Source organism: Eurytemora carolleeae, unplaced genomic scaffold, assembly GCF_000591075.1.
Source record: "Eurytemora carolleeae unplaced genomic scaffold, Eaff_2.0 scaffold660, whole genome shotgun sequence".
NCBI classification, from domain to species: Eukaryota; Metazoa; Arthropoda; class Copepoda; order Calanoida; family Temoridae; genus Eurytemora; species Eurytemora carolleeae.
The window spans coordinates 121,669-190,559 of NW_019396563.1; the positions used below are offsets into that span (position 1 = coordinate 121,669).

The window sequence follows — 68,891 nt, forward strand, 5'->3', positions numbered from 1 at the left end:
ATCCGACCTGGTCTGCATCCAATCTACAGTTATAAAGTGTGCAACCGACCTACAGTAGGGTGGATATACACTAAATTTTGTTCAATTGAGTGTGTATCCGACATACTGTTCATCGGACCAACAGCAGCTAGAAGCTTCTAAAAAACCACGTGCGGATAGGTCCGAAATATCGTAGGACGGATGCAACGTTGGACGGATGTAAGGACCCCTCAAATTGAATGTTTCCAAATTACCAAAATTTCGGAAAAGGGTCTAAATAAAACATAAGAGACAATCAAAAATATTTTATAGATAATAAACTCAAGCTTATTTTTAAGATAATGACAAAATAGCGGACAATTATGAATTCAGCTGCCTTGTGTATGTAAAATTTACCAATGCATACTGATACTCTTAAGTTTTCACTAATATTTGTATCCCTACATCTCTGTATACTACATGCAAACATGTATTCCTAGTTCCATGTATTATACTTGAATTTCTCAGTATATCCCTGCATCCTTGAATTTCTCAGTATCCCCCTGTATCCTTGAATTCTCAGTATCCCTGAATCCTTAAATTCCTCAGTATCCCCCCGTATCCCTGAATCCTTGAATTTCTCAGTATCCCCCTGTATTCCTGAATCCTTGAATTTCTCATTATCCCACTGTATCCCTGAATCCTTGAATTTATCAGTATCCCACTGTATCCCTGAATATCTTAAATTCCTCAGTATCCACCTGTATCCCTGAATCCTTGAATTCCTCAGTATACCATTGTATCCTTGAATTTCTCAGTATCCCCCTGTATCCTTGAATTTCTCAGTATCCTCCTGTATCCCTGAATCCTTGAATTTCACAGTATCCCCCTGTATCCTTGAATCCTTGAATTTCTCAGTATCCTCCTGTATCCCTGAATCCTTGAATTTCTCAGTAACCTCCTGTTTCCCTGAATATCTTGTATTCCTCTGTATCCCCGAATATTTGCATTCCTCAGTATCCCTTAAGTCTTAAATTCCTCAGTATCCCCCTGAATCCCTGATTAATGTCTTGAATTCCTCAGTATCCCCCTGTATCCCTAAATCTTTGTATTCCTCAGTATCCCCTTGTATCCCCCTGTATCCCTGAGTATATTATATTCCTCAGTATCCCCCTGTATCCCTAAATATCTTGTATTCCTCAGTCTTCTCGTGTATCCCCCTGTATACCCCTGTATCCACCTGTAACCCTGAATATCTTGTATTCCTCAGTCTCTTCGTGTATCCCCCTGTATCCCCTGTATCCACCTGTAACCCTGAATATCTTGTATTCTTCAGTATCTCCCTGTGTATCTCCCTGTATCCCCTGTATCCACCTGGATCCCTGAATATCTAGTATTCCTCAGTCTCCCCCTGTGTATCTCCTGTATCTCCTGTATCCCCCTGTATCCCCTGTATCCACCTGTAACCCTGAATATCTTGTATTCCTCAGTCTCCCCCTGTGTATCTCCCTGTATCTCCTGTATCCCCCTGTGTATCTCCCTGTATCTCCCTGTATCCACCTGAAACCCTGAATATCTTGTATTCCTCAGTCTCCCCCTGTGTATCTCCCCGTATCTCCTGTATCCCCCTGTGTATCTCCCTGTATCTCCTGTATCCCCTTGTATCTCCTGTATCCCCCTGTTTATCTCCCTGTATCTCCTCGTGTATCCCGCTGTATCCCCCTGTATCTCATGTATCCCCCTGTGTATCCCCCTGTATCTCCTGTATCCCCCTGTGTATCTCCCTGTATCTCCTGTATCCCCCTGTGTATCTCCTGTATCCCCCTGTGTATCTCCCTGTATCCCCCTGTATATCTCCTGTATCTCCCTGTATATCTCCTGTATCCCCCTGTATCCCTGAACATCTTGTGTTTATTAGAACTAAAACTAGGATGAGAAAAGACGGAGATGAAATATTCATGATCAAGGATTCATCTCTTTGTCAACTCTTTATCTCCAAAGTACACCGGACCATTTTATTGGTTTAATCTTATTTAACTCTAGTCTCTAATAATATTTTAACATTTGTGTAATCTATTTATGCAATCAAAATGGTCTTTACGGTATTTATCAGCTTTTACACCCGCTTCGGTATCCCTGTAAGGATGTTGTGAACTATATTTACCCCTTTAACGTTGTTATGAACTATATTTACTCATGTAAGGTTGTCATGAACTACAGGGTGTTCCACGAAACATGACAGTTGATAAATAGTTTTGAATGTCGTTTTCCATACACTGTATTAGATATTAAAGGATGTTTGCAGTTTATTTCGTTTAAAAAATCTTTTGCTCTAGTATATTTTACTTTGAAATTAATGTTTCTATAATATGACTCCTAAATAATATTTTTATTATTGTCTAAGGTTGGTTCAAAAGTTTTTTCATCAAAGTATAAATTAATATTTAGGCAACATCTAGTTATACAGTTTTATTTTCTCATGCTTAATTTGGTATTGAGTATTCAGTTATAGTGAATACAGGTCCAAGTCAAATGAAGATGTACATATATATTACTTTACACTGGTTCCAAATAATGATAAGCCAAAAAAAAATTTCAAGTCAGATTTTGATAAAAATCTCAATCCTATCATTATCATATCTTATCGTTATCATATCCTATCGTTATCATATCCTATCATTATCATATCCTATCAGATCATAAAGTGATATAATAGTAAACGCGCGTATCCCGTACTCCCGGAAGGGAGACTCAATCCACCGGCATTTAATTGATACTAGAAATAGTTTGTTTGGTAATTCGCCGGTGGAAGGAGTTAATCCGGACTCATGGCTCAAATTTGGTCGTGATACCCGACGTTAGGCTTAAACTATGTCAGGCTGAAAAGCCTTGATCTAGATGGGATCGTGATGGCGTACCCCAGCTAGATCAGGGAGCCCACGGGACTTCCCTAGCTTCTTGAATTGAATTGAATTGAATTCGTATTAAAAAACTTATCAAATTATGGAAGAAGACATTCTAAACTATTTATACCAACTGTCATGTTTCGTGGGACACCCTGTATATTTACCCATGTAGGGTTGTTTTCTAACTATTTTTACTCCTGTAGGTTTGTTATGAACATATATAAACCCCTGTAGGGTTGTTATGAACTATATTTACCCATGTAGGGTTGTTATATAACTATATTTACTCCTGAAGGGTTGTTATGAACATATATAAACCCCTGTTGGGTTGTTATAGAAGTATTTACTCCTGTAGAGTTGTTATGAACTATATTAACCCCTGTAGGGTTGTTATGAACATATATAAAGCCCTGTAGGGTTGTTATGAACTATATACACCCATGTAGGGTTGTTATATAACTATGTTTACCCTGTAGGGTTGTTATGAACTATATTTACCCCTTTAGAGATGTTATAAACTATATTTACCCTTGTAGGGTTGTTATAAACTATATTTACCCCTGTAGGGATGTTATGAACTATATTTACCCCTGTAGGGTTGTTTGGTTTAACTAAGGGAGGGAAAAGTAGAATTTATGTTGAACAGTTTCTATAATCCCGGACAATTTCAGGGAGTTCTTCTCAGGGAACAATAATAAAGGGAAGGGAAATGACGCTGGTCTGGCATGAGAAAGCCAGTCACACTGCTTTGCAGACAAGTTCGTTACACACGCACACTCTTTTGGCACAGACACTCAACATGACCACAGTCAAGGAAATTGCAGAAAAATGTTGTCAACTATAATTAAGCTTGAATTACGAGTAATTTATTGTAAACTTTAATCAAGTTATATTCTTTGCATTAATATTTGGCTTATATAGTGTTGACTTAAATATATAAATAATATATTACATGTATATTAAACTTATTTTTAAGTAAACAATTAACAATATACAAATGTACTCTCCTAAACTGTACATTAATACCGAGATTCTTATGTTCTGTATATACCTACAGTCCACGCCGTCGATTCGTTATTACCTACTCTCTACGTGGAACAGAGAGGGGGGAAAGTTTCTTGAATTAAAACACTAACAGTTCACACCACAGACTACACAGACTGCTCAGACACTCTACCTGGATAGGCTGAGCAGGCCTATAGTGTCCCGGCACGCCATGCCAGGGTTCCACGAAATGTTTTTTGACTGACATCTCACGGCCATTTGTTGCATTCATGGGTTAAGTTTTTCAACTTTCAAAGAAATACTCCAATTTTAAGCATAGAACATAACGTTTATGAATATTGTCTATTTTTAAAGATTTTTCATTTCCTATTCCAAGGATCCTTAAATATCCCTGAATACAGATGTCTCCTGATTGGTCGTGTACAGTACTTGTACACAATAGAACATGCTGTGGAAAATATCGCATATTATAGGTGTTAATCGATCTTATCTCTGGTTCACACCTTAATAAATTACAAGCAGGAAGCGTGCTATGAATCAAGATAGAAAATAACAAGGATAAGTGCTGTTTTATGGAGTTCGATTTTTATGTTTCGCAAAACGAATAATATTAAATAGCCATTTAAAAGCTTGAAACCCCTGCTTTTTTGTGGGTTTTTGGTTGAACATTTCATAAAAACTTAAAAACACTGAATGCAGATCATTTTTCTAATAAAGGCACACTCCGATATTATTAAAATTTATTGGAACCTTAAAAACTTTTTTTATTGAAGACACGCAATAAAAAACTGATAACTTTTTCCATCAAAGAACCACTCCTACATTAAAACACCTGAAATATCCTGGGAATTCATAGAATTTTTGGTTCGAAATTTAAGTATTTACTTTTAATGTTGAAGACAAACTTTAATATTAGAAAATCTGAAAAAATACGGTCCTTCCAAATAGAGATCGTTGAAAAATATAGTTTTTACTGATCATGGGGGGGGGGTGTGCATGAGCCCCCCCCCTTCTTACCCCTCTAGCTGTATGTGTTATATGGTGGGGAGTAAATCCTTCCTAAATAGCTGGGGTTATAAAAATATACAAAAGAAAGGATAATTTATATTTACACGAAAATATTCTTGGTTAAAAGTATAACTATTTGTACGCTAGGCATGTACAATCTATTATGTACATGCACAACTATCAGTATCACTAGGGATGGGCATTGTGAGCAAAATTTTTATTTGAGAATAAAGGTAATGTACACTTATTAACACATGTAAGGCTACTATATCTGGTTGCAAAGATATAAAGATTAGAAAATTAAAATTTAAGGTTGAGTATTTAGTGGCTCATTGTTAAACTTATTTTTCCAGTGAAGGAGGCAGAAATTCCCAAAGAGAACCAAATACGTCTTTTTTAGGAACAGGGAAAGCAAAATACGGTATTAAAATTGTTTTTATAAATACAGTGATAACCAGAAAACTCTGGAATAGAAAGACAACTATTAGACTCAAGGTATGACTTTAAACATGACATGAGAAAAAGCACATGTACAGTGTAATTACACTCGTGTATGCCGAGTCCATTAGTGCCTTAATCCAATCAGGGTTCAGTCATGTGTTTGTTGTTTATTCTGAACCAATAGAAATAGTATCTATCTTTTTATCTACCTCATTATCCAATCAGAGTTACGAATCATTCAATCGGCGCGATCAGTAAATGGAAATATTTACTTTAACTGAAACTATAGTGATTAGAACCATTTCAGTGATTTAATAAGATAAATGTAAAACTATTTGCTTTGAAACAACATCAAATTCATTTAAGTACTGCTATAATGTCGGGTTTCTATTCCACAGTTTTCTGGTTCTCACTGTATCTTATTGCAGCATGTCTGATAAGTATTCCCCATCCCTAGGATCCTACCTCATACATATTTAAACCTTAACAGTCCGGTATCATAACTGGAAATGAGAAAATTTTCCTTAATCCTTCCTGAAATATTATAAACAAGAACAAGAGCAAGAAATAAGAACAGGAACAAGAAAAATAACAAGAGCAGGAACAGGAACAAGAACAGGAACAAGAACAGGAACAAGAACAAGAACAATAGCAGGAACAGGAACAAGAACAAGAACAAGAACATGAACAAGAACAAGGACAAGAACAAGAACAATAACAAGAACAGGAACAAGAACAGGAACAAGAACAGGAACAAGAACAGGAACAATAACAAGAACAATAGCAGGAACAGGAACAAGAACAAGAACAAGAACATGAACAAGAACAAGGACAAGAACAAGAACAATAACAAGAGCAGGAACAGGCCGGAACAAGAACAAGAACAAGAACATGAACAAAAACAAGGTAAGAAAAGAGGTCAACATTATTTTGCTACGTTATCCGTATCATGTGAGTGTGATTTTCAAAGTTCTTCAATTTGATTTGACAAAGAAAGAAATTAGTGCTTAGGAAAAAGTCTTCAGTCGTTTGTAAAGGAGAGGGGCAGCTAAAATGGGGGGGGGGGCACTAGAGATTGTGAAAACAGATATTTACGGGGTAAACCTCAGGCCCGTAGCCATGCTCAAGGGGTCAGGTGCACCACCTTTCTACTAAAATGGGGGGTGCAACGGCGAATTTAAATATGTTGCTTGGTATAATCTTCACTTGAAATTTTTTTCATTCTGATATTGTATATAGGGTCCGAAACAATTGTATAGTAAAACTGTTTCCTCAGACCAACCAAATTAAAGTTTTCTTTGTTAAATATTTGTCCTGATTTCCTGGTAGAACTGGTTTGTTGTACTTTCGCATATATTGACAATATGTAACAATATTTAACAAATAGATAAATAAGATGTTCCAGTATTTATCAAAAATTCAATTTCTTAAAATTTTGCAGAAACTATGAACATTTTGTCCAGATAATTCAAAATTTATAAACGTGAATAGTAATATCAAAATTATCAGTATTTTCTGTCATAAAATATTATAAATAAGATAAAAACTAAAATATGAAAATTTTCTTTGTACCATACAATGATACAAAATATTAGAAAATATTCTACATAACAAAATATTTAAGCTAAAATTACTACAAAACTGCAAAAATTTTCTACACATTTTTTGCAAACCCCGGCTCCTTCACTACGTTTCACTCGTTGATTCTGGGCCCATACTTAACCACCCCTATTTGTAAAGCACCAGTTGCAAGAACAAGTTTTAAACTTAATATTAGTTTTAAAACAGCTCTAAAAATAATATTAAGAAATATCAAATACACACAAATACATCCACCCCCAACACATACACACACACACAAACAGCCAAGTTGCGCTTCAGCTCTCGTCCTTTGTGGGTTACCCTGTATACATGGTCGTCGTATATATCAATACAATAATAACTACTTTCCATTTTAATTTTTGATTTCTACCAAGCTTGCCAACAGTATTGAATAACCATGGAAACAAAGATAAGTTGTCCATTAAAAGTTTACTTGTAAACTTGTAATTTGAAGAAAGCTAGTTTGAAATTAAAACCTAATTAGAAAACTCGTCTTTATTGTATTGATATAAACGCCTGCCACTTAACATAAATGATGTTCTCGTCTAACCAAGGAAATCCCAGTTTCCCATACTGTCTAGATAGTTTGACCCTGTTTTAAAGATGATATGATGGTGGGTTGCGGAGCTGAATACAGTTCATGGATTATCCTAGAGCAGAGAGAACTCAGCAGAGCAAACCAGAGTAAACTCGACACTTGAACCAGGATTATTCCATCAACAACTCACATCTAGAACATCTTTTATTTACAGATTAACCCAGCCAACACTAGATAACACGGACCTCAAATGACGCAGTTTTATAATTTCCGGCTTTCATCTGTATCTTCTTGATACTTTATCTCGTTCATGTGTTCGGGTTCTGTTTCTTGTCTAAACCTTGAAACATCTAAAAAATCTTTAAATCCCGTAAAGTTCTTTGTATCAAGTACCTAATCACCCTCTGAGCTTACAAATAATTTTGGGCCAACAAATCTTAATAACCTACTCTGGTTAACCGGGCTCTATTTAAATTTGAAATGGGATTCGAAGCTTGGATTTATCCTAACCCTGATTTCATCCCTGCCCAGGATTCATCCAAATCCTGGATTTATCCTAACCCTGGATTCATCCCAACCCTGGATTCATCCCTACCCAGGAATCATCCTAACCCTGGATTCATCCCTACCCAGGATTCATCCAAATCGTGGATTTATCCTAACCCTGGATTCATCCTAACCTTGGATTCATCCCAACCCTGGATTTATCCTATCCCTGGATTCATCCTAAGCCAGGATTCATCCTAACCCTGGATTCATCCCTACCCAGGATTCATCCAAATCCTGGATTCATCCCAACCCTGGATTTATCCCAACCCTGTATTCATCCCCACCCTGGATTCATTCTAACCCCGAATTCATCCCATCCCTAGATTCATCCAATCCATTGATTCATCCCAACCCTGGACTCATCCTAACCCTGGATTCATCCAATCCCTGAATTCATCCCAACCCTGGATTCATCCCAACCCTGGATTCATCCCAACCCTGGATTCATCCCAACCCCCAATTCATCCCAACCCTGAATTCATCCCAACCTGTGTTCTCGGCATAGGTTTCCTAATAAAGGAGTCATTTATATTATAGTCTGTGTGTCTGCAATATGTTTTATGGTTGAAGTGGGATTATGTTTCTCCGTGTTCCCTGTATTCCCCGGCACCCTGGAGAGGGTCTTGAATCCTTTAATACCAATACATTATATATACATGATACAACCCCTTAATAGTACAGACCCGGAGTAGAGACCGTTATAACTTCTTTTTGAATTTGTTTAATATGAACTTAAAACCATTTATTTATTGGTTGGTAAATATTTTGGCGTTTCATGAATTTCAATTTTGGTCAATCTCCCAGTATTTACGATAGAAAAACTGTCTCCCTTATTGTTCGATATTTGAAATAATTCCAACACTAATGTTCCACGTTCCACGTTCCAAGTTCCTATTTATGACAGAAAGGAATTGTGTAAAAGTGACGAAATATCCTGGTATATAATTCCGAGTCCGGAGCTAAAGTCTAACCAAACCTACTCAGGCCTCATATAAGCTACACATACAGCTGAGAAAGGTAAATTAACATTTCTTAAAACTTTCACTTTTTATTTTTTCATTCATCTCATTTTTCATTCAATATTGCTTTAAAATATTATATTTTTTTCTATGTTTAAAATTTGATGTTCTACATGTAATCTTTTTAAAATATAAATGTAAATTATTGTAGAAAGCCAGTATAACTATGGGTATCCTTATCTCTACCCTAATGGACCGGTTCTTTGGTCCAATGCCTGCACGGATCTGTATGCTGGGCCTGGATGGAGCAGGGAAGACGACAATCCTGTATAAACTCAAACTAGGAGAGGTCGTCAGTACAATCCCAACTATTGGGTTTAACGTTGAGGTAAATGTTTTAACATTTTTACAGTTATGCAAGCTAAACCAAAGGTATAAGATTTTGATGGACGACGTTTGCAGAAATTGGACCTAAATTGGCATTCAGAGGGGTTCCGAATCCCAAGGAAATCATAAGTTAAAATTTATCCACCCGCGGGAGGAGGCTCACCCACTATAGCCCTCTTCCCACTATATATATATATATATATATGCACTTGGAGGCTTTAATGACCTTAAACTCTTCATATAAAAAGATTTAATGGTTTAATTGGGCCGGTTATTATTAATTATTTAGCAAATAAATAATGAAACATAAACCTGGGGAAATCACGGAAACTAAACTAAATCTGTACAGTCGTCTCTAAACTCTCATCCTTTGTGTTTAACACAGTATCAAGTATCAAATTTTGAAATGAACTCATGCCATTATTATAAATAATATATATTAATTCTTTTTTTTAACTTTTAATTGTTTAGACAGTTGTTTACAAGAATATAAGCTTCACAGTTTGGGATGTAGGCGGCCAAACTAAAATTAGGTAAAATTATTTGAGGATTTTTGTGAAAATAAGACAAAATTAATATATTTTCAAAAAACCTAAATATTATTTCTGTAAATGTTTAAAAGGTTTCAAAGCTGTAAATTTTTAAATCGTAAAAAAACAGAATCATGTTTTTTGACCAGACATGGACAAAAAAATTTCGTTTATGAAAAAAATCACATAGATTTTTCTTTAGACCTTTGTGGCAGCATTACTTTGAGAACAGTGATGCGGTGATCTACGTGGTGGACAGCTCAGATAGGCAAAGGCTGGAGGAGAGCAGAGAGGAGTTGGAGTACGTTATGAGGTAATTTTTTATCCAGTCAAAAATGTATATATATATATATATTTTTTAAATCATCACGAAAACAACTTTAATACATTTCTTGAAACTATTTCCCGACAAAAATACCATTTTTTTCTAAAAAGTTCAAATGTTTTTTCCCCACAATAAAAGGAAAGGATAGGATGAATTTTCATGAAAAAAAAGAATTTTTAATGTTTTGACTTTTTCTTAAACAACATAAACTCGAATCATATACATGGACAAGTTTAATGGAATTGAATCATATACATGGACAAGTTTAATGGAATTGAAACATATACATGGACAAGTTTAATGGAATTGAATCTTTTTTGGCACAAAGGAGTTAATTCTTCGGCATAGACTCTATTTTTCTAATCCCCAAATCTTTGAACCTGTTTGTGTAAACCTTTGTTATTTAAAATTATTTGACCAAACATAATTCTACGACATTGTGTTGCAAAGATAAAGGGAGTAGAAATTAGAGATTGTGGCAAAGTCTAAATTTCTTTCTGCAAAAGTACTGGAGCAACATTGTGGCTTTCTTCAAAATACTTGCTTAAAAAGAGAAGTCATAAAAATTTTTTTTGATTTGACGTGAGGTTGTGGATGGAGCTAAAAATAAAATTTCGGTTTGTTGAGGGATGATCGTGTTCGTGGGGCCAGCCTGCTTGTGTTCAGCAACAAGATGGATATGCCGAACAGCTGTTCAACAGCTGAGATCACAGATAAACTTGGCTTACATGCTTTCAAGGACAGAGATTGGTATATCCAGGTAAACCAGACGAAAAGGTCGATATCAATCGTAAAAAAACCTAAAGATTTTTTTATCCTTACTTTTGTAACTTTGTAGAAAAAAAGGATTGTCGTATTAAATTAATAAGACGGTTATTTTTCAAAAAAATACATTTAATTTGTTTCTTATATTGACTAGGGTGATTTTCAATAAACATTGCCTTCGTCCATGATGGGTTAATTTTTGCAGAAAAAAACTTCATTTATTTTTAATCAAAGATTCTACATATAAGATATATAAAATATGATTTTTTTTCTGGGAAATGGGTTCATGAGAACATTTCTCTGCAGAAACATCGGGTCCAATTAATAATGTTTCTTATTTGACTTCACCTAATATTTAGTGAACACTCCCTTTAATGTTTTATATTTAATATTTAGAGAACACTCCCTTTAATATTTAATATTTAGTGAACACTCCCTTTAATATTTAATATTTAGTGAACCTTCCTTTAATATTTAATATTTATTGAACACTCCTTTTAATACAAATATTTAGTGAACACTCCCTTTAATATTTGATATTTAGTGAACACTCCCTTTAATATTTAATATTTAGTGAACACTCCCTTTAATATTTAATATTTAGAGAACACTCCCTTTAATATTTAATATTTAGTGAACCTTCCGTTAATATTCAATATTTAGTGAACACTCCCTTTAATATTTAATATTTAGTGAACACTTCCTTTAATATTTAACATTTAGCCAACACTCCCTTTAATATTCAATATTTAGTGAACACTCCCTTTAATATATAATATTTAGAGAACACTCCCTTTAATATTTAATATTTAGCTAACACTCCCTTTAATATTTAACATTTAGCCAACACTCCCTTTAATATTTAATATTTAGCGAATACTCCCTTTAATATTTAATATTGAGATAACACTCCTTTTAATATTTAATATTTAGTGAACACTCCCTTTAATATTTAATATTTAGCCAAAACTCCCTTTATTATTTAATATTTAGAGAACACTCCCTTTAATATTTAATATTTAGTCTACCTGTGGTGTGAGTGGGGAGGGTATAGTGGATGGACTGGAATGGTTAGCTAACAATCTTAAGAAGAAAAACAAAATCTACAATTAACAAGATTCTTGCTCTCTTTTCCTTTACAGTTTGGACTGATCAAGATATCCATTATTTTCTCTTAGAAAATTGATTATTTTCTAATTTGAATTCCACGGTTCCATGAAATTACAATTATCATTTCTTTCCAGACAATCAAACTCTTATTTACTCAAACTTTAAAATACTCATATATATATCAAATAAATGTTAAAGAAAAATTTTTTCAGATTTTTAAAAAAATAAACTTTCATATGATAGTTAAAAACTAGAGGACAAACTATGCAAAAAATCTTGAAAATTTAATTTTAATTGTGATTTATTTTTAGCTTTTTGTGAAGCATCATTAGTCTGTGATATATGTATATATATATTTATATTTATATTATAAGATATTAACCAAGAATTCCATATTTGTTATAATGAAATAGATTAGCAATTGATAAACAAACGAAATATTTTGATGTCCCATTGGACCATTGCATGGAAAGTTCCTATTTTACAAGAACTATTAAACACAAGAATGAATAATTTACATGTTGAAGGATTCGATGATTACGTAATAACTGAAATGATAAATATGTTATGCAATGAGCAATGTCGCCTATTGTAAATAATTTTCTTTTGTAAAACTATATATTCAAAATATTTAAACAAATTTATACTACGCCATTTATATATGTATGTTTAACTTTGTGTGTGAATAAATCTTATAAAAATAATATTACGTTGAAGACGGAATCCATGGTACAACTTTCCGACCTACTCCTCGAGTTTTTAATTGTAAACCAATGATTTAGAAAAGGTTCTACTATAGAGGACGTGAGTCAGACTCTAATAAAACGCATAGATAACTTCCAGTATATATATTTCTTATAACTTATTACTAGAGGGTTCAGAACTAGAGTCAATATCGATATCGCACGTGTAGACTGTAGAGATCATATCAGTGCTAATGCCCCGTATCCGTTCTATCTCATTCTGTTGAATCTTGTGGAACTAGTTTAACGCGGCCAGGCATCGTCTTCCACACTACAATAATTTATTAATAGTTTTTCCGAAAATGGAGTTGCTAAACATTCAATGACGTATATTAAACTAGAACTTATGTTAATGTACTTTTCAGATTTTTAACTTTTATTATCAAAAATTAGGTTTAAGGTTAAGAAATAGATTTAAGGTTCAGGATAATAGATTTAGATTTGTTGAAAATGTAAATATGTTAAACCTCGAGAAGAGCAGATGTTGCATGTTGCTCAGTAATCAGAACCCTCACATCTGGTACCCCCTCCCCTCATCCTCCCTCACTATCTTTCCTTTTCTTCTCTCCTCATGCTCCCTCACTATCTTTCCTTTTCTTCTCTTCACATCCTCCCTCACTATCTTTCCTTTTCTTCTCTTCTCATCCTCCCTCACTATCTTTCCTTTTCTTCTCTTCTCATCCTCCCTCACTATCTTTCCTTTTCTTCTCTTCTCATCCTCCCTCACTATCTTTCCGTTTCTTCTCTTCTCATCCTCCCTCACTATCTTTCGTTTTCTTCTCTTCTCATCCTCCCTCTAAGGTTCGCACTTACGCACACTATCCCAATATGCCGAATTTTGAGACAGAGTCCGTGAGGATTTCTCCAGGAGTTATTAGGCGTAAGGAAGGGTGGTGTTCTTTCGGTAACATCGTCTTTGAATCTCACTTTCCTTTTCTTCTCTGCTCATCCTCCCTCACTATCTTTCCTTTTCTTCTCTGCTCATCCTCCTTCCATTTATCTTTTTCTTCTCCCCTCATTCTTCCTAACTATTTTTTCTTTCATCATCCTTCCTTCTTCCTTCCTCATTTTTATCATCTTCTTCTCACCTTCGATTTTATCATCTTTTTCTTCTAATCACCCTCTCCCGTCATCTTCGAAACCATTATATTTTTCTTCTCCATCTACTATTCTTCCTCTTTCTGAATATCCTTTTCCTTCCTCGTAATTTTCAACATTCATTTATAATCCATTTTATTACTGTTCAGCATTTCTTCTCTTTTCTTGAAAAAAGTCATTCTGTACTCTGTAAGCACCAAATATTAGATGACTTAATTTCGATCAAAGCCAGAAAATACGAGGCTGGTATGCAATCATAAATACGAATTAAATAAGACTGAGGGGATGCAAGCTGGATCTCCAAGCATGAATTGAATAAAGTTGATTGGTTGGGTTGAATATCCAAGGTATGAATTGAATAAGGTTGAGGGGTTGGGTTGGATCTCCAAGTATGAATTGAATTAGGTTGATTGGTTGGGTTGGATCTCCAAGGTATGAATTGAATAAGGTTGAATGGTTGGGTTGGATCTCCAAGTATGAATTGAATAAGGTTGAATGGTTGGGTTGGATCTCCAAGTATGAATTAAATAAGGTTAAATGGTTGGGATGGATCTCCAAGTATGAATTGAATAAGGTTGAGAGGTTGGGTTGGATCTCCAAGGTATGAATTAACTAAAGTTGAGTGGTTGGGTTGGATCTGAAGGTCTGCAGAGTATCTCCAGGTCCTGTCATGAGTAATGAAAACAAGTTGAACTTGGTAGTTACACAAACATCACTTTCTTCTATTATTCATGAAAAGTTTATAAATTAAGAGAATACAGTTGTCCTCAACTCCACTTTAAACAATGTTTATATTCAACAAGAATAAGTCATATTCACTGGTAAAGGAAGAGATCTTGAAAGGAATTGAGGCTTTGCCACAAACTCTGATTTTCTAATCTCCATATCTTTTCAACCCAACTATTCAAGTTTGATATATCAAAGGGTTTCATCATCAGATTTAAAAGATAAGGCGATTAGAAAATTAGAGTTTGTGACAAGAACTCAGTTCCTTTGAATAAGAAACTAGACCACAGCATTCAATTTTCAAATTTTTTATTTTCAATTATATATTATTCTAATTATCTAATCTACATGTCTAATATTGTAATCCCTATATCTTTGCAACCTGTGGTCGGAACTTTTGTATCAAAGACAAAGACAAAGAAAATAGAAAATTAGAGTTTGAGGCAAGCTTTGTTTTGAAAATAAAAGTTTTCAAAATTCGAGAACTCTTTCTTTTGAATCTATGTAAGAAAGAAAGGAAAAAAAGTTTCTGCAAAAAAACCGGGAAATAAAACTTTGGTAAAAAAGTCCCATTTTTATGGCACTAGAAATAAAGTTCTGCGTTTTTTATTCCTGGGATTTTTTTATCCTAAAATAATATGGGGGCTGCCGGCCAATAAAGTCTCAGGAAATAAGATTACAGGAAATAAAGTCCTGAAGAAAATATATCCGATGAAAAAAAACAAGAAAAATGAGTCTAAAACTTTTCAAAAATTTTTTTTCCATGGTTGTAATAGGACTTTTTTCCTGGGACGTTTTTGTATAAAATCATACTGGAACCAGAAAAAAGTCCTAGGAAATAAAGTCTCAAAATGGTAGGAATTTATTTTCAAAGACTTTCTATTTCAAGGACTTTTTTCCACAGGACCTTTTTAGTGCCAAAATTTAGGACTTTATTTCCGAGAAATTTTTGGGCGGTTACCTCATCGAATATACCACAATGTTTTCAAGATGGTTCTAGTATCTAATTAAATTGAAAATATGTGTAAGGTTAACTATTTATTATTATATCTTATTAATATTGATAATTCAGTTCATTCTGATAATCTGAGTTTACAGTTTATATGATTTATATACACGTTTTAACATTAATTGTTCCATAATAAACTTGATATATGTATGCATTGTTTACGTTCTATAAATGTGCAGTACGTTAAGTTATGTTTATTACTTGCAGGCTTTGTACAGGTGTATACAGGGTAATTAGATAAACATGAGACATGAGAAACGTTTCTTTTAAGGATTTTTGATGATGATGTAGATACATAACCAACCCTGTATTCATAAATAAATCTATTTTAAAAAAAATCCACGGAACAAAGTTTTGCAAATATTTAAAGAATTCCATCACATTTTTAAAATTTCTGTGTTCAGGTTTTATGTTGAATCTAGAACATAGATATGACATAGAGGGACTTCATGTGTAATTTTAAGTGAGCTTCCATTTAAAGAGATTCGGTTCACAACGGTACCCATTAAACCTTTATCTGATCAATAATGTGGAAGATATCACAGTTTTTCTAACTCGACAATATCCTCCAGTGTTTCTAAAGAAGAAATCCACATATGTTCAGAAACCACAAACGAAAATAATTTTTTTTCAAAGATAAAATTTAGGCGATATAGAGGGACAAAGAGTAATGTTGTGAATCGGACACAGTGCCTTTAATCAAGATGTTTGCTGAGGGATTGTTCAAACAATTATTTATTATTCCTCAGTTCAAACATTTTATATTCAGTTCTATAATATTTAAAACTCTTATATTTATCAAAACTGTTTTTTAACGGGATCTTAATTTGAAACTGTTCATTTCTTGTTATTTTCTAAACTCTTACGTTAGAACTGTTCCAATTCAGTTCTTTCTGTTCATAATCAGTTATTACTTTTGAACTTTTGAATTTAGTTTTGAAATATAACTGTTACAATTCAGTTTTTAAATATAACTGTGCAAATTTAGTTTTGAAATATAACTGTTACAATTTAGTTTGTAAATATAACTGTGCAAATTTAGTTTTGAAATATAACTGTTCCAATTCAGTTTTAAATATAACTGTTACAATTTAGTTTGTAAATATAACTGTTACAATTCAGTTTTTAAATATAACTGTTACAATTCAGTTTTTAAATATAACTGTTACAATTTAGTTTTGAAATATAACTGTTACAATTCAGTTTTGAAATATAACTGTTACAATTCAGTTTTTAAATATAACTGTGCAAATTTAGTTTTGAAATATAACTGTTTCGATTTATTTCTCACGTTAGAACTCTTCTATTTAGTTCTTGCTATGGATTTGTTAAGTTTTGTCAAAATCAATTTTTCTCTGTTCAGATATTCTTTTAAGATTCCAGTTTAACAATGTTTTCTTCTCTTTTGGGGGATTTAACTAGGAGAGAGAAGACGTTGAACTAGGTATTGCTAGTTGAACTATATCTACATTGCACTCTCAGAACACATATAGAAATGTATAGTTTAACTATCTATACCTAGATTAACTTATTCCGGCTGTTCATTAAATTGAACCACTTTACTCCTGAACCGGAAATTTAAGAGAGTATCGTGGAACGAAACTTCCGAGTTTCCTATTTAGAGTTGACACATTTGCGTAGATTTTGATTTAAGAAATCAGGAAACAAAAAAGAATGTGATGAAACCACATGAAATATTGGTATCTCCAAAACTCCTGATCCCGATTAATGATACCGGGTTTACGATACTGGGTTTCATTATTATATTCTGTCTTAAATTTCGGGCTCTGTACTCCTGAAGGGTTATTAAGATGTTCTCATGATATTGCCAACAAACCCAACTTGTTTACAGTTTAAACTTCAGGAGAAGGAGAAAGATTGATCCACTGACTGTGCTCCTCTCTGCACCTGGAGTAGGGAGGATAGTTTAATGTATGCTCCGGGTAGGTTACTAACCAGAGTTGTTTTACAAGAATATATCCCTGGAGTAGGGAGGATAGTTTAATGTATGCTCCGGGTAGGTTACTAACCAGAATTGTTTTACAAGAATATATCAAGCCTTTACCAGCCTTTTAAATATTAACTAACAAACTTTGAGAAAAGTTGGAGAAGGTGATAAATAGGCTGAGGAAAGGAAAATTAAAGGATAAAGTTTAGGAGTCACACAACTCTTAATTCACAAATCAGAAATAAGCAACATATATCTAAGTTTTAGAACTTTTATTATCATCTTAAAATCTAGACCAAGCTCGTAAACATATCAAAGCATACAAGGGCTTTGATACGTACCAGAACCTTCAAATATAGAACCATAAACTTTAACCCTACTGCTGGGGTACTTGAAAACCAAGATACGCTGAGGGGGGGTCAATTTGACCCCCCCCCTCTAAATCCCATGTTTGATGTCCAAATATGACAAATGATACATCATTAGAAAGCTCTCGTGCTCTACTTTTAGAATCTGCAAAAAAATTTGCAAATTTGCAAAAATTGAATTTTTTATCGCAAAATCCAGTTATATAGTAAAAATGTTTGCAAAAAAAAANACCATCATAACCTTCAAATATAGAACCATAAACTTTAAACTAGAACCAGAACCTTCAAACATAGAACCAGAACCTTCAAATAAAGAACCAAAACCTTCAAATATAGAACCATAACCTTTAAACATAAAACCATAATCTTGAAATAAAGACCCATAACTTTTAAGTATAGAACCAGAACCTTCAAATATAGAACCATAAGATTCCAATATAGAACCATAACATTTAAATATAGAAATATACCTTTTAATAAAGAACCTAACCTTTAAGTATAGAACCAGAACCTTTAAATATAGAACCATCATAACCTTCAAATATAGAACCAGAACCTTTAAATTTTACAAAATTCATGACTGTACCAAAATCCTGTAAAATTAATCAAACTTAACTGAATCCCGTAAATTGAACCTGAATCACATAAAATTGACCAAACTGAACCTAAACCTCATAAAATTGACCAAGCTGTAAACCTAAACCACATAAAATTGACCAAACTAAACCTAAACCACATAAAATTGACCAAACTGAACCTAAACCACATAAAATTGACCAAACTGAACCTAAACCACATAAAATTGACAAAATTGAACTTGAACCACATAAAATTGACCAAACTGAACCTAAACAACATAAAATTGACCAAATTGAACCCGAACCACTTAAAATTGACATATTTTGAAATATTACGGGCAACACCAGACAATTTAGCTAGTACCTGATATATCTGGGTTCCACCAAACCTTATCTGAAGTCGGACTTGTGACTGATACACTTCTCTCAGTGGTTCTCCACTTCTGTCGACTAAACACAGATATTACAGATTCATTTAAAATATAATTAATTAGTTGATGGATCAGATAGAACATCATTAAAAATAACTCATGGGAAGACGAAAATACACTGTTTTAGGATCAATATTTGATCAATTATACTTCGAATTAATTGTTAAATTGATTTTTTGGTTGTTAAAATCATTAAAATTTTGATAAATTGAAAAAAAAATCATTGATTATATTTGAAAATTGTAAGATTTTATTGAAAAATAGTTAATTGGTTGATTGGAAATGCATTTGTTTGATTTTATTGAGAAATAATTATTTGATTACATTGACAGAGGTATATATAATTGATTAATTGATTATATTGACGGAGGTATATATAATTGATTAATTGATTATATTGACAGAGGTATAAATTATTGATTAATTGATAATATTGACGGAGGTATATATAATTTATTAATTGATAATATTGACGGAGGCATATATAATTGATTAATTGATTATATTGACGGAGGCATATATATTTAATTAATTGATAATATTGTCGGAGGTATATATAATTGATTATATTGACGGAGGCATATTGATTAATTGATTATATTGACGGAGGTATATATAATTGATTAATTGATTTTATTGACGGAGGTATATATAATTGATTAATTGATTATATTGTCAGAGGTATAAATTATTGATTAATTGATAATATTGACGGAGGTATATATAATTTATTAATTGATAATATTGACGGAGGCATATATAATTGATTAATTGATTATATTGACGGAGGCATATATATTTAATTAATTGATAATATTGTCGGAGGTATATATAATTGATTATATTGACGGAGGCATATATAATTGATTAATTGATTATATTGACAGAGGAAAATTTAATTGATTAGTTGATTATATTGACGGAGGTATATATAATTGATTAATTGATTATATTTACAGAGGTATATATAATTGATCAATTGATTATATTGACGGAAGCATATATAATTGATTAATTGATTATATTGACGGAGGCATATATAATTGATTAATTGATTATATTGACTGAGGCATATATTATTGATTAATTGATTATATTGACGGAGGTATACATTATTGATTAATTGATTATATTGACGGAGGCATATATAATTGATTAATTGATTATATTGACGGAGGTATATATAATTGATTGATTGATTATAACCTGTTTAAACTTGTTCTTCTCTGTGAAACATCCTTCTCTCTTGTATTCACCAGTTCAGATTTTCCTACTAAACAAAATCTCCTGAAATCAACCGTGTAGTCGTATTTGATCCACAACAGTAGCCTTAAAAGCTTTTTACGATCGATTATGAATGAATGAGATATAATACATGAATATCACTTTAAAAATTCATAATCTTCAATTCAGGTTTTTCTATGCAAAAGTCATTTGCGAGTTTCTGCTGCAGAAGCAATGAGAGAAAATAAACAAGATGAAATACCTTTCAAGCTAGGTAAACAATGATATCTCCCACATTATTGATCAAATAAAGGTTTAAGGGTACCGTTGTTAATTGGACAAACCACTCTTAAAATTAACATCCACTTAAAATTACAGAAATTACAACGACGGATTCCTTAAAACAAATTTTAAACATTTTAAAAAAATGGTTTAAAAATGTTTTTAAAATGTTTAAAAAATGTTTTAAAAATGTTGACTACTTTTATTATTATAAAGTATTTGGGTTAAGGCCACTATAACTTAAACTTGTAATTTATATCCAAGTATAATGTTTCTATCTCGGATTAGGTTTGTAAATTCATGGTGTTAGGCTGACCTATCATTGTTCTCTTTTAAATTAGAAAATGTTGAAGTGCAAAATATATGAACCAAGATCATCTAGAACAATTCATCCTTTGAGTTTATTATTACAGGTACAGTGCTCCCCAATATATATGACAATACAATGACGACCAACCATTTTATCTAATTAAGCAATAGTGTTTGATCAAGAGAGAAAATTCTTATAACAATACAATGTTTCCAATGTTCACTTCTTATATAGAGAGCAATAAGAAGAAGGAGAAAAATAGCCATTTTGGATCAAGGTACTAATGCAAGGAAAGTTAATTGCGGTTGCGTATACTCTGCGTACATATTGAAACCAGTTCTCTCTGGGCGGAATTAGTAAACAAGAATAGATGCATCAGTGTTCGTTTTGTACCCGAGGAGGTTAAAAGCATTAAATTTTGATAATTTTGATAATTCACATAATAGTTTCCTATGAACAGAATATTTTATAGATTATTTTTGTGAAAATGGAATGGATTCCATGTCAGACTGTGACATCGGTCTTGTGTTTACTGTTCCGCCAAGAGACAGTACACTGCAGTACAAAAAATGCGTACACCACTGGAATAACTTTCCTTGCATTAGTACCTTGTTTTGGATGTTCTTTGCTCAAAGTACATCCTGAATCCCCCCCCCAGGGACTCTCCACTTAAACCCACTTTCTTTGTCAGTGTACTGGAGATTACTGCAGTACACACCGAAAGCTTAGGGTGAAGGCTAGATATGTGCAGACTGCTATTCAGATTTTACTATGCTGGCTATTCACATAAAACATAAAATTGGTTTTGCATTTCATATCTTACGGATTCTTATATATCCCTGAAGGTAGATGTCAGCTAATTGGTCGTGTACCCCAGTTGTATTTGATAGAATGCGTTGTATAAAATATCGCATATTCTAGTCTTTAATAGATCTCTGTGCTATCTTATCTCTGGTTTAGGGATGCTATAGGGATATAACGAAGGTTGATGAGAAAGGGTTTATTTGTAAAATTATACTAACCTATAGCAGGCAGATGAGGTTCATAATAAGATAATTCCGTCGAGGTTGAGGGGGCCTCTACCTCTGGAATACATGACATAATGCTCTTAAATGGCATGGCATAATGTTCTTAAATAACATGGCATAGTGTTCTTAAATAACATTGCTTAATGCTCTTAAATGACATGGCATAGTGTTCTTAAATAACATGGCTTGATGTTCTTAAATAACATGGCTTGATGCTCTTAAATGACATGGCATAGTGTTCTTAAATAACATGGCTTGATGTTCTTAAATAACATGGCTTAATGCTCTTAAATGACATGGCATAGTGTTCTTAAATAACATGGCTTGATGTTCTTAAATAACATGGCTTAATGCTCTTAAATGACATGGCATAGTGTTCTTAAATAACATGGCTTGATGTTCTTAAATAACATGGCTTAATGCTCTTAAATGACATGGCATAGTGTTCTTAAATAACATGGCTTGATGTTCTTAAATAACATGGCTTAATGCTCTTAAATGACATGGCATAGTGTTCTTAAATAACATGGCTTGATGTTCTTAAATAACATGGCTTAATGCTCTTAAATGACATGGCATAGTGTTCTTAAATAACATGGCTTGATGTTCTTAAATAACATGGCTTAATGCTCTTAAATGACATGGCATAGTGTTCTTAAATAACATGGCTTGATGTTCTTAAATAACATGGCTTAATGCTCTTAAATGACATGGCATAGTGTTCTTAAATAACATGGCTTGATGTTCTTAAATAACATGGCTTGATGTTCTTAAATAACATGGCTTAATGCTCTTAAATGACATGGCATAATGTTCTTGAATAACATGGCATAATGTTCATCAATAACATGATGGCATGCTGTTCTTAAATAACATGACTTAATGTTTTTAAATAACTTGGCTTGATGTTCTTAAATAACATGGCATAATGTTCTTAAATAACATGACTTAATGTTTTTACATAACTTGGCTTGATGTTCTCAAATATTATGGCATAATTTTCTTGAAAAACATGGCTTGATGTTCTTAAAAACCCTGCCATTATAATAAAAAAGTTTAAAAGTAAAGATATTTAGGTATTTTATTCTCATAAGTAAATTTAAAATTTAATTAAAGATTTTAAAGGAACTGACTGCTCGGTTCAAATCAAACTCTAATTTTCTACAGTGATAACCAGAAAACTATGGAACAGGAAGACGACATTAATGCAACACTAAAGTGCTTTTTATGTTGAACAAAGAAAATAGTTTTACCACTAACTCATTTAATCACTGATCAAGTGAAATGGATCTGTTTACACTGCACAATTGTTGTATTTCATGTTCATTGGACTTTTTAAGTCAAACTTAATTTTAAAAGTCGTCTTCCTATTCCAGGGTTTTCTGGTTCTCACTGTAGTCCTTGCAAGCTAATGATGAAGTGCACCTTTGACCTTTATATTTTTGGATATTTTGCTCAGCAAAAAAAAGTTTAAAATATCAAAGGTTTGCGCCTTCCAGTTCCAGGCGAGGAATCAGTTCCATCTAGATTTTAATTATAAATGTACTTGAATAAAATGAAGTATGGTAGTAACTTAAAATCATACATACCATACAATCTAACTGTTGATTCGGTTTCTCCAAGTGAATTCTTGCTCACACATTTATATATTCCTATATCTTCCTTAGATATATTGAACACAGTGAGCCGAGATACTAGTCTATAATTCTCCATCTTTAAATATATAAATATTATTATCACAGTGAGCTAAGATACAAGTTTATAATTCTTAATCTTTAAATTTATAAATATTATCAGCACAGTGAGCTGAGATACAAGTTTAAAATTCTCCATCTTTAAATTTATAAATATTATTAGCACAGTGAGCTGAGATACACGTTTATAATTCTCCATCTTTAAATATATGAATATTATTAGCACAGTGAGCCGAGATACTAGTCTATAATTTTCCATCTTTAAATTTATGAATATTATTAGCACAGTGAGCTGAGATACACGTTAATAATTCTCCATCTTTAAATATATAAATATTAGCACAGTGAGCTGAGATACAAGTTTATAATTCTCCATCTTTAAATATATAACACAAGTCTAACTGTTATATTCTGTAGTTATCATGTTATGTGAACACTGTTGTTATATTATCATGTATAAACTAATATCACATCTAACTGTTATATTCTGTAGTTATCATGTTATGTGTACACTGTTGTTATATTATCATGTATAAACTAATATCACATCCAACTGTTATATTCTGTAGTTATCATGATATGTGAACACTGTTGTTGTTTTATCATGTATAAACTAATATAAAATCTAACTGTTATATCATGCAGTTATCATGTTATGTGAACAGTGTTGTTGTTTTATCATGTATAACTAATATAACATCTAACTGTTATATTCTGTAGTTATCATGTTATGTGAACACTGTTGTTATATTATCATGTATAAACTAATATCACATCTAACTGTTATAAATGAAGAAGCTTGTGTACATATCTCATATACTACTATTAAATATTTATACTTGATTGCTCAACTTTGTATACACTATACATGCATTCTTATCAAATATTCGGTGTTTTCAGAACAACAAAACAGTTTCCTCTTTTTATTCCATTTTTCATGTTTTTTTATTCCAATTCTCAAATGTCTAAAGGATCATTGTCAGCATTTTTTCCTTCCTTGTTAGACAATTTCTCCAGAAATATCTGAATTTTGAAATAATAATCTGAGTTTAGAATAGTACTCGAATAGAATAGGATTTGATCAAAATATTTTTTTTAAAAGATGACACACATTAATTTAAAACTCTTTCTACTTAAAACTTCCCCCCACTCTTCATATAATGAGGTTAATTTGCCCAAGGGAATAATTATCTACAAAAACTTAGACCTGCTTAAAATTAAGAATATAGCAAGATATATATTCCCTATTTAAGATTAAATTCCATTAAAGAGCCGATAAGTTCGTACAACGACAGTACAGTACAATTTGATATCCTCTGCCACTGCCACCATGTCAGTACAAGAACTTGGTACTTGGGAAGGTACAGTTTTAAATAATCCAGGTTTAAAGACTGTACTATACATTTTACAAAATTCATAAGAATTTAAGTATCATTTATTCATCCTTATAGAGACAGCAGAAGTAATTTTAAGTAAACCTCCAGAGATAAAGTGACTTGTCAGATTCACAACAGTACCCTTAAAAGCTTTGTCTGGACAATTATGATTGAGATATCCACGTTTTGTTTAAACATTTTTTTATTTTCATTTGTAGGTTCTTTGTGAAAGTGGCTTACGCATTATTTCCTTCAGAAACAATGGAGAAATTGTCAGAATTGATTAGTTTGCAAGCAAAAAAATATTCCACATTATTTATTAGATTAAGGGGTTAAGGGTATCATTGTGAATCAGGCAGACCTTTCTTTTAAAATGGAGGGAAACTTAATTTATGACGATAGTCTCCGGAAAGATTTAGCTTTTGTATAAATAAATGTTAGAAAATACCTCTTCCTCAGTATCATGCCTCGCATCACGTAGAATCATCTGACCGTTGAACACCCAGTATGTTATAGCCTTGTAATAAACAGAAAATATAGTTTATAGCATTGTAGGAGGAATAGTGTTAGCTGTGTAAATAAGCAGAAAATATAGTTTATAGCCTAGTAGGAGGAGTAGTTGTTAGCTGGGTAAATAAACAGAAGATATAGGTTATAGCCTAGTAGAAGGAGAAGTGTTAGTTGGGTAAATAAACAGAAGATATAGTTTATAGCCTAGTAGAAGGAGAATAGTTAGCTGGGTAAATTAACAGAAAATATAGGTTATAGCCTAGTAGAAGGAGAAGTGTTAGCTGGGTAAATATACAGAAGTTATAGGTTATAGCCTAGTAGAAGAAGAATAGTTAGCTGGGTAAATAAACAGAAGATATATGTTATAGCCTAGTAGAAGAAGAATAGTTAGTTGGGTAAATAAACAGAAGATATAGGTTATAGCCTAGTAGAAGGAGAATAGTTAGCTGGGTAAATAAACAGAAAATATAGGTTATATAGCCTAGTAGAAGGAAATTAGTTAGCTGGGTAAATAAACAGAAAATATAGGTTATAGCCTAGTAGAAGGATTAGTTCTATTTGGGTAAATAAACAGAACATAAAGGTTATAGCCTAGTAAGAGGAGAAGTGTTAGCTGGGTAGAGAAACAGAAGATAAAGGTTATAGCCTAGTAGGAGGAGTAGTTATTAGCTGGGTAAATAAATAGAAAATTCAGGCTGTAGCCTAGTAGGAGGAGTAGTTGTAAGCTGGGTAAATAAACAGAAAACCCAAGCTTTAGCATAGTATGAGGAGTAGTTGTTAGCTGGGTAAATAAACAGATAATTCAGGCTGTAGCATAGTAGGTGGAGAATTGTTAGCTGGGTAAATGTAACAGAAAATTCAGGCTGTAGCATAGTAGGAGGAGTAGTTGTTAGCTGGGTAAATAAACAGAAAATTGAGGCTGTAGCCTAGTAGGAGGAGAAGTGTTAGCTGGGTAAATGTAACAGAAAATATTTGCTATTTGGAACACTTTATGCTTCATGCTTCAAATCATTCATCAGCTGCTTATTCTTTTTTTTGTAGATTTTTCTCAGAACTTGGAAAAAAGGGGGGATATAAATTCTTATTTTTAAAACATCTTTTCTAAGACAATTTTTAGGATGATTTTCTGAATACAATAATTATACCTTAGGACTTGCTTCAGTCTCACACTGCAGTTGTATCTCTGTTCCCAGGGGGGCTCCGATCAATTGGTTCGGGATATACATCATTGGAGCAACTAGGATATACATCATTAGAGCAACTAGGATATACATCATTAGAGCAACTAGGATATACATGATTGGAGCAACTAGGATATACATCATTGGAGCAATTAGGATATACATCATTGGAGCAACTAGGATATACATCATTGGAGCAATTTAGACATAAATCATTGGAGCAAATAGGATATACATCATTAGAGCAACTAGGATATACATCATTGGAGCAACTAGGATATACATCACTAGAGCAACTAGGATATACATCATTGGAGCAATTTAGACATAAATCATTGGAGCAACTAGGATATACATCATTGGAGCAACTAGAATATGCATGATTGGAGCAACTAGAATATACATGATTGGAGCAACTAGGATATACATCATTAGAGCAACTAGGATATACATCATTGGAGCAACTAGGATATACATCACTAGAGCAACTAGGATATACATGATTGGAGCAACTAGGATATACATGATTGGAGCAACTAGGATATACATCATTGGAGCAATTAGGATATACATTATTGGAGCAACTAGAATATGCATGATTGGAGCAACTAGAATATACATGATTGGAGCAACTAGGATATACATCATTAGAGCAACTAGGATATACATCATTGGAGAAACTAGGATATACATCACTAGAGCAACTAGGATATACATCATTGGAGCAACTAGGATATACATCATTGGAGCAACTAGGATATACATCATTAGAGCAACTAGGATATACATCATTGGAGAAACTAGGATATACATCACTAGAGCAACTAGGATATACATCATGAAAGCAACTAGGATATACATCACTGTAGCAACTATAGGATATACAGCATCGGAGTAAGTATGAAATACATTTGTTGCAAATAAATCTGCATCCTACTTTTATCCCGCGTAATGTCGTCTTTACTACCCTTCCCCTATATCTCGGAGCAGTCCAAACTAAAGAATTTAAACCGGCATTACCTCCGTACTCTGACAAGTGACAAAGGACATCATTGAATAGTAAAACGTTTTAACTAGTGAATACTTAAATCCGTGAATAACTCTGCAATACATATTAATTCTACTTAAACAACTGGGTTTTTATTTTCAGAAATAACAACCCAATGTTTAGATTGATCCGTTCACATCCTCTGATCTCTAATTACTCCTTAATTACCCCCAGCTAGTAAGTTACCCAATTAAACATTAAAAACGATTTCATACCAACATTTCATATTTGCTAAAACTGTATTTTGTAATTTTGAAATAACTTTATTTATTTGCAACTTGTGTTTGTGGAGTAGATGGGCCATCAGTTCGTGATTGTGTGTCAACAACATTATTGGAGCAACTAGGATATACGTCATGGGAGAAACTTTATGGAGTAATATTATATCATGTCAAATTTTAATAAGGTTCAAATGCTGTAAATGGTGAAGAAGAAATAATGTAGAATTACAAACTTGGAGAACTGAAGATAATTAGTGTTCAAAGCAATATTAAATTAAGAACTTACATTCAACAACTAACTTGATCCGTTTGCTCACACTTGGTGGAATCTTGTTGCTCGCTATACATAGATAGGCTCCCATCTGTTCTCTAGATATGTCCTAAACAAAACATAGATAGGCTCCCATCTGTTCTCTAGATATGTCCGGAAACAAAACATAGATATGCTCCCATCTGTTCTCTAGATATGTCCTAAACAAAACATAGATAGGCTCCCATCTGTTCTCTAGATATGTCCTAAACAAAACATAGATAGGCTCCCATCTGTTCTCTAGATATGTCCTAAACAAAACATATATTTGCTCCCATCTGTTCTCCAGATATGTCCTAAACAAAACATAGATAAGCTCCCATTTGTTCTCTAGATATGTCTTAAACAAAACATAGATATGCTCCAATCTGTTCTCTAAATATGTCCTAAACAAAACATAGATAGGCTCCCATCTGTTCTCTAGATATGTCCTAAACAAAACATATATATGCTCCCATCTGTTCTCTAGATATGTCCTAAACAAAGCATATACATATACTCCCTCTATTACTAGTTCCAGGTACTCCTCCTGGTACTAATACCCGTATATCCAGGTACTCCCTCTGTTACTAGTACCTTTATATCCAGATACACCTCTTGGTACTCTTGAAAATCCAGGTACTCCACATGGTACTTATACCTGTATATCCAGGTACTCCCCCTGGTACTAATACCTGTATATCCAGGTACTACCCCTTGTACTAATACCTGTATATCCAGGTACTCCCCTTGGTACAATGAGACTCCAGCATGAGATTTCTCTGTGTCCCGGAAAATAGATTTCCCGTCTTCTCTCCTCCAGGTTATATGGGGCTGTGGAACCTGAAACAGTTTTGAAAATCTTGAATGATCATTGATCATCTAAACTTGTTTTTTCTTTGTTATTAACAATGTCGGATTAATCCAAATCAGTAACTTTATGATGTTTCTAAAAATACAAACCCCGTTAGCTCGGCATATCAGAGAAGTATTGTGCTTTTCCCGTACAGAAACCTGAATAAATTAGAAAGTAAAATTTGTTGGTGTTTGTCTTGTGCATTGTACATAGTGAACTGTACATATATTTCAAGCTGTTTATTGGCTGTACATTTATGATAAGGTTTACAATGTTTGAACTTGTGCAGTATTATATCAATGATACAGGGTCCCAGGTGTCCCAATAAACATGGGAATTCAGTGACGAATTCGATATCGTTTTTTAAAAATAATTCTTTGATTTAGTATAGTGATACCTACTGAGAAAGCTGTAATCCGTAAGAATTTCGTCTGCTATGTTTACAATTTGTTTGTTTACGTTTTGACTGCATACGGTTGTACTTAGTAAAACAAGAAAATTAAAGTATGCAAACAGAGGCCGTTCCTTCCATAAACTACATTGGTCGACAACTTGACGTCTCTTATATTCGTCGTCAAGTGTACGGAGAAATTATATATCTATCAAAAAAGAATTTAGCATGAGACATCTAGCGGCCGACATGTCGTCCCCTTAAGTAAGTGAACTACACGACCACTATCATAGAGAGAACAGGCTCTGAGTAAACTTGTCAGTCTTTACTGCTCATCTTGCGGAGACATTAAAAACTCATCTTTACAGCCATTTACCGTTTTCATAAAATAAACTCTAGCAGACATAATAATACTATGGCTTTTGAAATCAGCTATTACAATGGTAATTTATAACAAAGATGATATCGAATTCGTCACTGAATTCCCATGTTTATCGGGACACCCTGTAGTGTATAATAAAGCAACTGTAGCGACGCAAAATAACAAAGATATAAACGAGACTAACTGTATATATTTTGTCTAACTTACAACATGAGAAAAACTATCTTGAATAAATATGTTTGGTTTGGTCTTCAGAGTTTCCGGCAATCAGCTGGTAATCCAGGGTCTCCACACAACATTAATAATAATAAAAAAAAATTATTTTACCTCACTCGGAGAACTCTCTTCATCCACTATAGACGGAGGAACTACCACGTCGAGATGACCGGTCACAGAAATCATTGGATCTGTGTTGACCTGCATATTATATTATTTAGTCAAGATGACCTGTCACAGAGATCCTTGAATCTGTGTTGACCTGCATATTATATTATTTAGTCAAGATGACCGGTCACAGAAATCATTGGATCTGTGTTGACCGTGAACGTATAAAATGTCTTTTTTTGCTGAAAAATAGTTGAATTTTTTTATAAACATAGGTATGTATGGTAGTTAGCAGATATTTTTCTTAAAAAGTATCAGAATTTTTTGGAAAAATCTTTATAAAAAATAAAATATTTAGCAAGAAATTCAACTTTAAAATTCTTTAAACTGCCTCTTTATTTTCTTTAAGACTTGCTTAAGCTTTTTGTCTAGGAAGTGACGGTAGTTGGAAATTGAAAAAAAATTCTTGAATAAATGTTGATAAAAAAGTTTCAACAAGTCGGTGGTAGTGAGGGTAGTTTGAAATAAAAAACAAATTCTTGAATTAATGTTGATATATAGATTTTAAAAAGTCGGAGGTAGTGAGGGTAGTGGGGAATTCTTGAATAAATGTTGATAAAAAAGTTTCAATAAGTCGGTGGTAGTGAGGGTAGTTTTTAATTTAAATAAAATTCTTGTTGAAACTTTTTTATCAACATTTTGATGAAACTTTTTTATCAACATTTATTCAAGAATTTTGTTCTCAATTTCAAACTACCCTCACTACCACCGACTTGTCGAAATCTTTTTTATCAACATTTTGATGAAACTTTTTTATCAACATTTATTCAAGAATTTTGTTTTCAATTTCAAACTACCCTCACTACCACCGACTTGTTGAAATCTTTTTTATCAACATTTATTCTAGAATTTTTTTTTCAATCCCCCACTGACTTTTTAAAATATATACCATTTTATTTCAAAATTTATATATAAATCAATACATATCTTTATTTTTTAAATTTAAATTATTACTACTTTAACTACCTTCTATTTATCTGACATAAAGCTAATGTGAAAAATAAGGCATTTTATACATACAGGTGTTGACCTGCATATTATATTATTTAGTCAAGATGACCGGTCACAGAGATCCTTGGATCTGTGTTGACCTGCATATTATATTATTCTGTCAAGATGACCGGTCACAGAGATCCTTGGATCTGTGTTGACCTGCATATTGTGTTATTTTAAACAAGATAAATGGTCACAAAGATGCTTTTTATTTTATATAATTACTAGCTTGGGAACCCAGCGTTGCCCAGGGTGCTCATAGTTAATCCCGCGTTTAACCACACTTGGTCTTTAATTACGATTTCAGCTATTGTTTCTTATGAAAGCCGACCCACTTAACTCAAAATCTCAAAACCAAGCTAAGAACATTCCCGTGGGTCTCCCGAGTTCCCCACTGAAAAATTTGAGGCAAACCAGTTCAGGGGTTTATGAGTTATGGTCGGACATTAAAAAAGAGATTACTACTTTACATATAGATGTACATTGTACATGTACATATACCTGACACATGTAGTACCCACGGTCCTCTGCTTGTACATCTTTGATATGTAAACTCCAAGTATGATGATTATCATGTACAATAGTAAATCTAAAAATTATCATGTACAGTAAAGCAAAAAAAGTACAGCACAAGAATGCACAACACAAAGAAAATCCAAGATTACATACCTCGGTATTCTAGTAATAACATTTCTTCCAATAGTTAATATCATCTGTCGGTCAATATGAATCCAAGCAACCTAACAATATCATAATACAGAGGTAATCAATAATTTTTTTTTCAAAATTAGCCGAACATGATTGAAGATGCACGAACATGATGGAACATGCACGAACATGATGGAACATTCACGAACATGATGGAACATGCACGAACATGATGGAAGATGCACAAACATGATGTAACATGCACGAACATGATAAAAGATGCACGAACATAATGGAACATGCACGAACATGATGGAGCATGCACGAACATGATGAACGTGTAGAACAAGAATTATCGAAATGTCTAAATATTTGCATCTGTATCATCATCTAATTATTTATAGAATATTGTTAAAATTAAAATTCAAAAATAATTATGTAAAAAGAAAACAGAGTTAGTCAATTATGAATAATAATCAATGGAATCGATGACAAATTGTTTCCTCTCAGTTAAAGATATCTTTGGTTTTCTAGCTTGACAAGTTTTAAGCTCTTTTTTCTTTATTGTTTCTGTTGCAGAAATTCAAAAGCCACTCTTTTGAAAATGAAAGTCATCAAGTTCAAAGTTTAAAAATATGGATTTCTAATTGATTCACAATTGATCAGGCAAAGCTTTTAAGGGTACCGTTGTACATCGGACATAAACGCGTATAATATCCATTTTTAAAAATTCTTGCCTAGCCCTGTAAATCTTATTAAAGTTTATATTTAGAAAAAGGTTTTAATTTTCTAACCTTGTAATCCGCGAGATGTTTAACATAACATTTCAACATGGCGTCCCGACCCAGAGCGACAGTAATATTCTGAACTTCTTCGGATATCTGGGGACGTCCTCCACAGCAAACTGCAATATAAAATATCCATTAATTAAGAAATACATTTTAACGAATTTTTATCTGAAACATCTTTGTTTAGTTGTTCGAAGATTATCTATGAAGCCAGTTCTCAGTTTGCGTAGAACTGGTGTTTTAGCCTCATTTATATTCATTCCTCGGATACCAATGTCTAATCTTTCCTCCATTGAATGGACGCTGAAACCAGATTAGCATGAAAACCGGGAGATAAACAGTGATTTCTCACTTCCGCCCGAACCAAACCAAACTTAAAATTAGATTAAAACTATCCAAACCAACCTTTAATATTTTCAGGTCAAATTCAGATTCGATTAAATTTATCCAAGCCAAACTTTGATATCTCTAGGCCAAAATTGGATGAATAGATTTATCCAAATTTCCTTTTACGTCTGGCCAAATTCAGATTAAATTTAACGAAACCAAATTTTAAAGTTTCAGGACTAATTCATACTAAATTTATCAATATTAATCAAACCAAACCTTAATGTTGTCGGATCAAAATTAGATTAGATCATTAGATTAAACCAAACCAAACTTTAGTAGTTTGATTATCAAACCAAACCAAACTTTAATAGTTTGATTATAAAACCAAACCAAACTTTAAAAGTTTGATTATCGAACCAAACCAAACTTTAATAGTTTGATTATCAAACCAAACCAAACATTAGTAGTTTGATTAACAAACCAAACCAAACTTTAATAGTTTGATTATCAAACCAATCCAAACTTTAAAAGTTTGATTATTGAACCAGACCAAACTTTAATAGTTTGATCATCAAACCAAACCAAACTTTAATAGTTTGATTAAAAAAATAAACCAAACTTTAATAGTTTGATTGTCAAACCAAACTAAACTTTAATAGTTTGATTATCAAACCAAACCAAACTTTAATATTTTAATTATCTAACCAAACCAAACTTTAAGAGTTTGATCATAAAAATAAACCAAACTTTTATAGTTTGATGATAAAACCTTACCAAACTTTAAAAGTTTGAATTTAAAACCAAACCAAACTTTAATAGTTTGATTATCAAACCAAACCAAACTTTAACAGTTTGATTATCAAACCAAACCAAACTAGTTAGTTCAAGATTAGATTAGTCTGAACTAAATCAAAATTTCATTTGTTTACTTTCCAAATTTAATTCTTGTATATTTGCAATTGAAGCTTAATGCATCTGAGCATGTTGCAAAGCTCTAAATATGGAATTATAGAAAATTTGAGTTTATGGCGAGTTATCAGTTCTGCACTCTAAACAACCTTTTAAAGGAAATAAGTCTTTGCAACAAAATCAGATTTTCCAATCCCAATATCTTTGCGACTCAATGTGGTAGACCTTAAATATTTCAAATTCTGTTAAATCAAATAATCTAAGTTTGAAATATCAAAGGTTTGCATATCATCAGGTTGAAAACAAGGGATTAGAAAAATTAGGTTTGTAGGAAAGACTAAATTCCTTTGTCTCCTAGAATCCTATGTGTGCTGTGTGCAAAGAGAATAGAATATATATTAGAGGGGAATTTAGAGAATCCCTCGGTATGAATATTTTTAGTCCCTTTCAGCCTGAAAGGGAGTTTAAAGTGTACAAATCATGTAAATGTTAACAAATTATATGCAGTAGAGTACATTAATACAGTATGTTCCCTAGACTATCCATTTCAATTTCGAATTTTTAAAAGCTGTTAAATAAACTTTATAGAATGAATTAGGTGAATAAAAACATAATTTGATGTATAGTTATAACGGAAAATCATCGTTTGTAAAGTGAAAGGCATAGAGTCTATGTGAAATGACCATTGGTTAATTATGAAACCAGCCTATTTCATAATTTGGTTCATATTACTTTTGAGATTTTCTATAAAATGATATTCCAGGGCCCAAAAGGTTATATAGCATAAATATGTGAAGTACACCTGCAGTATGGAAACAGTACAACAAAATGGCCGTTTTACATTTTTTTCTAGTAAATTCCCCTCTAATATATATTCTATTCTCTTTGGCTGTTAGTAAACGTGTTCAGTTTAATTTCTGATTCAGATTGGAGACTAAAGGATGATGTATACAGCCTGTTAAAACGAAAATTGTTCTACATTTAAACATCTCGCCCTGGTTAGCCCAGTTACGACCCTGGATGACTTTACTGGGATAATATTAATGATGATAAATCTGATGAGATAATAATGATGATAAATCTGATGAGATAATAATGATGATAAATCTGATGAGATAATAATGATGATAAATTGTTAGTAAACGTGTTCAGTTTAATTTCTGATTCAGATTGGAGACTAAAGGATGATGTATACAGCCTGTTAAAACGAAAATTGTTCTACATTTAATTTGATTTGTTTGCCAGTTAAAAATTTACATATACAAAGTTACAATTACTGGATGAGACTGTAAAGACGACCTGAAATTCCTAAATATTAAAATTTTTAAATAATTTGGAAATTAATTCAAAAGTTTAAGGTTGCAGAAAACTAAGAAACTGCACAATTCAATTCCTGTTTTGTTTTGCAATTAAAGGGACAGTAGAGACGTTATTTCAAGTGATCCTCCTTTAAAAAAAATAGCATTTCCGATTCACAAAACAATTTAAATATCGTGTTTAATCCCTTTAAATATTACTTGTTTGTGTGAATATGTAGATTACAGGCGAATTTACATATTAATATTTGGTTACACGAGAGCTCCATAATTTCAACTCAGACATTAAACAATTTGTCAAATATTTTGTTTAGGATACAAGGGGGTGGTAGTAAGGGTAGTTTAAAATTAAAAAAAAATTTGAAAAAAATGTTGATATATAGATTTTAAAAAGTCGGAGGTAGTGAGGGTAGTGGGGAATTGAAAAAAAAATTCTTGAATAAATGTTGATAAAAAAGTTTCAGGGTACCCTGGTAACCCTTGTCCTGTATCTCCGGGTACCCTGGTAACCCTTGTCCTGTATCTTCGGGTACCCTGGTAACCCTTGTCCTGTATCTCCGGGTACCCTGTTAACCCTTGTCCTGGATCTCCGGGTACTCTGGTAACCCTTGTCCTGTATCTCCGGGTACCCTGGTAACCCTTGTCCTGTATCTCCGGGTACCCTGGTAACCCTTGTCCTGTATCTCCGGGTATCCTTGTAACCCTTGTCCTGTATCTCCGGGTACCCTGGTAACCCTTGTCCTGTATCTCCGGGTACCCTGGTAACCCTGACCAGTATCTGTATCTGTCTGGAGAATGTATCCCTGTGGTGTAATAAAGAAACCATTACAGACCGGAGAATCAAGTGGTAACTAAACCCAGATCCAAGTTTAATGTTTCATAAACAACAAGATTCGACAAAATGTTGCAAGGTCAATCCGGGTAAATGTAAACCAAGACGTATATTTGTATCTATTCAAGGATCCGGCCCATACGGATTTAATTCGTTTTTTCTCATATATTTTTCTGTCAGCGGAGGGGTTTTGAATCAAAAATTAGGAATAGACAACACTGCAAAGATAAACCAAAACGCCATAGAATTCAAATTGAAGAAACCAACTCATCTCGCCCTGGTTAGCCCAGTTACGACCCTGGATGACTTTACTGGGATAATATTAATGATGATAAATCTGATGAGATAATAATGATGATAAATTGAGATAATAATGATGAAAGACCTGATGAGATACTAATCTGATGAGATAATAATGATGATAAATCTGATGAGATAATAATGATGATAAATCTGATGAGATATTAATGATGATAAATCTGATGAGATATTAATGACGATAAATCTGATGAGATATTAATGATGATAAATCTGATGAGATATTAATGATGATAAATCTGATGAGATATTAATGATGATAAACCTGATGAGATAATAATGATGATAAACCTGATGAGATAATCATGATGATAAATCTGATAAGATTATAATGATGATGATAAACCTGATGAGATATTAATGATGATAAATCTAATGAGATTATAATGATGATAAATCTGATGAGATAATCATGATGATAAATCTGATAAGATTTAATGATGATGAATCTGATGAGATAATAATGATGATGAATCTGATGAGATTATAATGATGATAAATCTGATGAGATAATAATGATGAAAGACCTGATGAGATACTAATCTGATGAGATAATAATGATGGTAAACCTGATGAGGTAATAATGATGATAAACCTGATGAGATAATAATGATGATAAATCTAATGAGATAATAATGATGATAAATCTGATGAGATTATAATGATGATAAATCTGATGAGATAATAATGATGGTAAATTTTATGAGAAAATCTGATGAGATAATAATAATAATAATGATGATAAATCTGATGAGATAATAATAATAATAATGATGATAAATCTGATGAGATAATAATGATGATAAATCAGATGAGATTATAATGATGATAAATCTGATGACATAGTAATGATGATGAATTAATGCATCGGATGAGATTATAATGATGATAAATCAGATGAGATTATAATGATGATAAATAGGATGAGATTATAATGATGATAAATCTGATGAGATACTAATGATGATAAATCTGATGAGATACTAATGATGATAAATCTGATGAGATAATAATGATGATATACCTGATAAGATTATAATGATGATGAGTCTGATGAGATTATAATGATGATGAGTCTGATGAGATTATAATGATGATAAATCTGATGAGATTATAATGATGATAAATCTGATGAGATAATAATGATGATAAATCTGATGAGATACTAATGATGATAAATCTGATGAGATACTAATGATGATAAATCTGATGAGATAATAATGATGATAAATCAGATGAGATTATAATGATGATAAATCTGATGACATAGTAATGATGATGAATTAATGAATCGGATGAGATTATAATGATGATGAATCTGATGAGATTATAATGATAATGAATATGATGAGATTATAATAATAATGAATATGATGAGATTATAATAATGATAAATCTAATGAGGTAATAATGATGATAAATCTGATGAGACATTAATGATGGTAAATTTCCTGAGATAAATCTGATGAGATAGTAATAATATTAATGATGAGGAATCTGATGATAGTATGAGATAACTAAACTTTCTTGAACTGTCAAACTAAAATATTTCTCTCTTAGAACTAGACCTTACTTTATTTTCTTCACATTGCACTCAATTCAAAACTTTGTGTTGATGAAATTATGATCGAGAAAAACATCATTTTCAACTCTAAGTTGCAGTTACTAAGTGGGGATTTAAAAAAACCGCAAAGTAAAATATAAAAAGATTGTCTGTAGTTTTTGCGCTATGTATAAAAATTTATTTGAATCTATACTGTCTGACGTTATATGGGTATGGAAATTAAATCTAATGAATTAGAAAAATATATATTTACAGGCTGTAAAACAAACCGGAAGTTTAAAGCAAAAAAATACATTTTAAAATCCTTAAAGAGAGTGCGCAGACGTAATTTCTATTGGCATTCCACTTAAAAAGTGTTATCTCTGAATTCTGATACACAACAGTACCCTCGAAACCATCGTATGAATGACATATTCTTAATTTTATCTCGAAATTTTATTATTTTTTTCTTGTTTTCTTTCTTACAGTCACCTGCAGATTGAGAAAATGAAGGAAATTGTTCCAATTCAAGAATTCAATACTTTAATATTACTTATTATTATTACTTAAAATTGGGAATCATACATGACACTAACTAAATTGTTTAATTGATTTACGTCTAGGGTTCTTTAAACAAGCTCTAATGCATCACAATTAGACTATTCCTTGCCATAGAAAACTAAATTGTTTTGTAAATCCTTTCTTGTCAAAATATTTTATGATTTTTCACTTTTTTCAGATTCAGATTCTTAACTTTGGATTCAAAATTATTTGTATTCATTTAGTGTTTTGTTATTTTTGTAAAATGTAAACTTGCTTTTCATGAAAATAATAAAATTTTAGTTTGTATAGACACGATGCATAAACATTACAATTAATATTCATGAACTGTTAAATAGACTAAATCTAAAAAAATTTTCTTGGTCACAAATTAATTTATCACTAGAATTTTTAAAAACAGTTTTCGTGAATTATATCTTTTAAGAGTACCCCAGAGCGGGTTACTGAGGTGGGGGGGGGGGGCACTGCTTTCCCCTGTAGGATTATATTTTTTATCTACATTTCTATTTTTACAAAGGTAATACTTGATTTTTAGGTGAGAAAAGTTGTTTTTAGAGTTTATTTTGCAGTCTGCTAAAAAAATGAATTTAAATTGATTAAATTTAATAATTAACTTATGCAATTTATAAGGTAAAGCTAAGTAATTATCATGACAATGTAAAAAGTGAAAAATTATCAAAATCAAGCTAACAAATTACAAGTTTAATCACAAAACTGCAGCTGCAACCCCGCTTCTTGTTCACTTGGTTTACCCCCCTATAGAAACACCCTAATTAAGACCAAAAAAACATATGCCGAAGAAATTAAATGAAAGGATGGAAGAATACGAGAAGATTGAATAAAACGAAGAAGAAGAAGATGGAGTAGAAGGAGATGGATTAAAAGGAGATAGGTCATAAGGATATGAAGTAGAAGGAGATGGAGTAGAAGGTGATGGAGTAGAAGGAGATGGAGTAGAAGGAGATGGAGAAGAAAGCGATGGATTAGAAGGATATGGAGAAGAAGGAGATGGAGTAGAAGGAGATGGATTATAAGGAGATGGAGTAGAAGGAGATGGAGTAGAAGGAGATGGAGAAGAAGGAGATGGTGAAGAAAGCGATGGATTATAAGGAGATGGAGTAGAAGGAGATGGAGTAGAAGGAGATGGAGAAGAAAGCGATGGAGTAGAAGTAGATGGAGTAGAAGGAGATGGAGAACTCATAACACTGCCACCAGATTTCCCGTGTTTCAAGATATTTTTCAGCAAATATGATTGAAATCTTATATGTTTTTATCTCTTCTTATCAAAGACAACTTAATCTTGACGAATTTGAAATATCAAAGGTCTACAACATTGGGTTGCAAAGATATAAGGATAAGAAAAACTCAGTTCCTTTGACTTTCTCCTTCTACCTAGCTTCTATTAATATAGTTCTGGATTTGAAGATTTAAAAAAATGATACAGATATATATATATACAGATCGGGTTTCAAAAGAGCAATTGACAAACCTCATAAATGTTCGGGACAAACAACGTTTTATTTATGTTCAATTTTAAATTTTAATCCAATACTTGCAATTAATCTTAGATACACTTTTTTAGGATGGGGGGGGGGTCAGGTTATTTATCGACATATATGATTTCGATACAAGCAATAAAAGCTTTTAGCTGTTGAGAACGAAATATTGGGAACTAATCCTGGCTTACCATTGGTTGGAGTTAGAAGAAGAAATGCCGCCAGCCACACTATTAGTCCTCCCTGGCGGCATAGGGAAATATTTTCTAAGTTCGATACAGTTAACATTGTTTATTTTGATATTATAAAATATCACTTTCTCAAAAATGTCCTCAGTCTTTTAAATAAATGGTAGCAGGACGTTGGTTTATCATGAGCAAAGGATGCGCTTAGGTTCGGAGATACGGAGATACTGTGAACCCTGAGCTGAGGTTACAATCTAGGACGGAGGATCAACATTGGTTCTCGAGCTAGGTTTCAGTTCCTCGGAGAAATAACTCCGACGGGTCTTGGTCTCTTGGAGCCGATTAGCAGGTAGTGTATGGGGCCCGGAGAACCAAATCTTCTCCGGGGTTGTGTAAACCTCTGAGCTCTAATCGGAAACTAGCAAAAGGAAATGTAAAGTCTCAAATTAGATGAAGAAAAAAATACTGATTATCTCAAAAATAAAATGCACTGTAATAAATGCAATATGAATAGAAAATTAGAAGGAAGAATAAAGAAAATATTAGATGAAAGAGTAACAAAAAGTGATACTTTATAGTTTCAGTAGAAGTAAATATTCCATTAACTGTTAGCACCGATTAAAGGATTCATAACTCTAATTGGATAATGAGATAGATAGAAATATAGATGTTACCGCAACACAATTTCTTTTGGTCCAGAATAGACAACAAACACATGACTGAACCCTGATTGGATCAGGCACTAATGGAATCGGCATACAGTGTGGATAAGAGAAACATTTAAACACGTTTTAAAGAAAAAAAACAAGTATTTTAGAGAAAAAAATGTAAAACACTTTGGCTAAAAAGAATAAAATAAGTATGAAAATAAGGAACAATCAAATATATCAATGGTCTAGGGCCCGAAACAATGCTCATAGCGGCTAAAATACTTTGCTTGTCAATCTTTACCTGTTTGTCAGTGCCCAATAAACGTCAAAACGACTGAACCGATTGGGCCCTCCCGTGACTCCCGTAGATGGTAATTGAAAAATATTGTTTGGAATAAATCTTGACATTTCTTATTCTTGAAAATCCACCAGTTTAAACAGAGAAGTCCGAGAAATTAGTTTTTACTGGGTAACAATGAAAAAATGGTGACTTGCAAAACAGCAGTCAAGGCAGTTGTTATTTATATTTTTCAACTTTATTAGTTCAGAATACAGGATAGATAGGAACACTAGAGTATAGAATACAGGATAGATAAGAACACTAGAGTATAGAATACAGGATAGATAAGAACACTAGAGTATAGAATACTGGATAGCTAGGAACACTAGAGTATAAAATACAGGATAGATAGGAACACTAGAGTATGGAATACAGGATAGCTAGGAACACTAGGAAATAGAATACAGGTTAGCTAGGAACACTAGAGTATAGAATACAGGATAGTTAGGAACACTAGAGTATAGAATACAGAATATATAGGAATACTAGAGTATAAAATACAGGATAGATAGGAACACTAGAATATAGAATACAGGATAGATAAGAACACTAGAGTATAGAATACAGGATATATAAGAACACTAGAGTATAGAATAGAGGTTAGCTAGGAACACTAGAGTATAAAATACAGGACAGATAGGAACACTACAGTATAGAATACAGGATAGCTAGGAACACTAGAGAATAGAATACAGGTTAGCTAGGAACACTGGAGTATAAAATACAGGATAGATAGGAACACTAGAGTATAGAATACAGGATAGATAGGAACACTAGAGTATAGAATACAGGATAGATAAGAACACTAGAGTATAGAATACAGGATAGATAAGAACACTAGAGTATAGAATACAGGATAGATAGAAACACTAGAGTATAGAATACAGGATAGATAAGAACACTAGAGTATAGAATACAGAATATAAAGGAAAGCTAGAGTATTGAATACAGGATAGACAGAAAATGAAGAGATTAAGATTTAAACCGTTTTAGAAAAAAAAATCTGTAATCGTACAGAAGCGGAAAACAATCTGTACAAACTTCAATTCTTAACATTTTGGTCCGTTTCTTGTTAGAAGAAACGGACCAATCTTTTCTATCCAAATCTAACCTCGTAGCGTGATTAACGTCAAATATCTAAACAAAACCCTTTCACTTAGTTCCCTAGGTTTCCTGCCCCCATCCTTTCATTCCCCCTCCCCCTCTTCCTCCTCCCCCCCCCCTGAATAAACAGCAGAGGATTACAGGGTTCTAGCACCTAATACAGCTCAATCAAACTCAATGTATGATATATATATATATATAATGAAGAGAACTGCACTTCTTAACTGGTTTAGGTTCAGGTTGAGCCCCTCTTGTAAAATTATCTAGAACTTCTTATGTCAGGCCTATACTCATAATATTCTATTCTTTGCTACACCATCATTATGAAAAATAACCCATTCCTTTCTTTTAGTCCAAAATATTAGCGTACTGCAAGAATTTATGAAAAACCCAGAGATATTACAAATATTATTTTAGCAGGTAATAAAATTCTCATTGTAAATTACGAAAGAGCTTAAATTAGGAATTATTCAATGTGTGTATGTAGATATATAACCATAATTAGGAATTATTCAATCTGTGTATGTAGATATATAACTGTTACATTTAAGAACTAAAAGAAACTCAATTAATAAAATCTCCATTCTAGGAGACTTAAACGGAGAAGTGAGACTAGTGCAAGAAACTTTAATCTCAACCTACCATCAGAGGTGAGATTCAAACAATAACCATAATCAAAAGTAATTTAAGTTTCATACTATTTTAGATGCATATTTTACTGGGAATGCAGTATTGTAAAGAAAACTTTAGGATTCATTTGATACCTATGACATTTTCTTCTCTAAAATACTGCACTTTCAGCTGAAATATGTTACGTAGCCCCCTTAATAATATGTGAAAACGGGTTGGAAAGTGAAGGTTCACTGATAATACCACTAAGACATCTGGATCACGGTGATCCATACTTTTATCTGGTTTAGTTGGTTTAAATCTCAGATTTAGAAAACTAGAGTTTAAATATAGAAAATATTCATGGAAACTGAGAAATGACAGACATCTGACAGACAATGCAGAAGAATAACAGACAGACAGAACAGATATGACAGACAGATAGGAGAAGAGAAAGAGGGATGTAAGGGAGCGGAGCTCATGCAAAATTCATCTCTCCTGGTTCTGGTAGAGTATCCTTGCTCCGGAATATTGTAGTTTATGTGAACCTGTCGCCATAATCCCGAGCAGAATACAACAAGAATACTAAATTATTCTTATTCTCAAACCTTCTTCTAGACCAGGTCAAACCTTCTCCTAGACCAGACTAAACCTTCTCCTAGACCAGGTTAAACCTTCTCCTAGACTATGCTAAACCTTCTCCTAGACCAGGTCAAACCTTCTCCTAGACCAGGTCAAATCTTCTCCTAGACCAGGTCAAATATTCTCCTAGACCAGTCTAAACCTTCTCCTAGACCAGGCTAAACCTTCTCCTAGACCAGGTCAAACCTTCATATAGACCAGGTCAAACCTTCTCCAAGACCAGGCTAAACCTTATCCTAGACCAGGTCAAACCTTTTCCTAGACTATGCTAAACCTTCTCCTAAACCAGGTCAAACCTTCTCCTAGACCAGGTCAAATCTTCTCCTAGACCAGGTCAAATATTCTCCTAGACCAGTCTAAACCTTCTCCAAGACCAGGCTAAACCTTATCCTAGACCAGGTCAAACCTTTTCCTAGACCAGGCTAAACCTTCTCCTAGACCAGGTCAAACCTTATCCTAGACCAGGCTTAACCTTATCCTAAACCAGGGTAAACCTTCTCCTAGACCATGTCAAACCTTATCCCAGACAAGGTCAAACCTTTTCCTAGACCAGGCTAAGCCTTCTTCTAGACCAGGTCAAACCTTTTCCTAGACCAGGTCAAACCTTCTCCAAGACCAGGCTAAACCTAATCCTAGACCAGGCTAACCTTATCCTAGACCAGGTTAAACCTTATTCTAGACCAGGCTAACCTTATCCTAAACCAGGCTAAACCTTATCCTAGACCAGGCTAACCTTATCCTAGACCAGGTTAAACCTTATCCTAGACCAGGCTAACCTTATCCTAGACCAGGCTAACCTTATCCTAAACCAGGCTAAACCTTATCCTAGACCAGGCTAAACCTTATCCTAGACCAGGCTAAACCTTATCCTAGACCAGGTTAAACCTTATCCCAGACTAGGTCCAACCTTCTCCCAGACCAGGTCAAACCTAATCTCCAGTACAAGAGATCTACCTGAAAAATAAGAGTTTAATCACCAGTACTGTAGATAAACCTAAATATGCAGTTTCTTTATATGAATACATTTAAATTCTGTTTAAACGTTTCTATATCACCATTAGGAGGTGTTCTACTAGATGTAAAATACAATTTAACTTCTTTATTCTTCACTAACTTTACCAAATACTTTAAAACCTTTTACAACATCATCACTTTTACTTTCTTTATTTTCCCCCTCCCACCTCCACACTCTACCCTTTCTTTATGAATTTCTCTTTTCTTTTCTTATCTCCTTTTTCTTTACTTGCACATCGTACTTCTGTTTTTGCTTTTTTACTTTTTTATTTCTTTCTTTTTCCTTTATTTTCCGCTTCTTCTTTCTTTTTTTCAACCATTATATTATCTTTTTTGTCCACTTCCTCTTGTCTTTATCTTTTTCTTTGTTCTTTTCTATGATCTTCCCAGTTCTTCTTTCCTTTAGTTTCTGTTGCTTCTTTCCATTATCTTACTCTTCTTCTTTCTTTTATATTCCGCTGTTTCTTTCCTTTATTTTACTCTTCTTCTTTCCTTTATTTTCCGCTGCTTCTTTCCTTTATCTTACTCTTCTTCTTTCCTTTATTTTCCGCTGCTTCTTTCCTTTATCTTATTCTTCTTCTTTCCTTTATATTCCGCTGCTTCCTTTCTTTATCATATTCTTCTTCTTTCCTTTATATTCCGCTGCTTCTTTTCTTGATCTTATTCTTCTTCTTTCATTTATATTCCGCTGCTTCTTTTCTTTATCATATTCTTCTTCTTTCCTTTATATTCCGCTGTTTCTTTCCTGTATCTTATTCTTCTTCTTTATTATAAACAGCTTACGTATCTTGCTTGCTTACAATCATATATTGTTTACAATTGTGTAAATGTATTGCAAATAAATTTAGATACATAAATTTTATTTCGCAAATTTTTCCCATTTGACACTCATCATTAAATATATAGTTACCATATATATATATATATATAAAATATTTTTAGCAAAAGTTATTATTATTATCATTATCTTTATTCCGTCACTTCTTTCCTTTACGTTTCTTGAATTCCTTTTAATCCTTTTTTCTTTTCTAACTATCTTCCTATTCCTTTCCCAATCCACTCCACCTTTTCATTTCCTTTATTTTGTTTATCCGGTTCCGGTATTAGTAGAATTATTCCCTCTACACTCAATACATATATCTACATTCTACATATTCTATATATTCTCCTGATTCTACTGGTTCTCCTAGTTCTCCTGGTTCTCTTGGTTCTCCTTGTTCTCCTGGTTCTCCTTGTTCTCCTTGTTCTCCTGGTTCTCCTTGTTCTCATAGTTATCCTGGTTCTCTTGGTTCTCCTGTTTCTCTTGGTTCTCCTGGTTTTCCTAGTTCTCCTAATTCCCCTTGTTCTTCTGGTTCTCCTATTAACCTGATTCTTCTGGTGCTTGTGTTCTCCTGGTTCTCCTTGTTATCCTAGTTCCCCTGGTGCTCTTGATTTCCCTGGTTCCCCGGATTCCCTTGGTTTCCCTTAGTTCCCCTTGGTTTCCCTGGTTCCTTTGGTTTCCCTAGTTCCTTTGGTTCCACTAGTTCATTTGGTTTCCCTAGTTCCTTTGGTTCCACTAGTTCCTTTGGTTCCACTAGTTCCTTTGGTTCCCTGGTTCCCTGGTTCCCTGGTTCCGGTATTTGTCATTTTTATTTGTTTATTAAAGATTTATTCACACACATTTAATATTCATACATATATTACATATTACATATATTGATGGGATAGTTAAAAATTTGTTTTGTTAGGAATGATATTAGATGTATTTATTATTCACTCTCATAATCTCCAATTTCATAAACCTACTATTTAAAAAAATCTATGGTCAGCCTTCTGATAATTATTTTTTTCCAGGAATAAATTCCTTGCACTTAATCAAGTAGATTCAGGAAAAGTATCAAATTTTGGTAACAATAAAAGTGTGTAAATTTAGAAGAACAAGTCAGCTCTTAAAACACATTCTAACTGCATCCACACTAATCAAAGGGTGTAAACCCATTATCGATGTTGCAGGTAGACTTCACATCCACATTTCGTACTCATCAAAGGGTCTAATCCAATTCTTGTTTCTAGTAGACTTTTAACAACTACAATAATCAAAGGTTGTAAACCCATTCTTGATATTTCTAGTAGACTTGACATCCTCACTAATTAAAGCATAGGATACCCTGGTTCTCCTGGTAGTATAGGGTACCCTGGTTCTCCTGGTAGTAGAGGATACTCTGGTTCTCCTGGTAGTATAGGATAACCTGGTTCTCCTGGTAGCATAGGATACCCTGGTTCTCCTGGTAGTATAGGATACCCTGGTTCTCCTGGTAATATAGGGTACCCTGGTTCTCCTGGTAGTATAGGGTACCCTGGTTCTCCTGGTAGTATAGGGAACCGTGGTTCTCCTGGTAGTATAGGGTACCCTGGTTCTCCTGGTAGTATAGGGTACCCTGGTTTTCCTGGTAGTATAGGATACCCTGGTTCTCCTGGTAGCATAGGATACCCTGGTTTTCCTGGTAGTATAGGATACCCTGGTTCTCCTGGTAGTATAGGATACCCTGGTTCTCCTGGTAGTATAGGATACCCTGGTTCTCCTGGTAGCATAGGATACCCTGGTTCTCCTGGTAGTATAGGATACCCTGGTTCTCCTGGTAGTAGAGGATACTCTGGTTCTCCTGGTAGTATAGGATACTATGGTTCTCCTAGTAGTATAGGATACTCTGGTTCTCCTGGTAGTAGAGGATACCCTGGTTCTCCTAGTAGTATAGGATACTATGGTTCTCCTGGTAGTATAGGATACTCTGGTTCTCCTGGTAGTAGAGGATACCCTGGTTCTCCTGGTAGTATAGGATACTCTGGTTCTCCTGGTAGCATAGGATACCCTGGTTCTCCTGGTAGCTTAGGATACCCTGGTTCTCCTGGTAGTATAGGATACTCTGGTTCTCCTTGTAGTATAGGATACCCTGGTTCTCCTGGTAGCATAGGATACCATGGTAATTGCAGATCTTTCACTCCTAATCTCTATGTTTGCTGAACTGATTAGAAACCTACCCCAGCTCATACAGAACAGATTCTATAATAATCTATTCTGTTCTATTCTATTCTATCCTATCCTATCCTATTCTATTCAATTCTATTCTATTCTTTCCATCCTATTCTATCCTATTCTATTATATTCTATTCTATTCTATTCTTTTCTATTCTATTCTATACTATTGTTTTCTATTCTATTCTATTCTATTTCACTCTATTCTATTCTAATCTATTCTATTCTATTATATTCTATTCTATTCTATTTATCCTATTCTATTCTATTCTATTTTATCCTATTCTATTCTATTCTATTCTATTCTATTCTATACTATTCTATACTATTCTATACTATTCTATACTATTCTATACTATTCTATACTATTCTATTCTATTCTATTCTATTCTATTCTATTCTATTCTATTCTATTCTATTCTATTCTATTCTATTCTATTCTATTCTATTCTATTCTATTCTATTCTATACTATTCTATACTATTCTATACTATTCTATACTATTCTATACTATTCTATTCTATTCTATTCTATTATATTCTATTCTATTCTATTCTATTCTATTCTATTCTATTCTATTCTATTCTATTCTATTTTATTCAATCATTTATGTATCACAGTATGAAGACCTAAGGTCTTGTTCTAATGTGTTTGTTAATAATTCAATTATGTTTTAGATATATGCATTCAAAATTTTACAAATACATTACAGATATGTACATGATCACACCAGTATAATAAAACTATTCTTCTCTTCTGCTATGGTGTCTACTGCTGTATTTTGTGTATTATATCTGTAGAATAGATACTCTTCCTATTTGTCTTTTATTTGGGAATATCCAGGTGTGTAAACTTACGGGAAATTTATTGGGTCGAGAACTACAGGGGGAGGGGGAAAGTCATGATATATACCATGGGAATACAGGGATACAGGGATACAGGGATACAGGGAAACAGGGAAACAGGGAAACAGGGATACAGGGATACAGGGATACAGGTATACTGGGATACAGGAATACAGGGGTACAGGGATACAGGGACACAGGATACAGAGATACAGGGATACAGGATACAGGGATGCATGGATACAGGGATACAGGGATACAGGGATACAGGGATACATACAGGGATACAGGGATACAGGGATACAGGAATACAGGGATACAGGGATACAGGGATACAAGGAATCAAGGGATACAGTGATTCAGGGATACAGGGATACAGGGATACAGGGATACAGGGATTCAGGGATACAGGGATACAGGGATACAGGGATACAGGGATACTGGGATACAGGGATCAAAGGATACAGGTTCATGAGCTATGATCTGACATACAAACAGAGAAACAGAGAATATTACTTTTAAGATATAAACTACTTAATATTCGCATTTATAATAAGTTTTAAGTGTTTTATTTTCTAATTTTTAGTAAATGAATAAAATCCCATATTTTGTTCGTGTTTATTTTCTATTTTTAGTATTTTCTTCGTGTTTATGATCCATTAATACTGAAAGTACTGACTACTGAGTGTTTAAAGACGTCTAATCAATCATGTTCAAATTTGATGGTATTTAGGATAACTTATATCTAACTAATGGCTGAAAACTGAAAAGAGAGCAATCTAGTTAATTTGTTGCCAAACTTTCTTCAAGTTATTCTCAAGAAAATGTGAGAGCATTTCTTTAAGGACGTTCCTTAGGCTGATTTATCTACTCCAAACTTAATCCACACTCCTTCCCCTGTACTCAGTTCATCTTATCCTACCTTCCCCTGTACTCAGTTTATCATATCCTACCTTCCCCCGTACTCAGTTTATCTTATCCTACCTTCCCCTGTACTCAGTTCATCTTATCCTACCTTCCCCTGTACTCAGTTCATCTTATCCTACCTTCCCCTGTACTCAAATTATCTTATCCTACCTTCCCCCGTACTCAGTTTATCTTATCCTACCTTCCCCTGTGCTCAGTTCATCTAATCTTACCTTCCCCTGTACTCAGTTCATCTAATCTTACCTTCCCCTTTGCTCAGTTCATCTTATCCTACCTTCCCCTGTACTCAGTTCATCTAATCTTACCTTCCCCTGTGCTCAGTTCATCTAATCCTACCTTCCCTTGTACTCAGTTCATCTAATCCTACCTTCCCCTGTACTCAGTTCATCTAATCTTACTTTCCCCTGTACTCAGTTCATCTTATCCTACCTTCCCCTGTACTCAGTTCATCTAATCCTACCTTCCCCTGTACTCAGTTCATCTAATGCTACCTTCCCCTGTACTCAGTTCATCTAATCATACCTTCCCCTGTACTCAGTTCATCTAATCTTACCTTCCCCTGTACTCAGTTCATCTAATCATACCTTCCCCTGTACTCAGTTCATCTTATCCTACCTTCCCTTGTACTCAGTTCATCTAATTTTACCTTTCCCCTGTACTCAGTTCATCTAATCTTACCTTCCCCTGTACTCAGTTCATCTTATCCTACCTTCTGCTGTACTCAGTTTATCTAATCGTACCTTCCCCTGTACTCAGTTCATCTTATCCTACCTTCCCCAATACTCAGTTCATCTAATCTTACCTTCCCCTGTACTCAGTTCATGTTATCCTACCTTCCCCTGTACTCAGTTTATATAATCCTACCTTCCCATGTACTCAGTTTATCTAATCTTACTTTCCCCTGTACTCAGTTCATCTAATCTTACATTCCCCTGTACTCAGTTCATCTTATCCTACCTTCCCCTGTACTCAGTTTATCTAATCATACCTTCCCCTGTACTCAGTTCATCTTATCCTACCTTCCCTTGTACTCAGTTTATCTTATCCTACCTTCCCCTGTATTCAGCTCATCCAATCCTACCTTCCCCTGTACTCAGTTCATCTTCTCCTACCTTCCCCTGCACTCAGTTTATCTTATCCTATCTTCCCCTGTACTCAGTTCATCTTATCCTACCTTCCCCTGTCCTCAGTTTATCTAATCTTACCTTCCCCTGTCCTCAGTTTATCTTATCCTACCTTCCCCTGTCCTCAGTTTATCTAATCCTACCTTCCCCTGTACTCAGTTTATCTAATCTTATCTTCCCCTGTACTCAGTTCATCTTATCCTACCTTCCCCTGTCCTCAGTTTAGCTATTCTTACCTTCCCTTGTCCTCGTTTATCTTATCCTACCTTCCACTGTCCTCAGTTTATCTAATCCTACCTTCCCCTGTACTCAGTTCATCTAATTTTACCTTTCCCCTGTACTCAGTTCATCTAATCTTACCTTTCCCTGTACTCAGTTCATCTAATCTTACATTCCCCTGTACTCAGTTCATCTAATCTTACCTTTCCCTGTACTCAGTTCATCTAATCTTACATTCCCCTGTACTCAGTTCATCTAATCAATCTTACCTTCCCCTGTACTCAGTTCATCTAATCCTACCTTCCCCTGTACTCAGTTCATCTTATCTTACCTTCCCCTGTACTCAATTCATCTAATCTTACCTTTCCCTGTACTCAGTTCATCTAATAATATCTTCCTTTTTTTATTAAAAATTTTTTTTACATTGTTGTTAAATATTTAAGAAAATAAGAAAAGATGAAAATGCTCCACTGGTCCAAATTACAATATATACATTTATTGCTCGCGTAACATGTGGATTCAACATTTTAAGAATAAAAATAAAGTGCGTCAACTTTAATTGCGTAAATTTGAATGGAAGATTAAGTTAATTATAGAAGACAACTTTTCTCTCCTCTGACACATATTTTAGTTAATAAAAATAAAGTGCGTCAACTTTAATTGCGTAAATTTGAATGGAAAATTAAGGTAATTATAGAAGACAACTTTTCTCTCCTCTGACACATATTTTAGTTAATAAAAATAAAGTGCGTCAACTTTAATTGCGTAAATTTGAATGGAAAATTAAGGTAATTATAGAAGACAACTTTTCTCTCCTCTGGCACAAATTTTAGTTAATAAAAAAATCAAGAAATAAAATGATAATTATTCAACAAACTTTTAAAAATTAAGATAATTTTACCAAATTATACATGATATATGTATATGAAGGAATTATATTTATTCAAGGCTGTGGCTGGAAAAATGTTTCTCGGAGAAGAATTTCTCATGGGTCAGAGTTTTCTGCTAGATTCCCCTTGGGACTAATAGTAATAGATTTATACAACAATTTGACAGATACGGTTTGAGGTTGGATATAGTTTTTCAGAACTAGAAAAGAAGAGAAAAACGAACGAGGAAATTTTGTAGAGTGAATCGAGTAGTAGGGTAGAAGACTAATTTCTGACTTGCACACTTCTAACCTAGGACAAGGTATAGGAATTATCAGAAATAAGCACCTAACACTTGGCGATGCTATTTAGATGACTTTTTCTCGCATTTTTACTATTCTGGGAACTCAGGGTTTGTGATAAAAGTAGACGCATCTCGATAAGGTGTTTGCAATCTTATGAACAATATTGAAATTTACTGCAAATTGATTCGAATGAACGGTCAACAGACAGACAATTTAAAAACACAACTATATATCGATAAATAAAGAATTCATGCTCTGATCGTAAATAACCTTTTAATTAAATAAAAATACATGTTCGAGAAAAGATTAACATCATTTATTATAAAATTGATAAATAATATAGAAAATGTAGTATACAGGTTTAGCGAAACTATTTTACATGAAAATTTATTAGATGAGAATACTGGCTAGAGATTAAAAATAGAAAACGCTGGTAGGAAGCAAGGAATTAGATGTCGGCTTCAATCAGTACAAATTACATTACATACAATTACGAGAACAAGTTCAAATATTTTTGACCAGATTTAAGATCTTATAATGAAGATAAAGGAATATTTTTCGCAATATTTTTCCGGAATTTGTAAGAAGTATTTCTGTAATGCATTGGGGTTGTAGACGATTTCCAGCGACCGGCAATTGCAACATTTTCTAAAGGTTCCCCGGAGTCTAAGAGCCCTGTAACACCCGCAATTTTCAACGACTTTTCTGTAAAACGCTCTACAATAGTTGCAGGAACATTATACTCTACAAGAAGCTGTTTGGTATATTTGGTCGCATTGCTTTGGGAAAGCATAACTTCAGTAAGAGGGGTAACTTTACCATTTTTATTTTGAATGCGAAAATTTACAAACTTCTTTTTAAAAGAACTGCCTTGGAAATTTAAGTTAAACTTTACAAAATAAAGATGAGTGATACGAACTGGACATAATATGGGATCATTCGAGGGAACTAATATAGAATTTGTACCTTGATAAAATTGATCGTTTTTAGATTTTCGAAAATTAACTTCTAGAAAATCGCCATGGTTAACAAAATCTTGATCTCTTAAATCGTGAAAGTCGTCAAACCGACAGAAAGTGAAGTAAATGAAAATTGCTCTGAACAAGGAGCGGAACTTAATCGGGTTAATATTATGTGGAGATTTCACGTAAGGAACTATTTCGTGTTGAATAATAGATTTGAAATGATCAATAGGACAAAGCAAGCCTTTCTTGACGGGGGCTTTTGTTTCACTTAATTTCCTTTTAAAACTATTCAATATAGCTTGCACCCTTTCTGTAAGAACTGAGCTTCTACCAGAAGGTTTGATCAGATTTTCTAATAAAACTAAACTAGGTATTAATTTACAGAAATATGAGAAAGTTCTTTTCTCGGAAAATGAAACTCCGATATAATCTATTACATTTTGTTCCCTTAAATTGGACAAACAATAATTATTCTCCAGACAAAAAGATTTAAAGTCGTTTACTACTTGTGAATAAGACTTAAGTGTAGATTTCGCTACTGCTGGAGTTAGCATAATATTTGCAGCGTCAATTAGCGAAGGATTTTTAATGATAAATTCATAAACATTCGGAAATAAGGTTATGTCAAGGCCAAATGGAATATCGAGCTTAGGAACAGCTAAGGTTTCTTGTGCCATTGAGATGGTCGAATTTGCCAAATTTGCATTGTCGACTAGCATCGGGTTTTCTGTAATGTGTAGCGGTGGAAACTGTTGATCCGCGCTGGCAGCTGTAAAAATAAAATAACTATTAATAAAATTAAGACGATTAAATTCTTGAATGAAATTCCTTAAACAAAAGAAATATTTATTAAAAATAAAAAATTTAAGGAGTATTTAACGCAAAGATCAAAATAAAAATAAAAGGTTTGCATTGTGTTTATGAAGGTATACTCAGGATAAACTAAAATCAAGAATGTAATTAGATAAAAAATTAAGTTCATAGAAAATAAATAACAAAATTAAGGCTTTAAGCTAACCTACGAATGTTAAGTTATCAGTGTTAGGCTTCGGCAGATTTCGTTCTATCAAATCAGTAGACACTAAATAAGAGATTTTTTGTAAGAAATAACATTTTGGAATTTGTTATGGCAACTCATATTGTTAGAGATTTCCATAGGAAGATTAGCTAAACTAAAATAACAGCACTATTCAAAAAGGGATTGTAAAGTTATTATTTCAGTTTCAATTAACTTGGGTACAAATTATATTTAACAATTAAAACTTGCATAATGTTCTTAAAATGCACGAATTTCAGTGGTAAAAGTATAAAATTTTCGGCAAATTTCTTCTAAAAATTTTTGGTCGAAGAATTTAAATTTTTTAATTTATAACTTAATTCTCAAAATGAAAAATGAAATAAAATAATTTATAACTTAATTCTCAAAATTAAAAATGAAATAAAATAAGATATGTTATCGAACCTAAATTGAGATTGATCATGTGAGAATTGTTTAGGGATATTGTTGATGGTATTGGCGAGGCTGGGATCCTTGGAGTCAAAAAGTCTTTAGTTTGAAACATAATTCTGCAAAAAAAAAAAAACGGATAATATAGATTTTACCAATGATACAGTACAATCAGATACAGTTAAAAGTCGATCACAATATTTTGATAACAATTTTGGTGAAATGTGCAAAGGGGGTAAAATTTATGAGAAATTTTAGCTAATTATTGAAATTATCTTGCGAAATTCCGGTAATAATCTTGAAGGCAATAAATGAGTGAGGTTTCCTGCTAAAAAGAGAATTTGCCTGATCTTGATTAAAGGTTGGAGTAAAAATAAAAAATTCTTTAATTTCTGGAAGGAATTTTCCTGTCGGGCACAAAAACGGCCAGAAGCTGGCTGCCGGCCAGTTTGGTACAAGTAGAATCATGGTAATATTAGAGTTTGACAAAACTTTCCGGATTACAGGAATAATATTATCTATAGGAGGGCAACAATAATAAGTCTCAGAGTTTCCCGCTACCTGGGGCATTGTGAATGACTGTTCCATTGAAAAAATTTAGGTGATTTGACAAGAACATAAGTTCCTTAAAGGCTAGACCATTCAGAGTTACATCGGTTTCCCAACCATTAGTAAAAACTGCTTTACCTAAAAGATGTTGTGTTTCTCTACACATATATACAAAAAGTTGCCGTGACTTTTGGAGAGGGCATTTATTTTCCCTAAAAGAGAAGCTAAATCTCTAGCTTTAAAACTAATATTTTGAGAAATGTTGTGCAAACAGTCTTTTAGCATGGAGCTGAGAAGATCTATTTTTTCTTTGGACGCATAATATTTCATTTCTACAGTGTCTGTGATCAATCCAAGGTAAGATAATCTTTGGACAGGAATGCTGGAAGTTTTTTCAGGCTGGATATTCCATCCGGCTAATTGTAGAACAAGTAAGGTTGCATTAAATTTATCTTGGCACTCAACTATGGATGTTCCAAGAACACGGCCGTCATCAATATATATGGTAAACCGTATTCCAAGAGATGTAAGAAATGTTTTACTGGTTTTAATAAATGAGTTACAATATTCACGGCGGGTTTGCACCCGTATGCCATAACGTTGATCTGATAGTATTCATTTACCCCGGACTCATTAGGAAGCTTAAACCCGAAATACTTTTTATAATCTGAATTAAGCTGGACATGGAAGAACTGGTTCTTAAGATCAAGAGTACACATAAAATCATTTTTATCAACTAACTGCTCTGCAACTGAGAGATCTTCAAGTTTACATTTTTCTTCTTTCATAAGAGGGTTTAGGTGACGGCTCATGTCTATGCAGGGCCTATGTTTTATTTTTCCAGTGACATTATCAATTTTTGTAACTAAATTCAGGGGGTTAACACAGAATGGTTTGAAAGTTACTTTTTCAACACTATTACTTAAAAGCCAGTCATTGACTTTTTCCCGAACTGCTCCAAGATTCTCTCTTGCGTTTTTGTTGTTATCTTCTTCATAAGAAGACGGCTTTGAAGTAAAATTTAATTTTAAACCTTGCTTCAAAATATTAAGATTGAAAACCTCTGCATTAAGAACACATTCCGAAAACTTAATTGAAGAAGGGTTGTGTATACTTAAGACTGTGTTTGTAGAAGGGAGAGAAAACCCTAACTCGGTGAAGTAGTTAGTCAAGGTCTTATGCCCGTTCCCATCCCAGACTATTGAAGTTAAAGGACCTGAAATTAGTACTTCAGAAATACTATTAAGGAAATTTGTTATCATTTAAAAAGGTATGAAAACTTCAGAGATAAGGAACTATTGGACAAGAAAAGAATTATAGGTCTATTGAGTTTCAAGTATTAGGATATGATTAAATAATATGTACGAGGCAAACAAAAAGCATAACTAGCCATATTCAGCTTAATCAATCTTAAAATATTAAAAAGGATTGAAAAATACATAGAAGTTGTGAAAACTACAAAGATAAGCGGCAATTGGAGGGAAAATAAGAACCAGAAAAGAATTAAACGCATACTAAGTTTAAAGTTTATGTGCAACAGATAGAGATAAATATCAATCAATCTTAAAAATTCTACAAAGAATTTACCCAAATTAGTTGTGTAGCATGTAACCTGCTAGACGAAGAGCTGCAAACTGGCACTGAGCATCTCCTTTCCAGTGACCTAGCTTATTACAGTCTTTGCAGTAGGAGTTCAGCTTCTCTTGTTCGATCATTTGCCTCTTCTTCTCGCGATCTGATGTGTAGGTTAGAGCGGGCATCGAAGTTGGTGTTGCTGGGTAAGAACTTGATGCGTTGTAAAACATACCCGGGAGCGGAAATGAAAGAGGGGGTGGGGGGGTTGAGAGATTCATATTCGGTGAAGAGTTTTGCATCTGAGGGAACTGGGGATAAATCATCTGGTTAGGGAATCCTCTAGGTTTCGGAACAAACATGTTGTAGAAGGGCTTGCGTCGATTTGGATCATAGAATGACTGCTTCTGAGCCTTTTCTGCCTTTAGTTCATCTTTCTCGGATTGATCCTCTCTTTTCTTCCGGAGTTCCGATATCTTCTTGGATTGTTCAGGCGAGAGACCGGTAAAAGCATCCTGCTGTATGAACTCTTGAGCGATGGATGGCGAGTCTGAGAGTGCAATAAAGTGAACTTGGAATGCTGTGGTTATCTTGGAAGTTGAAGAATTAAGCTTCAATAAAAAATCAGCTTTCTGCTGTCCAGTTAGAGCTGCAAGGTCAGCGGAGGCCAAAAGCCTGTAAAGGTCTTCCATCTCAGTCTTGACATTTAGGAGATCAGAGGCGACGGATTTAGTAATTTTGCTCCAGGAGCTGTCTGCCGTTTGCTTGTGAAGTGATAGGTTTACAGCTGCTCTTTCTATGTTTAACTCAGCTTGGCTTGCGGTTTTGTAGTTAACTGGCATTGTGAGAAGATGCAGTAATTATGAACAAATACTTCAGATTCGGCCAGAAATGCTTAGTGGTCGCGTCGGCTCGGACTCTACAAATATGATAACTAACAAAAAAGCAAAGATAACCATAGACGATTAACAGGTGAAGAAAACTAATATAAAAGTTAATGAACTAATATAAAAGTTAAAGAACGATTAAATTAAGGGATATATATGGAACAGTGGTTTATTCAAAAGTTCTTAAGAGAATATATCTAATAAAAGTTAAAAATTGGATAAAACGTTAGGACAGAACAAAAAACTTGGAATTATAAAAGTCCAATCCAAAAAGAAAATATTTTGAAAACTTCTGCGGCAACAATAAACCGAGTAGATAAACTAAAATTTATTAAAGAATAATAAACAAGCAAACTTAAACTCTCAATCACTTACAGACACGGAAATTATGCACAAATGTTGTTCTTATCAGTTTAGGCACTATTGAACTAATTTTAAAAGCCCTAGAAACCAGCGATGTCGCNATACAGCAAATAAATACCAGAAAGGAATTACCCTTTTTTATGAAAGGAGAGACTAGATGCCATATTCCTCTCCAATTTTGGTCTATCTCTTTAACCCCCCGGCATCACAATACTAGCATTATCTTCTGCTAAGAGGGTAATTTGAAATAGTGATTTTAATCTGGGTCAAGAATTTGTTCTGGATCCCTTTTAAATCATTACTATAACTAGTTCCGAGTGTCAGAAATTGTTCTGATTACTCAGAAGCTACTTTGCAAGGTATCAGAAACATCTGTACCCTTGTTGATTTATCCTTCATGGTTGTTAATCTAAGTATTTGACTCAGAATTTGTTCTAGTTAGATTCTTAGAGAAGCAAAGTCATGAAGAATATGCAGACTCTAGCTAAAGAGAATCTGCAAAAGGGGATTATGAAACCCTCCCGGCTAAGGGGAGTGATTGAAGACCCTGGTGCCACCTCAACTCCAAGAACAGAAGGAGCTTTACCTAGGATAAATGAATCCACCATTGTACCAGAAGACTATGAAGAATCGGGTATTGGGAAAGGTATGGCTACTGCTCTGGGTCATAGAGGAAACAATTGCTCTGACATTGATTTTAAGAATGAAGTTGGCTCCAAACTAGCCCAAATCAAAATTGATATTGAGGGTGCTTTTGCTGAGGCAAATTGCAAGGTTACTAATGGAGAACCCAATTGGCTGGATGAGTTTGAAGATAAGCTGCCTAGATTAAACCAAGAGATAGATGATATTGAACAAGACTGCTTATTCAGACAAGTTGTGGAGTTTCATAAACAGGTTGTAGATCTCAGGAACTTTATAGACAAAGCGCACACAGATCTCAAAAAATTATTTGAAGAGAATTTTGCGAAATCATCACACTATCCAGGAACTGGTATTGCATCCAGTGAAGTTGAAGAAATTTCTCGAGATTATACAGAGGATCAGAATGATGACCCCACTGACCAAGAGGAAGATGATCAATTGATTGAAGAAGGTTCAACAGATCAAGAGCCCTCAGTCAAGTCTAAAATCACACAATTAGATTTTGAAGTACAAAATCTTAAAAGAGACCTAGGAACTTTCAAGGATCTAAAAACACTCCTGCTTGATGTTAAAAACAATTACACTATAATTGAACAAGCTAATGCTGAGCTACAAAATGAAGTATCTGATCTCCATGAGAGAATGAAGACCCAAGAAACCCTTTTGTCCATGCTCACTAACCAATTGAAAAGATCTACCCCTTCAGGTCCAAGCAAGCCTGCTGAAGCAAGTAATGTTAATACTCCAAGGAGATTTGATCTTGAAATGGACTCGGTTAGAAGATCTCTAAACCGACAAGAGTCCGTAATGAGCCCTGGAAATCATTATCTGGCATCTAAGAACACTGGAGTAACAAAGATGTACTCTTCTAGAATCAACAAGTACATAAAGGGAATTGACAACATCTGCAGTGATAATGAAATCACCACTGATATAGCCAACAAAACCATCATTGATTTCTATAATAATGTGCTACCAGATCTCATGAAACTTATTCAAGATTGTGAAACTGCACTTGCTGCATATATGAAAGCAGGAGGAAATGATATAGGGAAAGTTAATGAAGTTGAGCTAACAACTACAACTGGCCAATCCTGGATTGATCAGGTAAAGAATTTGTACCGATCAAGAGAGTTGCATCTCAGCTCGTCAGGAAAAAGTCTAGCAGAGTCTATTCCCAAGTTCAAGGCTGATGGTAAGATTACAATTTATGAGTTCCTTAAAAGTGTTGATGAGCACACTCAGAATGAGTACACTACTCTTGAAAAGGCTAAACTCCTGGTTGCTAAACTTGATGATAAAATTAAAATGGAAATATCTACTTGTGCTGATGATTATAGCAAAGTAAAGGCTTTCCTCATCAAGAAATATGGACAAGTTAGGGATATTGTCATTGCGAAGGTGAGTGTTATCAAGTCTGCCAAACACCCTGGTCAAATATCTTCAAATCAAATGGATTATTATAAGAAGGTATACATCACTCTTCAGCAAATTGCAAGTCTTCACCAAACTAGCCAGCTACCTGAGGGTAAACTGTTTGAGCATATCTATAAAACAGATTTTGTAATGGATATCATTGGAATCCTTCCAAAATATGTCAAAAGTAAATATTTAGAAAGCATGGTGAAATTTGATAAAGCATTCAGTGATCTTGAAGGTAAGGAAGCTTATGACCTTCTCTTGAAGATATGTAAAACTGAATGTTCAAAACTTGAATTGGAGCTGCAACTTCCGGCGTCAGATCAAAGGTATGATGAGAAGTCTCATCCCAAGGAAAAGAGATCATCTCCTAAGAAGATTCAAACTAATGCAATTGATTCTACTATAAAACCCCCGAAGCAAAGAGAGAGATCTGATTCAGTCTCTAGCAGAAATTCCCAATCATCAAATACATCCAAGAAAGGTGATGGTAAAGTCCATAATGCTTCAGCTGAGACAAGAAAGCAAAGGCCTAAAGAAAAAGCCTCCAAGAATCCACCTAGAAATGTTTGGTATGATACATCATTGAAATTCCCATGCCCAATTGGTAGCCATATTGATAACCCACATGAGATTGGAACTTGTCAAGAATTCTTTGCAATGTCTGCCAAAGCTAAGAAAACTGATGGATATCAGAAACTTTGTTGGTCATGTATGGGACCCAGGGATAAATGTTACCCTAAGTGCTCCCAATACAAAAAGATGCCAAATTTGTTAATCTGTCCAGAGTACAAGGATGATGCTCAGAGCTTGAAAAAAACTCCATTCTGCATTTTAATGTGCTCAAATGATAATCATACTAAGCCAAACATTGAGGATCTACTTAATGAGCTTGCCAAGTGGTTCCCTGGTTTCCAGAAAAGCTCAAACATGAAAGGATCCCTAAAGCATCATGCCCTATTGGTAGCTGTGACCCAAGCATGTACATGTGGGAGTGACAAGACAACATGTAGTTGCTCTGCCCCTGCTTCTCTTACTAGAGAACCTAAAGATTCAGATCCCATACCATGCTTCAATACTCAAACAGGAGAAATAGTGGATGATATTCAAGATTGTGATATTATCAATGAAGTTGTTCAAGATTCACTGTATATAATGCAAATGCTGAAATTTGGCAATGAGGAATGTCTTACATTCTTTGATAGTGGAAGTAACCAGCACTTGATGAATGGAAGCCTTGCTGAAGACCTCAAACTAAAAGTGATATGTTCTGAAAACATGTCGATTGGGACTGTTGGTAAAAACAGAATCTGGACTAACTATGGGATTTACTCAATGATGCTTGGGCCAGACAGAGAAGGTGGATATCATGAAATGTATGTTCAAGGAATATCTGCTATTACTGACACTTTCTACAAATATAATCTCTCTACCATAAATAAGGAGATCAAACGGTCTGGTATATTGCCTAGAGAAACTATTCTTCCTGAGTATGTTGGTGGTTCAGAGGCCAAACTATTGGTAGGGATTAAAGATTCATCAATTTCTCCAGTTCTTGAATTCACTCTTCCCAATGGTCTTGGAATCTATAGAAGTGAGTTTACAGACATGTTTGGATCAAACAAATGTTATGGTGGACCACATCAGCTCTTTACTCAGGTAAACAAGAATGGACATGGATCCTTTAACTTCATTAGATGTCACCTTTCTGAAATGGTGGGTAGTTATCGGAGATCACTTTATTCCAGTCTCAGACTCCTGTTTGATGGAACTGAAGAAGAAGTTATTGATGAGAGACTATCGCTAGCAAGATGCAAACCTAGTAAAGTCTGTCATGCTATCACAGACAAAAATGATATTTTATCTCCTGAGTATGAAAGCACACCCTTATCAGATCAGGATTTTAAGGACCTAGAAGACAAAGTCACGGTGAACGACCTTGAACCCCTGAATATTGATTTTAAGAAGTTCAAAGATTGTGACCCTGAAGATTCTCAACCGGTTGATCCTACTGTATCCTGTTTAGAGTGCAATATAGATTTTGTCCCTTCTAACTGCAGGTCTTGCTTCAAGTCATTCATACCTCTGTCCAAAAGTAAAGGATTAATAGATGAGGAGGACATAGATGATGTTGTTGATTACAGATGTCCCACTTGCTCCAAATGTCAGGAGTGTCAGGAATCAAATAAGTTGAAAACCATGAGTCTTCAGGAGAAGAGAGAACAAGACATTATTGAGAAAAGTGTTCAGGTAGACTTGGATGCAGGAAAGGTCTTTGTTGATCTACCTTTTATAGAAGATCCTATCAAATATCTAACCAAAAGACATAAAGGATCAGACAACTATTATCAAGCTTTAAAAGCATACAAATCCCAGTGCAAAAAATCTGAAGATGTGAAAAAAAATATTGCACTAGTTCAGAAAGACCTTGTAGATAGAGGCTTCATGGTAAAGCTTGAGAGCCTCCCAGAGAAAACACAAGATCTTATAAGAAAGGCTGGTTTTAGGCACTACTATACTTGGAAGAGTGTTGAGAAAGATTCAGTCTCCACCCCTGTACGTCTTGTGGTAGACCCTACAATTACTGGGCTTAATTTGATTCTTGCAAAAGGAGAAAATAAGCTGAACAAGATTCCTGCAATCATGATAAGGGCTAGATGTAAACCTCTTATGTGGATTGCAGATGTATCTAAACTGTATAACTGCCTACACCTTAATGATAGCTCTTTGCCCTATTCCTTGTTCTTGTTTGATGAAAGTATGGAGCTAGACAAGGAACCACAAGTATGGGTTATGACTAGGGCCTGGTATGGGGTCCTGTCCTCTGGAAATCAGAGTGGATTTGCTCTCTATGACATTGCAGTGAAGCAACAAGATGAGAGACCTGAAGCAGTAGAAGTTGTGAGAGATGATACTTATGTAGATGATACTGTATCTGGAGCTTTTACACAAGAAGAAGTTAATACTCAAGTAAACAACACAAGGATTTCATTGAGCAAAGGTGGGTTTCACTTTAAGTATGTGGCTCACTCAGGTTGTCCTCCCCCTGAATTTTCATCATCAGATGGAGTTTCCCTCTCAGTACTTGGATACAAATGGAATCCTCAAGAAGATGTGCTTGGTTTAGGTTTTCAGGAGGTTAACTTCAATAAGAAAATTCGGGGAGTAAAGAAGAAAAATCCGTTTCCCGTTATTACTGCTGATGATGTGTCCAAGTTAGCCAGGTCTTCTGCACCAATAACTAGAAAGACTATAATTTCTAAGTTAGCAGAAATGTATGACCCGTGCGGGTTCTTTGAGCCCTACAAACTTCAGCTAAAACTGGATGCCACAGAACTTAATGGCCTTGACTGGGACAAACCTCTAAATGAGCAATTGCAGGATTACTGGGTTGAAAGATTTAGAGAATTTGTGTCCCTTCCAAGTCTGATAATACCAAGATGTGTTGTTCCCAAGGAAGCTGTAAATCCAAGGGAAATCAGACTCCTTTGTCTATCTTATGCAGCAGTAAGTGCTGGGGGTGCTGTAATATATGCAGGGTACCTTCTCAAGGATGGTACTTACTCTAATCAGATGCTAACTGCAAAAAGCAAGATAATGAAAATGAGCATACCTAGAAATGAGCTAAGTGCACTGCTTGAATTAGCTAAGCTAACATACTCTGTGAAGAAAGCACTTGGAGACTTAGTGACAGATATAAAGTATTTCACAGATAGTACCATTGCCTTGTGCTGGGTATCTAATACATCCAAGAAACACAGAATGTTTGTGTTCAACAGAGTTGCAGAAATTAGAAGATGCATTGAATGGTCTGTTGGAGACATATCATCTGAATTACCCCTCTACCACATAGATGGGACTCAAAATGTAGCAGATTTGTTAACTAAAACATCTACCATTTCTGTTGGTGATCTTGGACCCACCTCTAGGTGGCAGAATGGAGATAGCTGGATGAAGTTACCCTCATGCTTAATGCCTGTCACCAAATATGAGGACCTCACTGTATCTGAGAAGGATGAATCTCTAGTAGACCTAGAATGCTTTAAAGATGTTGAAGTTGCAACAGTTACTGGTCTTGAAAATGTTCAAACCAATTACTCAAATACTGGAGTGTGTGATAATGTCAGAGATGTTGATTCAATATCTAAGTTGTTAGAGATTGGATCAGTTTCTGATCATTTACTTCATTGTTCCTCATGCAATTATGGCGCTGATGAAAAGATACCATTTTTGCGGTGTTATGGAGTCATTACAGGGGAAAATCATTGCATCACCTGTAAGTGCAACTCTAATCAAACAGTTTTTCTGGCCAAATCGGGAGGGATCTCTCCAGAGAGATACATCGTACCCCTAATTAAATTTGGATGGTTGAAATCTATCAATGTGATTGGGAAAGTTCTAAGTACCTCTCACTCAATTATTCACAGAGTTCATACCAAGCCACTTGCCATTGAGAACCTGCCAGAAAAACTGAAGCAATTATGTTTAGTCTGCAAGGTGGAAAGCTTACCAAAGAAGGCAACATCTACTAATTTCTTCTCTGTACATGTTACAACTAGAGCAAAAGCAAGAAAAAATCAACTCAAGATTGTACTGCATAAACCCACTCTGAAGGATGCATCAATGAAGTACTTATTCAGGATTGCAACAGAAGAGGTATTGAAAGAACTCGGAGTGAAGAAGATGAAAAATTCCTTCCAGTTGGATGAAGATGGAATTGTTGTCTACACTGGAAGATTGTCTAAAGAGGAACCAATTTCTACCTTTGACCTTGATTTCCATGGATTTTATGATGGTTATGAAATCAAATCTGTAGTGCCTGTTGTATTACCCTCTTCACCAATTTTTTACTCGTACCTAATGTTTGTTCACCATAGATTGAGACCACATGCTGGGGTTGAATCTACCCTGAGGGAAATAATGAAGATTATGCATGTTCCAAATGCAAGACCAATGATTGCAAGAGTTCGGAAAGATTGTCCAAAGTGCAGGATTCTTGCTAAGAAAACTGTGGATCTACACATGGAAAATCATCATTTCAGTAGAACTACCCTTGCTCCCCCCTTTTACAATGTGCAAATGGACATTGCTATGTCATTTAAAGCTAAGCCATTTATCACTTCCAGGACTGTGTTAACCTGTCATGCTCTGGTTATTGTGTGCTTGATGAGTGGTGCCACTTCTATCCATGTCATGGAAGACTTGAAAACCCACAGTGTAGTGTCCTGTTTAGAAAGACACAGTAGCCGCTATGGTTATCCCTTTGGAGTATATGTGGACTCAGGAACTCAATTAGCAAAGTTGGTTGATGTGGAATTCTCTTTGAGGGAAGTTAATCTGATCACATATGATTCCATGGGATTTGAAGTAGTTGTTGGTACGCCCAAATCACATGAGGAGCGTGGTAGAGTGGAGGCAAAGGTCAAAGCTCTTAAGGATATGTTGAAAAAGCTTTCCGTCACTTCTGATACGTGCCAGACATTGATTGGGTGGGAAATTTCGTTTCAGAAGATTGCCAATCAATTGGACAACCTCCCGATTGCCAAGACCTCAGGTTCTAATGTATATGATCCCAACTCAGAACTGATTATAGCCAACAGATTAAAGCTTGGACGAAATAATTTTCGATCCCCTGAGAATAGCATGCTCCTAACCAACTCTCCTAGTTCCTTATTGGAAAGGGCTCAGTTAGTGCATGAGAAATGGTATGAATTGTTCATAAAACAAATTCATCATTTAATTCCAAGACCAAAGTGGTTCTCTGATGACAAGATTAAGGTTGGAGATATTTGCTTGTTTCTCTATGAGGATGGAAACCAGCCAAAATTATGGGTCTGGAAGATGGGAAAAGTCATAGACATGAATACCAACAGACGCCTAGTTATAGGATATTTCATTCCTTCATCCAACTCCATGAGAACTGTTCAAAGATGCCCACGTCAAGTATCAATAATATTCTCTACGGAGGATCTTGCTCTAAACACTAATGCTCACTTTGAAAAACTTATTTCTGGAAACAATTAGAGCTTATAATGGAAATTGAACACTGACAGATAACAATAGACTTATAAGTGACAGATCAGTGAATTTTACCTAATGATAATGTAAAATATTTATTTCTCATATTTTATTCAGGATGGCTTCTTATACTAAAGAAGAATTACTGTCAGTGGCTAAAGGAAGACAGCTCATAGCCAGAGCTCAACCAGTTCAGGATGATCACCAATTCATATCCACTGTGATAGATGAAGAACCTGCAGATAATGATGATATGGTTATGTCAGAAAGGTGGAAGGCTAGGATTCTTAAGACTCTTGGACTGCTTGATTCTGATGCCACTGGACCTGAAATTATTGAACAATGTTTGTCAGGCTTTAAAGCCAATACAGTTACCGAGTTAATGAAAATTGATGATGATGATTATTCCATCTTAAATTATACTGCAAATGGTGCACCACTACTGGATCATATTCGTTATAGAATATCACAATTACCTTGGTGGGAAACCCATCTCAAGCATATTGTAGATGACCTATCTGAAAATAGATTGATTGATTCTGAGTCCAAGATCAATGTCAAGGAAATAACCATTGGCCAGTCCAGCTCCTTGGACATCAAAGAATTCATTTCTTTCATGAAGGAAGGGTTTCAAAGTGATATTGATAAGTTCCCTTACTCTGTTGATCTGATGGCTGATATTACAGAAATATCTCTCTTCTGTTCAGAAAGCCAAGTCTCCTCAAAGATTCCTCTCACTCCCATGTCTGATTCAAGGAGTGAAGTATCTACTAAGATGATCTGTAATATCCCTGCTTCACTAATAATTGGTGGTTCAGATTTTGTAGGTGTTATCCGACTACCTATTGATATTGAAACTAAAGGAAGGATGAAATACTACACCTATAGATCAGATCTTAAAGCCAAGTCTTCTCTTATCAACTATATGAATGAAATCATGCCTAACCTTGTTGGATTTAACATCAAGGATAAACTGAGCAGGTTCCAGAATGTTGTGAATGCTAATCACACTGATGGATTAGATGTTGAATTAGAATTTACTGATTATTTCCTGGATGTTAAATACCTTGGATACACAGCTGGAGTAATCAACACTAGTTCCATTGATTCTCTACTCTTACTCTGTACCGGTGGAGTTATCAGTAATAGTATTGTAAATAAGATGACTGATATCAATCCTGCTCTTCATATTTCTCACCAGTCTAATGCAGTACAGCTATACTTAGTTGGTGCCATCAGAGCTATTTTTAACATCTACAGTTGCTTTAAGATTTCATTGTTATTAGATGCTTTTCCAGACCTAGTTGCTGCCTGCCAGGCATCAAGACTGCAGCCATATGAAGTCATTATTTGGTTTGGTTCACTGGTATCTGCTATGATCCGCGGAAGAGAGGGAGATTCCTTAAAAGCTAAATTAGCTCATTCCAGATATGATCTCATGTTGTCAGTCAAGTCTGGAGGAAGTGGATTTGCATTACCTATCAGTGTAGATAAATTTGTTCATTTGATTTCTAGTGGTCCCTCTCTGGTATTTGGAGGACCCAGATTTTTACATCAAGCTAGAATGAGTGTTGCTACATTTAGCAGATCTGTTAATCAGATGAAGATTCCCTTTGTAGACGTTGTCTGGAAATCTTTAGATGTAGAATCATTGAAGAATACTGTGCTTCTACACCAGTTTGAACCTGATGATGATATTAATATCTGGAAGTCTAACTCAGTTCCTGTCTCTGGGACTGCTGGTCTTCTACTGCATCCTAATATCAAATATCCTGATGATCCATTAATGAAACTTGATCCAAGGCCTGAGGGAACTAGTAAGACTGAGTTCTTACAGCTAAAAAGGAATACTGGTAGACCTTTTAGAACCAGAATGATTGAGTGGGCCACTATGTCTAACTCAGCTTGGCTTGCGGTTTTGTAGTTAACTGGCATTGTGAGAAGATGCAGTAATTATGAACAAATACTTCAGATTCGGCCAGAAATGCTTAGTGGTCGCGTCGGCTTGGACTCTACAAATATGATAACTAACAAAAAAGCAAAGATAACCATAGACGATTAACAGGTGAAGAAAACTAATATAAAAGTTAAAGAACTAATATAAAAGTTAAAGAACGATTAAATTAAGGGATATGTATGGAACGGTGGTTTATTCAAAAGTTCTTAAGAGAATATATCTAATAAAAGTTAAAAATTGGATAAAACGTTAGGACAGAACAAAAAACTTGGAATTATAAAAGTCCAGTCCAAAAAGAAAATATTTTGAAAACTTCTGCGGCAAAAATAAACCGAGTAGATAAACTAAAATTTATTAAAGAATAATAAACAAGCAAACTTAAACTCTCAATCACTTACAGACACGGAAATTATGCACAAATGTCGTTCTTATCAGTTTAGGCACTATTGACTAATTTTAAAAGACTATCTTAAAACTGAAGAAAATTTGTTGAGTAAAATTGGAAGTTTAATTAAGCTGAAATACTATCTAACATGTAAAAATTGTAAAATGTTTAAGAAACAATGCTAGGTTTAAATTGAAAAAATGAATTTTAACAAAAAATAAAGGAAGAATTTGAAACGCAAAACGGAGAATTTTAAAAATGTCTTACAAATAATAATTCACTGGGTGCTATTAAGGGTTAATTATGTATTGATAAGAATTAAATACCTCAAGGAATCTAAAGGAGATGGTTAGATGGAGCGTGGCAGCTCTGCAGCAGGAGCTAGGCAGCTCTAGATAATTAAAGTAAGCATCGATAGTAATTATTTCTAGGAAGGGGGGGGGGAATAATAATAAATAAATAATTATTTTAAAAAAACAAATAAATTTTCTGGCTTAAATAAAACATAAACACGACATAGCTAACATTAATTTGAAAATAGTAATGGTAATTATAGAAATGTCTGAAAGTTTACAAGACTGAAGAAAGACAATAATTTCAAAATATTTAGGCACAAATTTATAAAAGTATAACCTTAATCTTTGACTTGGCGGTCTGCAGCTAGAATGGCGTCACAGCGGACAGTCTATTTCTTTTGTGTCTCGGCGGACGATATCTTTACATACAATTTGCTCTCTGAAAGTAAAAAGGATTTAAAATTCGAAATATTTAGGCAAATTTGTTGAAAAATATTGACTTAAAACCAAAACAAGATGTCAATAGCAAGTAAAACATGTCACATTGTTAGAATGGCTATTTGCATTTCAGCATACAGGCAGTGTCACGGCGGACAGGCAAATTGCAAGTTGTCACAGCGGACGCTAAATCAGCTAATTTATTTGAGT

The 68,891-nt window shown here is 34.0% G+C and overlaps 4 protein-coding genes across 6 annotated transcripts; 1 reads left to right on the plus strand and 3 right to left on the minus strand.

Annotated features, from left to right (window-relative positions):
- The first annotated feature begins 8,913 nt into the window (after positions 1 to 8,913).
- LOC111705539 (ADP-ribosylation factor) lies at positions 8,914 to 12,359 on the plus strand. Its single transcript, XM_023478121.1, has 6 exons — positions 8,914 to 9,024; positions 9,178 to 9,354; positions 9,825 to 9,886; positions 10,086 to 10,196; positions 10,836 to 10,968; positions 11,997 to 12,359. Exons 2-6 carry the CDS (start codon positions 9,193 to 9,195, stop codon positions 12,084 to 12,086), a joined length of 558 nt encoding a protein of 185 aa, XP_023333889.1. The 5' UTR covers positions 8,914 to 9,024; positions 9,178 to 9,192; the 3' UTR covers positions 12,087 to 12,359.
- Positions 12,360 to 15,675: 3,316 nt separating this feature from the next.
- Positions 15,676 to 40,493, minus strand: LOC111705546 (neurotrimin). Of its 3 annotated transcripts, none has more exons than XM_023478130.1 (15): positions 40,086 to 40,493; positions 32,596 to 32,705; positions 31,823 to 31,893; positions 31,655 to 31,742; positions 30,104 to 30,193; positions 29,111 to 29,161; positions 28,877 to 28,990; positions 28,145 to 28,238; positions 26,554 to 26,645; positions 25,347 to 25,415; positions 23,418 to 23,541; positions 21,823 to 21,885; positions 20,191 to 20,254; positions 18,918 to 19,003; positions 15,676 to 17,567 (listed from the first exon to the last, which is right to left on the minus strand). In XM_023478130.1, the coding sequence occupies exons 1-15, from the start codon at positions 40,180 to 40,182 to the stop codon at positions 17,506 to 17,508; spliced, it is 1,275 nt and encodes a 424-aa protein (XP_023333898.1). In that variant the 5' UTR covers positions 40,183 to 40,493; the 3' UTR covers positions 15,676 to 17,505. The 3 variants fall into 3 exon arrangements, with proteins under 3 accessions (XP_023333898.1, XP_023333897.1, XP_023333899.1); XM_023478129.1 differs by having other exon boundaries at positions 20,191 to 20,257; XM_023478131.1 differs by lacking the exon at positions 21,823 to 21,885 and having other exon boundaries at positions 20,191 to 20,257.
- An 11,565-nt stretch (positions 40,494 to 52,058) lies between these two features.
- On the minus strand, positions 52,059 to 54,695 carry LOC111705545 (uncharacterized). Its single transcript, XM_023478128.1, has 3 exons — positions 54,168 to 54,695; positions 53,724 to 53,786; positions 52,059 to 53,474 (listed from the first exon to the last, which is right to left on the minus strand). The coding sequence occupies exons 1-3, from the start codon at positions 54,265 to 54,267 to the stop codon at positions 52,273 to 52,275; spliced, it is 1,365 nt and encodes a 454-aa protein (XP_023333896.1). The 5' UTR covers positions 54,268 to 54,695; the 3' UTR covers positions 52,059 to 52,272.
- A 5-nt stretch (positions 54,696 to 54,700) lies between these two features.
- Positions 54,701 to 57,202, minus strand: LOC111705544 (uncharacterized). Its single transcript, XM_023478127.1, has 2 exons — positions 56,314 to 57,202; positions 54,701 to 55,917 (listed from the first exon to the last, which is right to left on the minus strand). Exons 1-2 carry the CDS (start codon positions 57,113 to 57,115, stop codon positions 55,166 to 55,168), a joined length of 1,554 nt encoding a protein of 517 aa, XP_023333895.1. The 5' UTR covers positions 57,116 to 57,202; the 3' UTR covers positions 54,701 to 55,165.
- Positions 57,203 to 68,891: the final 11,689 nt, after the last annotated feature.

What these genes read in the sequence shown, in the direction of transcription:
- LOC111705539 (XM_023478121.1), top strand. Translation starts at nt 9,193, where the DNA reads ATGGGTATCCTTATCTCTACCCTAATGGACCGGTTCTTTGGTCCAATG. An exon ending in GGCGGCCAAACTAAAATTAG is followed by an intron (nt 9,887 to 10,085) that starts GTAAAATTATTT and finishes ATTTTTCTTTAG; the next exon opens with ACCTTTGTGGCAGCATTACT. An exon ending in ACAGAGATTGGTATATCCAG is followed by an intron (nt 10,969 to 11,996) that starts GTAAACCAGACG and finishes TTTAATATTTAG; the next exon opens with TCTACCTGTGGTGTGAGTGG.
- LOC111705546 (XM_023478129.1), bottom strand. Translation starts at nt 40,182, where the DNA reads ATGTTAACTGTATCGAACTTAGAAAATATTTCCCTATGCCGCCAGGGA. An exon ending in ATCAACAGTTAGATTGTATG is followed by an intron (nt 21,886 to 23,417) that starts GTATGTATGATT and finishes CATGTATTCCAG; the next exon opens with AGGTAGAGGCCCCCTCAACC. An exon ending in ACCTCATCTGCCTGCTATAG is followed by an intron (nt 20,258 to 21,822) that starts GTTAGTATAATT and finishes GATTTTGTTTAG; the next exon opens with TAGGAAAATCTGAACTGGTG.
- LOC111705545 (XM_023478128.1), bottom strand. Translation starts at nt 54,267, where the DNA reads ATGTTTCAAACTAAAGACTTTTTGACTCCAAGGATCCCAGCCTCGCCA. An exon ending in CATGATCAATCTCAATTTAG is followed by an intron (nt 53,787 to 54,167) that starts GTTCGATAACAT and finishes TCTCTTATTTAG; the next exon opens with TGTCTACTGATTTGATAGAA. An exon ending in TGATAACTTAACATTCGTAG is followed by an intron (nt 53,475 to 53,723) that starts GTTAGCTTAAAG and finishes TTATTTTTACAG; the next exon opens with CTGCCAGCGCGGATCAACAG.
- LOC111705544 (XM_023478127.1), bottom strand. Translation starts at nt 57,115, where the DNA reads ATGCCAGTTAACTACAAAACCGCAAGCCAAGCTGAGTTAAACATAGAA. An exon ending in TGCAGCTCTTCGTCTAGCAG is followed by an intron (nt 55,918 to 56,313) that starts GTTACATGCTAC and finishes TACTAATTTCAG; the next exon opens with GTCCTTTAACTTCAATAGTC.